Source organism: Lactuca sativa, chromosome 9, assembly GCF_002870075.4.
Source record: "Lactuca sativa cultivar Salinas chromosome 9, Lsat_Salinas_v11, whole genome shotgun sequence".
NCBI lineage: Eukaryota > Viridiplantae > Streptophyta > Magnoliopsida > Asterales > Asteraceae > Lactuca > Lactuca sativa.
This window is the reverse complement of record NC_056631.2, coordinates 24,794,111-24,866,199: the sequence shown is the minus strand read 5'-3', so window position 1 is coordinate 24,866,199 and position 72,089 is coordinate 24,794,111. Positions and strand designations below refer to the sequence as shown.

Sequence of the window (72,089 nt, the reverse complement as noted above, 5' to 3'; positions counted from 1 at the left end):
GTTTAACATATACTAAAACTTTGGTTTAGATCACTAAGGCTAAAAATTCATCCATCGTAAATTCACTATTTACGTCTCCCGGTGCCGTGCCGGTTTCGCCGTAAAACTTCGACGGGCCATAACTTCTTCGTTATAACTCGGATTTCGGCGTTCTTTATATCCCCGGAATCCTTGTTTCGACCACTAAAACTTTATGTAAAGATATCAGAATTATCTCACACTTTAATTTTGACGCTTATTTTTATTTTTTATTAATTATACATTTATAATTAAATAATAAGCACGTAAATACACATAATTCACATAATACTCAAATATTTCATCTTTATTATTTAAAAATGAGTTACAATAGTTGACCTAGACTATTACATTGTCAAAAATGCTTAGCCCTGAAACCCGGGCGTTACAGGTATGATGGCAACATCGGAGGGGTTCCGAGTGGACCTGGGAGCCGGAGGCTAAGATGCGGGAGCATTACCCGGATTTGTTCGCTGCAACAGACTTTTAGGACAAAGTCTAGTTCACATAGGGGAGAGGTGTAACATCCTAGGTTTTTAGGTATTTTCAAATCCTTCCTTTGGTTTTAAAGTATGTCATTTTGTTCCTTGGATTATAAAGATGTAGCCATAAGAAGCCCTAGTGGAAAAATGGTAATTTTTGGAGCAAGAGTTGTATGCTGGGCGTACATATGAGTACACTAAGTGTACTAGGGCGCATCCTAGTATGTTGGGCGTACATATATATACGTTGGGTTTACTAATGTCCGGGTGAAACCCTAATTTTTAGGGTTTGAGGAGTATTTAAACACCTTTATGGATCATTTAGACTCATCCTTCCAGCCTCCAAGCCCTTGGGTCGTTCATAGCAAACCCTAACCCCATAAGAGAGTGTTTTGATCTTAAAGTGTGTTCTTTGTGTGCTTAAAGGAGAAGGAATTACATCAAGGAGTGTATAAGGGAAAACAAGGTTATGGATCCTGGTTCATCATCTTCTTGGGAAGCTCCAAAAGGTAAAAAGTGATACCTTTATGCTTGGTTTGCTTAGATCTCATCTTGGTAGCTTTATGATGTTCTTTTGTCCAAAAAGTCCCATTGTTTTGCATATTTGTTGTTGGACGTTTTGGACTGTCCTTTCAGACCCTTGGAAGGGTTCTAAGCCATAAAAATGAGGTCCCTTTAGCTAGTTTGGCTCCATGCTTCTTATGGAAGGTCTTAATGGATTACGACCATGTATTAAGGACTTTTCGGACGTCTAATGTCATAAAGTTGGAGAGTTTATGACTCTAAGGTGCATTTGGACAATGGATCTGAAGTTTGGGCTTAAGTGCTTCAGCCATTAAGCACTTATTGAGGTTTTAGACTCTGCGAGGGTACATCCCATGTTAGGGGTAGTACGCCCCACGTAAGGGGTAGTATGCCCCTCGTATACAGTCAGCCACCCTGTTGTGGGTCAATGCGAGGCGATGTACGCCTTGCGTACCAAAGGACTACACCCCGCATAAGCCTTCTGTTGGATTTCAGATTTTGGGTTTCAAGTTTTGGGCCACCTTTTGGGCTTGAATGCTTGGGCCCTTATTGGTCTATCTGGTATTGAGTCTCTTGGGCCAACTGAAGAGTTGGACCTTAGGATAAGGCCCAAAAAGGAGTTTGGGCCCAATTTGGTAAATTGGGCCAATGATGAGCCTTGTATAATTTTGGGGTTTTTTGATCAAGAATTGGGCTTAGGTCTTGGCCTAATTATGGATAAGGGAAAGTGGCCATTTACCCTACGTTTGGGTCATTAGTCAAGGATGGTAATTTAATTATTAATTGGATGTTTATTTGTTGTGATAGTTCAGGATTTTAGTGGGCCAACAGTCAGAGGTACCTCGGAGGATCATAGAAAGGCGAAGGCGTGATCGTGCACCTCTTCATGTTATGTTTTGTGATTTGGGGAAAAACTCTAATCATAAACATGTTTTGAAAACTATTATGTAAACAATTATGATTTTTGGTTGGTTTGGAAAAGTTTAAAATTTTTATGAATGTTACATGCACCTTGAAATCTAAATGGCAAAAGGTTTTGCTCTACTTCATGAATATGGTTATGAGGATCAGAGAATGAGGTCACAAAGACGACACCACGATCTTCTAGGGTTTAACCCTAATAGTATAATATATATGATTACAGGAAATGAAGCTCCTGCTATTTTGGGGATGTAACTAATCTATGTAAAGCTCTGATCCTAATCACTAAGATTTCAAATCAAATATCTATTATATATATATATATATATATATATATATATATATATATATATATATATATATATATATATATATATAATGTATATATATGCATATGATCACCAAGATCATTGAGTTCATGCTGAAGTTGATCAATCTAATGTTGGCGTTGATGGTCAACATGTAGTATTTGAATTCGATATAAGAAATTTTTTTTTCAAAACATTAGATTATGTATCGAGAGAGTAATATGAGAAAAAGGTATTTCCGATTTTCTTATCGGAAGTCCAGTTCATAGGGTTAAGTTCAAATGAGAGCACTATTTAATGTGAGAACGTGAGAACACTACTTTATGTTACTATTCTACTATGAATTTTGTATATACAACAATATGACATTATTCATCAACAAATATACGAACAATCATACATTAATATTCATATTAAAATTTTGTATGTACAACTTTATGACATTATTCATCACCGAATATATGAACAATCACATTTTCAACATTCACATTTGAATTTACTAAATACTACATATATATATATATATATATATATATATATATATATATATATATATATATATTATAGTAGAATAGCATTATAAAATTGAATATATTCATATTATAATTACTACAATACTATAGATATTAAATTCATAGTAGAATAGTAACATAAAGTAGTGTTCTCACATTCTCACATTAAATAGTGTTCTCATTTGAACTTATATATATATATATATATATATATATATATATATATATATATATATATATATATATATACTTACACACACATAAAGAGAGAGAGAGAGAATTCAACATACCTTACAACCTTATATAAACATAAGTACTAAACTGAAACAATCTAAGAGCATCCACAATGGTGAATTCAATGAAAGAGTTGAATGAGGTGGTAAGTCTATGTGTCATTCAATAGATGAAACTCTATCATTGTGAGATGTCACGTTGGCATTCAATGAATTTGGAATTCAATGGCCATTGAACTCTTCAATGAGAAAAATGAAAGTTTTTAATTCTTAACTATTTAGTATAAATTAAATTTTGTAACATTCTATTGAACTTTGTAAAGTTCAATGCATTGTGGAAAAAAAATGATAAAGTTGTATAAATTATAGAAAGATGATATGACAATCCATTGAACTCTATGGAGTTCAATGCATTGTGGATGCCCTAAGTGATGATAGTATGTTCAATAAATATATTACATAAAAAAAGTATTACCCTTATGTCGACTTCAAAAAAGGAGTTGAAGATGGAAATAATACGTATTTTTGAAAGGAAAGGTCGATTGGGAGTGAGTTTAATATATTACATAAGAAAAAGTATTACAACCTTATATAAACTTAAGTACTTAACCGAAACAATCTAAGTGATGATAGTATGTTCAATAAATGTATTACATAAGAAAAAGTATTACCCTTATGTCGACTTCTAAAAAGTAGCTAGAGATAGAAATAATACGTATTTTTGGAAGGAAATGTCGATTGGGAGTGAGAGTTTATTGGTTACATTTCCCATATTATATCGGTTGGAACAAGAACTAGACTGATATATTTCCAATAGAAAGAATAATTAGCTTTGAAAGTGGAACTTGAGGTGAGATCAGAGAAGTGGTACTGAATTGGATCAACTCTCAGGCTTGTTGGAGGGGTAAGATATGGTTGTTTTTAGCTCTCAGAAAGAGATATATGGATTTTGGATCTCTCAAGATCACAATATTTTGATAATTCTGTTGAACCCTCGGGGAGATAGATAGATTTATGATTAAAGAAGCAAGTTATATTATTAATGACAATATTTTCACTGGTAGTTATGCTAGTACAAAATGGAATAGATTTGTGCTAAGAAAAGTAAATATTTTCTTGTAGAGATTTTTGATGAATCGTCTTCTTACAAAGGACAACCTGGGAGGAGCTATAGGTGTTGATCTTCATTCGACTTGATGTCTTATTTATGACAATCAATTGGAGGGAGTGCATGGATCATGTTTTTCTCAAATACGAAGTAGAGAAGCAAGTTTTGGGAAAAGTAATTTGGTGGTGTGACATTTTTATTCCTTCTGATTGATTGAGTTCCTTCTCATCGATTGAATTCAAGACATTATTTTGTGGTTAGAAAATCTTCAATTATCTAATCACAAACGCATGAGGTTGGGCACTGTTATTGTCTTTACATTGTAATGTGGATCATATGAAAATTCAGAAATGATTTTGTTTTTTTTACTACCAAACGGAGAAAGTATGTAATCGTTGATACTATAGCAATGATTTTGTTTACTTGGTTCGAGCCTAGAAACACTATAATTAAGATTGATTTGATTAATTGGGTCTAAAACCCAATCATTAATATTCATTTGTAATTGCTTTTTTTTTCTTTTAACTTCTTGCTATGTTAATATATTCTATATTCAAAAAGTTCAGGAAAAAACCCACCCAAATATTTTAGAGCTACAACCTCATCCCATGCAAAATTATTATATTATAATAAGAAGCAATTGATTTTCGTCAATATAGTCATTATAGATATAGTTTATGAGAAATAAATTAAGACTAAATTGTATTATTGAAGTCAAAGTAGGTGGGAGTAAAGTGTAGTTTGACAAAAGAGTACAGGTTCCCAAAATTCAAACGGATTTCAACGCATGAAAAATTAATTGTTTTGTAAAACCGACAACGATATTATTATTATTATTATTATTATTATTATTATTATTATTATTATTATTATTTATGCTTATAAAATAATTATTATTTTTATTTTTAACGGCAAATGTACGTACAACTTCAGAGATGAATTAGTGAGAGCAGCAACTAAACTCAACCCACCCTTTGAAACTCAAATAGGCGCAACCTTAGATTGTCCGGAGTGCATAGACTAACCCATGTATGAGGCTAACATGTCCGGTTAAAGGACGCGTAAACACCGTTCCAATGATCGTTGGGTTGGGTGTGATGGGATTACAAAGACGCTCCAAGACGACGAATAGAAAATGAGGGCAGCCGGCAACAGTCATAAATTTTGACCGGATTATTTTTTCTTTTTCCTTTTCGACCGTTCACAAAAAAAGTAAACAAAAAAAAAACAAATCAATTTAAAAACCATACACTACAACTATAAATACAACTTATTTTACATACATTTTACACTACAAAAACACACAATCTTTTCACATATTCTTTATTTTTCTTCAACCTATGGATCCAAATCAAAATATATCACTCACTCCAAACACCCAAAACACTTCAAATGATTCATTTTCATATTTTAGTTACATACAATTGATAACATCTCCGATCTAACAACAAACTCTATTAGCCAATTTTTCATACCACCCAAACTACTATCAACAACAACGACCACCACAATTCAATCAACCTCAATTTCAAATCTTTCAGCCCCAATCTTTTCAACCTCAACAATTTCACACACAACCTTCCACTGCTACAAAACAAAAAATAGGGTACCGTTAAAAGGGACTATAGAATACGGTTTTACAACCGTACTCTATGAGTGGGGTATCCTATTATAAAAGGTAAAAGAATACTGGATCAACGTATTAGCCAGGAGTACGCCCAACTTACTCTGTCTGTTCTCATTTCTACCAACTTGTGTCTTAAACCCTTAAGACATTTATTCCTAACCACAGATCTGGTCATTCCATGACGTCTAAACCCATAAAGTTATCATCTTTAAGCCTTTGCATGGCTAGGAAAGTCCCAAAGCAACATTCATGAATTCCCAACACATTCTAATCCATTTTGCTCATGCATGAACTAAAGGAAGTGGTCAAGCTACCATTTTTATGCATCCATAAGTCCTATAATACATGAAAGGACAACTACAAACCCCTAGAGTACCCCAAACTTATAAAGGTCAAATCTTTGGGTACAAAACCCTTAAAACTTCAACCATAGAGACCTAATGAAAGACCTGCCAAGGTGCAAACTTTATTCCTAGAAATGATGCACAAGATGGAGTTTTTCTGGATCTAAAAGCTTGCTACTGCCTTCTTCTTCTTCACTAGCTTCCCTTTTCAACTAAATGCACCAAAAACACCCAAATGAACTTGCAAGGCTCACAGGACACTCAAGATCGGGATTAGGGTTTAGAAAAGATTTGGAGGCTAATAAGGGTGACCAAAAAGGGGACTTAATCTTTTTTAAATAGTGAGTAACCAAGAAATTAGGGTTTTGGAGTCTGGCATAGTACGCTCAACTTACCACATGTACGCCCAGCGTACTAGTTGGCCACCCATGATCCACACTCTACATGGTTACGCTGCGCGTACCCTTACGTACGCTCGACGTACTACTAGAATCAAAAGACTTTTCTTGCAGGGGACCAAAGGTTCCATTTATAGTAAAGATGCAAGAAATATAATAATACCTGAAAATCAGGATGTTACATGTCTCCCTCACTAGAATCAGACTTCGCCCTCGAAACCATCCTCAAGAAACAGCTCCGAATATTGCTCACGTATCTCGGACTCAGGTTACCACATCCACTCCAAACCTCTCCTATGTTGCAACTAAACGTTGACCAAGTTCACAACCTTTTTCCTCAAGGTTTTCACCTTCCGATCCAAAATGGCTATATGCTTCTTCATATAATTCAGGCGATCGTCGACCTGAAATTTTTCTAAAGGGACCACAACTATCTCATCAGCTATACACTTCCTCAGCTGAGAAACATGGAATGTGTCATGGATCTGGCTCAGCTCCTCCAATAGCTCCAACTAGTAAGCCACCTTACCCATTCGACCTAAAAATCAAAAAGGGCTAATAAACCTGGGTCCCAACTTGCCCTGCTTCCTAAAGAGGATAACACACTTCCAGGGTGATACCTTAAGGAGCACAAGATCCCTTACCTGAAACTCCAGCTCAGAGCGTCGCCGATTCTGATAACTCTTATGGCGACTCTATGCTATCAATAATCATTGTCGAACTTGCTGTATAAGCTTAGTTGTCTTGAGCACTACCTCCATGCTCCCTATAACCCTCTGCCCCACCTCGCCCCAACAAATCGGATTCCAACATCTCTAACCATATAGTAGCTCGAAGGGGGGCATACCAATGCTGGCATGATGGCTGTTCTTATATGAGAACTCCACCAATGGAAGATAGGAGTCCCAACTCCCACCAAAATCGATAACACAAGCACACAACATATCCTTGATCGTCTGAATCATTCGCTCGCTCTGCTCGTCCATCTGCGGAAGGTATGCGGTACTGAAGTGTAGTCGGGTACCCAACTCCTCATGAAATCTCTTACAGAACCTGGAAGTAAAGTGCATATCCTGGTAAGATACTATAGACGTCGGCACCCTATGCCGAGCTATCACCTGTTGAACGTAAATCTCGACCAACTTTTCTGCAGAAGAGTTCTCACTAATGGCTAAGAAGTGAGCACTCTTCGTCAAAAGGTCCACTATTACCCGGATAGTATCAACACCTCTCACAGTCCTCAGTAGTTTTGTAATGAAATCCATAGTAATCTGCTCCCACTTCTATAAGGGAAACTCCAGAGGCTGCAACTTTCCATGAGGGCGTTGGTGCTCAGCCTTGACCTACCGGCAGGTCAAACATCGCTCCACAAACCAAGCCACGTCTCTCTTCATACATGGCTGCCAATAATTATGCTTCAAGTCGAGATACATCTTCGTAGCCCCCGAGTAGATGGAAAATCTCGACTTGTGGGCCTCCTCCATCAAAGTCTGTTGGTCCCCACCTGAATATGGTTCCCAAACCTGCCCAAGAAGAGTCAAAAGCCCTCGACTGTTGATATCAAATGCCAAAATCTGATCGATCACTCGCTTATTTTTTTCGATTTTCCTCTTTTATGGCCTCTAAATGCGCTTCCTTGATAATTTCTAAGACTTGAGTCGTCACGGTCATCCTCATGCATACGTACCTAGTCAGGGCACCTGCCACCCTCCGACTCAGGGCATTGGCCACCACATTGGCCTTTCCCGAATAATATAAGATCTCGCAGTCATAGTATTTCACTACATCCAACCACCTCCGTTGCCTCATATTCAAGTTAGGTTGATCCATAAGGTATCTCAGACTCTTATGGTTCATGTAGATGGTACACCAAACACAACAAAGATAGTGGCACCAAATACTGAGGGTGAAGACCACTGCCCCCAACTCCAGATCATGAGTGAGATATCTCGCTTCGTGAGGCTTTAGTTGCCTCGAAATGTATGATATCGCATTCCCCCTTTGCATCAATATAGAACCCAATCCTACAATGGATGCATCACATTAGACCACAAAATCCTCCACTCCCTCAGGGAGGGCAAATACTGGCGCCTCACACAATCGTTGGCAAGGAGTCTCAAATGATGTCTGCTGCTCAGGCACCCAATTGAAAGCAACATCCTTCCTTATCAACTTGGTGAGAGGAACAACGATCTTGGAGAAGTCTCTAAGGAATCTATGATAATGACCTGCCAATCCGAGGAAGCTTCGAATCTCAGATGGAGATCTCAGGACCTCCCACTGCATCACCGCCTCTATCTGGGCTGGGTCAACCAAGATATTGTTTTGATTGACGAGGTGTCCGAAAAACTGAACCTCGCACAACCAGAAGTTACACTTGGAGAACTTGTCATAAAGCCTCTCCATCCTCAAAACCCCAAGTATCTCATGTAGATGCTCCTCATGTTGTTCTCTAGTATTTGATTATACCAGAATGTCATCGATAAAAACGATCACTGATCGATCTAACATGGGTCTACACACCCGGTTCACGAGTTCCATGAATGTCGTCAGTACGTTGGTGAGCCCAAAAGGCATCACCACAAACTCGTAATTCCCATATAGAGTTCAAAAGGTTGTCTTTTGAATATCCTCCTCCCGAACCCTTATCTGATGATAGTCGGACCTCAAATCGATCTTGGAAAACCAAGATGCCCCATGAAGCTAGTCAAAGAGATCCTCAATCCTTTGTAAAGGGTAACGGTTTTTCACTGTTAGCTTGTTCGATTATCGATAATCAATGTACATTCGGTGCAAACCATCATTCGTTTTGACAAAAAGGGTTGGGGCTCCCCAAGGAGAACTGCTCGGCCTAATGAACCCCTTTCCCAATAGCTCCTGCAGCCGAGAGGATAATTCCTACATCTCAGGTGGTGCAAGACGGTACAGTGCCTTGGCGATTGACGCCGCACCTGAAATCAGATCGATCAGGAACTCCACTTGCCTCTCAGGAGGCACACCTGGTAAATCCTAAGGAAAAACATCAGGAAAGTCACATATCATCGGAACATCAGAAATAGAAGTCATTCCCTTCTTCTCAACTCGAGTGTCCACTACATATGCCAGATAACTCATACATTCATGCTGCAAACTCTGCCTTGCCTTGGCGACAAAACAGAAAGCTGATCTTGACCTACTACCCTCGCCATAGATAGTCAACACTCCTCAACTGTGGTCTCAAACTGTCACCAGCTGACACTTACAGTCAATCAGAGCCCCAAACCGGCTCAACCAATCCATACCTACGATCACACAAACATCTCCCATCGCGATAGGGATGAGGTCTATCAGATATCGAACATTGAATCTCTCTCGTACACAACCTCTGTAGACATCAGTAGTAGAGATAGTCACTCATCTGATATCGAGACTCTCAAGGGCCTGCTCAAAGTCTCTTGCGGAATACTAAAATCGCAAAAAATGATGACAACACAAACGATCGACTCGCACCCGAGTCAAACAGCACAAGCGCAAGCACAAAATTCACAAGAAAATTACCAATATAATTGATAGTATAAGCAGCATAAATAAATCAACAGAAATATAAAGAACACATACCAGCCACGACGTTTGGAGCTGCACGGGCCTCCTCTGTTGTCAACTGAAATGCTCTGCCCCGAGCCATCGGGGCCTCGGCCTTCCCCTGTCGTCCATCAGTGATATGCAGGGTCGTTGGGGCCGGAGTCTGAACATAATTTGCATTTACGTGACCCGTCTGATTGCAGCTGAAACAAACCCAAAATCCCTAGCCATATTCCCATCCTTGCCACATAGGTAACAAGCTGACCTGGACCGAAAAGGTCCCTCGTGTCCCTTGTCGCACTTCCCGTAATTACGGACCTTCTGTACACTACTCTCTGTTCAGCGGGCTTGGCCCGCTTAGTTGCCACTTACGACTGTACTTGCCTTATATCTCTCCCATGGGTCTCCTTCTCCTTCATAACCTGGGTCTCCAACTCGATTTCTCTCCTCATTGCATTGGTATGCAACTCAGCTAATGTCTTGTATGTGGTGTTCGTCATGAAATCCCTGATATCCCTCCTTAGAATACTCAAATATCGGGCCACCCGGGCCTGCTCCGTGGACACCCGCTCAGGGCAGAACAAAGCCATCTCAAGAAACATCTTGGTGATCTCAGTCACCTTCTCTGTCTTCTGCCTGAGAGACATGAACTCTTGGGCCAACCTTTCGCACTTAACTGTGGGTACGAACTCATCTCTGAACATCGCAATGAACCTCTCCCAATTCATTGCAGCATGATCTATAAGCATGTAATCAATTGTTACAAACTTCCACCAGTCCTTTGCTCCCAAGCGAAGCAGGTTCAATGTGAATTGAACCCTCAAAATCTCCGGACAAGAGCGGGTATAGAAACACCCCTCAATGTTAGAGATCCATCTCACAACGGAAATTGGATCCTGGGTCCCATCAAACTATGGTGGCTTCCTATTGGTGAACTCTCGATACCGTACCAAATCACTCCCCAGTGGTCTCCCTACAGCAAGAGTTGTGGTGGCTACGGCAGCAGCAACCTCAGTGACAACGACATATTGCCCATCAAAAGTCTCAATCAACGTGGTCTTGAAAGACCCAAACATCTCCAGGATAGCCTCTCTGATTGTTGCGGCCACCTCCGCGACAACAATCCTACGAATCTCATCATCACTTGCACTCGGCCTCTCGGGGTCGCTGGAGCCTGAACCTCGGGTAACCACCATACTAACAAACATAAGAAAATTATCAGCAAAGAGGCTAAAGCGCAAATACCCACACTCACACCCCTATAAGCTCTTTTGTCCCTTGAGGTTATTCCTCGAGCCGTGCACAGATCCAATGCTTCCAGTAGTACGGGCCCAATACTACTTTTCACACCAACCCATATTTGTCTCGAGTCGTACCCTCAAGATCCTAAGTCGCAAGGACTCTACATCCTCACATCAGCTAGGAACTAGCCATGTAGGTTCCTTAGAACCACTACTAAGCATCTAGACACTAACTCTAGACTGCTCTCCAGCACTGCTCCGCCTCGTAAGACCTCCATTGTCCTCGCCATTTGCTTCGCGTATGTCAATTTTACATAGTACAAGACTTAATAGACATTCGAATAAATGATCCTACCTCAAATCCACAACCAAACAAGAAACAGGAAGAAAGGCCAAATCATGCATTCTAAGGCTATAAAATCCTAACTATGTACAACTATGTAGCATATATTAAGCAAATAGTAATGACAAGTTCAATCTCATAAGAATGAAATCCTAGGCTAAGGCATCACAAATCAGACAACATTTCACACAAACTCTACAAGATTCCTTAGCCTAGCTCTAGCTAACATGCAATTCTATCAGCTCATAATATAAGCATATATGCTCTGCACCACTCAAAATATAAATTATGGTATTTTGGGAAACAGCCGCTCGAGCGCTGGTTGATTGTACACACTGCTTCTCTGGGTTTTTCCTCATGTAAAAGTCTTCATTTATTGTTAAGTTCTTAAAAATGTTCAAATCCTTAGTTTGAGTTTAGAATCACCCAGAGGTTCATCCAAATTCCTCAAACTAGGGCTCTGATACCAAATTGTAACAACTCAAACTTCAGACTAAAATTTTCATTTTTAAATTACCAAAAATCATAGTTTCACAACCAAGATTTCGAATACATGATCATCCCAAAGCAACAAGTATCATAATTACCAGAGTTCATAAACATGTCTCAGTAGTAAATTCTCAGTATGTGTGTACAATCAGACCTTTGCCTTCCGGTGATCTTGTGAAGTACCTGCCACATATAAGTTAACAATTGTAAGCACAAAGCTTAGTGAGTACCCCAAGATACCACATATAACACAACATAAATAATAGCTATGGGTTATTCGCAACCCTGGTACTATCAGCAGTCCTGGTGAGCTAACACCATGCTCGGTGGGTTATCAACAACCCTGGTTGGCAATCAACAACCTCAGTCACATATAATTATCATAGCATAACATAACATAATAGTTAGACCCAACTGGTCATCATAACACAACTATCCTACCATATAGGTAAGAGTAAGTGAGAAGACTCACCTGATACTGATAACACAAAAACCTAGCACCCGAACTATCGGATCTAGACTCCACCTAGTCAAGAAAATAATTAACCCTAATCAATAATTAAGTTTCAAAAACTCACTCAAAAATCCACAATCCCACGCTAAACCTTCTAAGGGAAAAAGGACCATTTTGCCCTTCACATGGTCTAAAAACCCTAAATCTTGACCAAGGCTCAAAGTCAACAAAAGTCAACACTCAGCGCGTACGCTGAGCGTACCACAATCTATGTGGGGCGTACATCTTGGATCAGCGAATAACGGGGCTTGGACCGGCTCCATGGGGCGTAGCTAGGAGTACGACCAATGTACTCCTTCTATTCTTATTTCTACCAACTTGTGTCTTAAACCCTTAAGACATTTATTCCCAACCACAGGTCTGGCCATTCCATGACGTCTAAACCCATAAAGTTATCATCTTTAAGACTTTGCATGGCTAGGAAAGTCCCAAAGCAACATTCATGAATTCCCAACACATTCTAATCCATTTTGGTCATGCATGAACTAATGGAAGTGGCCGAGCTACCATTTTTATGCATCCATAAGTCCTATAATACATGAAAGGACAACTACAAACCCTTAGAGTGCCCCAAACTTATAATGGTCAAATCTTTGGGGACAAAACCCTTAAAACTTCAAACATGGAGATCTAATGAAAGACTTGCCAAGGTGCAAACTTTATACCTGGAAATGATGCACAAGGAGGGGAGTTTTCTGGATCTACAAGCTTGTTAACACCTTCTCATTCTTCACTAGCTTCCCTCTTCAAATAAATGCACAAAAAACACCCAAATAGACTTGCAAGGCTCACACAGCACTCAATCTTGGGATTAGGGTTTAGGAAAGGTTTGGAGGTTGATACGGGTGACCAAAAAGGGGACTTAATGTTCTTTAAATAGTAAGCAACCAAGAAATTAATTAGAGTTTTGGAGTCTGGGCTGGTACGCTCGACATACTAGCTAGCCAGGCACGATCCATTCTCTGCATGGATACGCAGCACGTACCCTTACGTATGCCCGATGTACGACTAGAATCATAAGACTTTTCTTCCAAGGGACCAAGCGTGCCATTTATAATAAAGATGCAAGAAATATAAGAATTCTAGAAAATCGGGATGTTACAAATTGGCTTTGTCCGCCGCAACTCGAACCATCTTTCTTTCTCGCTACCTTTCTCCGGACTTCTCTGCTGCTGGTTGCATGATCATCGCCACCGCCGCCAGTCTTCTCCTTTTCTACAACGGAATCACCTGTGGTTTCCACTTCTTCTCTCTTCTTCTCTGACGAGTAGTTGATGTTAACCGCCACTGTTAGTGCTCTACCACCATTGATGCTGCTATCTTCATCTAGTTTTTATGTTTTCTTCTTTGTTTATTTTTCAAATTTAATCATCATCACCCGATCAAACTGCAGAGTGATGTTAGTGCTCTACCACTGTTAGTGCCCTTTAAGGTTTAACCATTAGGCTTTATGTATTCTCTATTCTTATGTAATTGTCTTTTGAGAATCAATTAATCAATTATCTAACATAACTAATTCATTTATAATAAAGGGCCATCCAGAATGCTTCTACCCCCGATATACAATATACGTAGTTTGCTCAATACCCACAACGTCAACTTTTTTAAGACGGAATGTAAGAATTTCAGATACCATCTTATACATGCACCCAGGGCCGGTCCAGACGGTGGGCAACCCGGGCGACCGTCTAGGGCCCACGTCTTCAGGGGGCCTAAAATTTCTAGGCTATGTGGTGTATATATATAAAAAAATTATTACCTAAATGATTTTCAAGCCCTAAAATTGGTTCAAACTCAAACTAGGTCAAAAGATAAACAATTCGGCTTGGTTTTTATTGCTAATTGAACACGTTTATAATGAAAAATAAATGATATTTTTTTAATCTTTATTATATTTGTTTTTAAGAGGCATTATTTTTTATTTTCAGCCTGTACCCATATACGTTTGGACCGGCCTGCAATAGTGCATGCACCCAATGAGTTGACTCGTCTAAAGTCTTCCAAATGTACAGTATCATTCACTTTCGGAATCATTGAAATGAATGATGCATTGCATCTCCCCGACTAAAATTTCCTGTCATCTCATTTTTTTTGCAAAATTAAACACACCGTCTTTAATCGTCTCCTAATTTTTTATATAAATTTGAATGTAAATCCATCCGCCCCCGAGACTTTTTCATTTCCGCAGCACCAAATCATTGAATTAATCCTCAAATCCTTGAATAAGATTGAATTTTTGGAGCATATTCAATGAAAGCTTTTGAAAGTCAAATATTAAAAATAAACTTCATGACATGTTTTTTTTATTGGACCGAATAAACTTATGGGTCAATAATAAATCAACCATTTTATTTCAGTATTTTTCTACGTTTTATACAAATAACTTGTCTATCCCATAGTGTTCTGTTTTATTCCCATGATTAAACTTCAAACTTTTATTATTCTTTGACTCTATATTTATTAGTATTTCTTTGACAAAAAATTTACGGGTATTCATATGAGACGGTCTAATTTTGTGAGACCGTGAGACCATTTTTTTTTTGTGAAATATTCTAATATTCTAATGTTTATAAAAATTAAATATGTGTAATATTCTAATATTCTAAAACAATGATTTGAACATATTTTACATTGAAATATTCTAAAACATATAATATTAGAATATAATGCATATTCTATTTTTACGAACAATAGAATATTATAATATTTCACTAAAAAAATTTGGTCTCATAAAATTATTTCCGTTTCAAATGAACTTATATATATATATATATATATATATATATATATATATATATATATATATATATATATATATATATATATATATATATATATATATATATATATATATATATATATGGCTAGAGTATAATGTGGATGATATCTATTGTGTGGTCGTAAAGATAATTCTGGACCAATATATGAATAAAATTAATGGTCATGATATCTATATATGTGTGTGCGCTTCAAAATAACAATTACATCAGAGGAATTTATAAAATATTTTACAAATATGAAACTTAATTAAATTAAATGTTATGTAAAAAACTGTTAAAAATAATCATTAATTGAAAAAAGATATACATTAATAAAAAAGACGACAGCTTGAATTATTTGTCAGCCCGACAAAGAAGCAAATTTGAAGGCTGGATCTGATGTGGATGACCTGGACGGAGGCCTTGATCTAGAAAATAGATTTGAAGGCTTGCAATCGGCCTAAGGCCCAATATACACGATTGGGAGCCCACGAACACGGGTAAATGTATAAATGTATAATGTATAAATTTACTTTAATAGATGAAGGTTTTTTTTACCATATTATCATTCAAATTTTATCATTTTATGATTATTTTGAATTAAATTTTTTTTCACATGTCATTTTAAGAGTTTTTCTATTTTAATAAATTCCACATAATACTTTAATGTAATAATTACAAAAATATAATAATAAATAAATATCAATTTCATTAATGGACCTACCTTTTTATTTCTAAATTTCTAAATTAAAGCTCATTAGTTTATTTTGTTTGTTTATTTATATTTAAAAGATAAAAAAATCAATTTTGATAATTTATTATTTGTTTTTGTTTTCTTATAAATCCAAATTTTTTAAATATTTAGACATTTATATTTAATTTTTTAATTAACCCATGTAATACATGGGTGTTACACCTAGAATATAATATACGTGTTGATAAAATAACAAGAGACTCTTTTATGTTTATGTTACGTAGTAATGTCTAAAATCACAAATTGTTTCAAGTTTAATTTAGAGTCATTTACACAAATCCTTTATGTGATTTTGGATAATTTGTAAATATCTATCTAAAATTTAAATAATTAATTTTTTTATTAGGATGATCTTTATTGTATTCTTTTGTTGCGCTAGAACCAACTAAAAATGATTTATTTATTTATTTCACCTTTTGTATCATATTTTCAGATATTCTTGTAGTTAATAACTTTACAAAGTTAAATGGTTCATCTCTTCTCCTATCCCTTCCCCCACTCTCTATGGTATAGGCAGAAATTTTGTATTCATTTTTGCAACTCGCTAGATATATCTTATGATATCATCGCCTAGGTGAATGAAGAAATTATAGGAAAATATTTACTTCTTAAATCCCCATGAATGTAACTCCCAAATCGACTTCTTATTCCTGTAACACTTCCTCCCATGGATTTAAGAAACGGAAATAGAAGTCAATTTGGAAGTTTATTATACACTTTTGTTGATATATATTCATAGATATACAAACTTCAGGTTATATTTATTTATTTTACACTTTTCCTATCCAATGTCACTCAACTTGGTTTTAGTCTATCTATTTATCCAAATTTACTATGCATTAAACAAAAGTAAGATACATATATTTTAAATCTTTAGTCCTCACTATCTTCAGTTCACTCGAATCTTTAATATAAGGCTTAAAATCAAGAATCTTAGTATCTTACCTCAAGAGTCAAGAATACTTGAAAAGATGGATTGGGGAAAACTTTTTCCCAAGTGTCTTGCTACTTGAAAATATCGACTAGGGAAAATATTTTCACAAGTGTCATGCTACTAAAAAAGATGGATTAGAGAAAAAAAATTCTCACAAAACTTTCATTCTTGAATCGTAAAGATATATTTAATCGATGGTTAGGATCTTTTAGTTTCTTTGAGAATTATCTATATTGCGATTTTCCCAAAAATGTATAAATCTTTAAAAATTCCCTAGTTTGTTTGTTTGTTTCTTTAATTTTTTTAAATAACCCATTTAGCTTAAGGATTTCAAGTAATGGTTTCATCACCTCATATGTTTTTTTAACATACTATGTCTAATTGCTTTGTTGCTTTACTATCAAAACTTTTCTAGATGGTTTTCGCTTCTATCTTATCCAGTGATCGTGATTGAGGCCAACATACAAATTGATATATTAAATGGGAATTTCGTTTTAAATCATTTTCCTTGCATCCTTATACAGTTATACTACTGCAGGTTGAGGAATGGACACCATTGTCTAGAGTCTAGACAAATCCATTTAGTCTCTTCAGCCTTTTTCTTTACCTACATTACTTATTAGTTGTTATTAGGGCACTCCATTTTCTTTGCAATCAAGGAATTACTTGGTCTTGGTGAATACAATGCCAAAATAGTTGTTTATGTTTTTTGGTATTATGAACTTATTTATTTATTTATTAATTTTTTTGTTTTTAATTTTATTCATGACAATGGCCGGCCGATAAGATCAATGATGTGTTTATTCAACAAGAATACTTCATAATTTTACTTCTTGGCCAATAGACAAGGTCTCCTTTTGTTTTGTTATTTTTTTAAGAGAAAAAGTACCATAATAGCTATTATTTTTCCAATGTTTTTCTAAAACTAAAAATTTTCAAAATTTTCAAAAATAGTTATGATTTTTGCGTGCGATCCGAAAATCTAGATTTTCTCGGGTGTTGCGATTTTTTTTGTCAACTTTGAACTTTCATAATTTTTTCTAGGGATGAACAAAAGGACCGAACCAACCGGAACCGGCCCGAACCGAACCGGACTGGACCGGACCGGGGAACCGGCTTCGGCCAAAATCTAGAACCGAATCGGCCCGACGGTTCTACCGGTTCCGGTTCCGGGTCCGGTTTTTGCCGATTTTTCGATTTTGGAACCGGCTACCTTCAATTTTTACGAAACACATTTAGTCCATTTTGGAACCGGCTATATTTTGATGTATTAGCGACTTAAAAAAAATAACAAGTTTCACCAACATTCAAACATTCAACATTCAAGTTTCACCAACAAAAAAAATGACAAGTTTCACCAACATTCAAACATTCAATATTCAAGTTTCACAAAAAAAAAAAAAAAAAAAAAAAAGAATGACAAGTTTCACCAACATTCAACAAGTTTCATCAACATTCAAATTTCCCATACACTTTCAAGTTTCAACATTCACAATATACTTTCAAGTTTCAAAAAAAAAAGTCTAATATGTGTATTCTAACATTTCTTTGACATTTTGACTAATTCCCCGACCTCTTCCCCGTTAGCTTCAAGTTGTGTATAGCATCCACAATGTCTATATATAATACAAAAGAAAAACGTTATTACTTACTAAAATGTAAAAAATACTAATAAGATGTTAAAAATAAGATGTAACAAGTAATAGTGTATTACCGATAGCGAGGTCATCGTCAGCTAACACATCGTGCACTTCGTCGTAGTCATATATAGGCAAGCTACTCTTTCTTAGCCAATCTTGAGTGCATATTAATGCCTCCACAATCACAACGGAAAAATTAGTACGGTAGTCGGTAATTACTCGACGACCGTTACTGAATGTGGATTCGGATGCTACGATGGAAATTTGCATCCCCAAAATATCTATTAAAAACAAATTAGTTATTAGTGTATAATACACGACACAAATTTATAAATTAAAAATGTAAATTAGAGTAAAAGAAGGTCGATACCTCTTGCCATTCGAGCAACGATCGGGAACCGCACCGTGTTATTTTCCCCCCATGTGAGGATATCATATCCTTTGTCAAATCCGATTGGGTCCTCGTTTAAGTATCGTTGCAATTGACTTTCTGACAAAGTCGAGGGGAAACTTCCCGAAGTCATATAGCTTCCAAAGAATTCGTTTTTGTCATCAAAATTAACAACTTCTTCGGGAGTTTCTTGTTGAGACGATGAGGTCGTGTTTGACCTTTCCAAGTATGTCTTGAAAAACTTGTCCAGTTTGCATTCGATATCAATAACCTTTGCACATGCTTTGGATTCTATCTCATCAACATAAATCTTTTTTTCTTTGTTCTTGGCTTTAAGCATTTGGGTAAAAACAACTTTCATAAACTTTGACTTGCATTGGGGATCTAACAATGTCGCAAAGAAGACATAATCACTTTTAGTATCATAGTCACCCCAATATTTGTCATATTTATTTTTCATATCTGGTACCATAAACATAAAATCCGGGTTGGTTTCATGTTTCCTAAGATGTTGCTCTATGTCTAGGATCTCCCGGGTATACGTATGGAAGATAGACTTTGTTGAACACGAAAATTTTTCAGTTTTTTTCTTAAACTTTTCAAGGAACTCCATCATCTTTTTAATCATCTCAAAATCTGAATGTGATGGTACCCTTCCAACAGTTTTCAGAAACATTGGATCTACAAAAAAGAACAACAAAATCAACTTACGTTTTATTGTTGTTAGAAAAAAAAAATCAGATTTGACACCCTTCCTTGCGGGGCTTGTAACTCATTCAAATTTTAACCAAATCAAGCGTTTTTATAGTCTAAATTCAACTAAAAATCCTAATCTACATGTAGGAAAAAGATTCAGGTCAAAACAAGTTAAATTGAATGAGTTATGCACATTTGAACAACAAAATCAGATCGCGTTTTATTGCTGTTAAAAAAAAAATCAGATTTGACACCCTTCCTTGCGGGGCTTGTAACTCATTCAATTTTAACCCAAATCAAACGTTTTTATAGTTTAAACTCAACTACAAATCCTAATCTACATGTAGGAAAAAGATTCAGGTCAAAACAAGTTAAATTGAATGAGTTATGCACAATTTAAAATTTGGACAGATTGCTAAAGAAGTAAATATTGCTATTTTTATTGCTGAAATATATTTGATTTTATTTACCGTGATGGCTATATTCGAGAAATGCGTCTTTCACATCGTATGCTGATCTTAGCAATTCAAAGGTAGAGTTCCACCTTGTTGGAGTTTCACCACACAAAAACCTTTGACTTTCTACAACTGCATCCTTCATGGCTTGTTTAAAGGTCTTGATCCGTTGCGGGGAGGCACTAATGTATTTCACCGCATCTTGTAGGTTTTTTACATGATAAACTTCGTGTTTTAACCCCATTTTCACAACTAGGTTTATGATATGAGCCATACACCTAATGTAAAAATGTTTTCCATTCTCGTAAATACCCGGTAGTTCTTTCACTTGATTGCCGCGTCAGTTGTCTTGGCATTATCAACGACCATCGTCATGACATTCTTCATCCCCCACTCGTTTATGCAAATTAGCAACTACCGGGCCATGTCTTCAACTTTGTGAGTATCAACCTCTCTAAAGTTGACTACCCTTTTGTGCATGACAAAATCTTCGGTAATGAAGTGGGCTGTGACAACCATATAATTTATCTTTTGACACGAGGATGTCCACGTGTCGGTTGTCAAGTGGATGGCTGTTTTGGGGTTGCTCAAATGTTTGTACAACTTCTGCCTCTCCATTAAATAGAATGACACAACATCACGAGAAATTTTATGCCTTGAAGGCAATTTCACCCTACCATTGAGGGCGTTTACAAATTCTATGAATGCCTCGTTTTCAATGAATTTAAATGGTAGTTCCCTGATGGTGAAAAAGGCCTAGCAAGGCAATTTGGATCCTAGTATCATCATGTTTCCATGTGTATACATGACCCTCACCATTAGGAGCTTTCTTAAATGACAACTTTTGTTGTTTGTTATCAACTTGTTTCGGTATGTTGTCTGGATTTAACTTGCACCCATTAAAATGCTTGTTTATCGAAGTTGTCCCATTCCGGTTTGGATCCGCGACTAGTAAATGTAAACAATAATTACATTCGGCCCACTTTCTTTCAATTCCATCGTCCTCCTTTATCCATTCTATCTCGAAGTATTTCCAAACAGGAGTGGTATAATTATCTCTACCCTCACCTCGTCTGGTTGGGTTAATTCGGTCCCTTAACTCCTTTTGAGTCTTTTTTTTTGTTTTTGGGTTTTGGTTTTGTTGGGTATTTTTCTTGTGTTCGTTTTTGTGGTGGTGGTGGTTTTTTTGTTTGTGTTGGTTTTTTTGGTTGTCTTCGTTTTTGTGGGGTTGCAAATTTTCGTTTTTTTGAAGGTTGTTGTTCTTGTGGCTCCTCTTCTTGGTTTGATTCATCACTTGATATAACATTCCATGCCGGTGTTTCTTCTATATAATCTTCTTCTGAATCTTCTTCATAATCCTATATTCTCAAAATAAAACATATAATAAGTCATATTACGTTTAAATGCTGAAAAAAAAATATAAAAAAAAAAAATCAGATTTGACACCCTTCCTTCCGGGGCTTGTAACTCATTCAAGGTTTAAGCAAATCAAGCATTTTTATAGTCTAAATTCAACTACAAATCCTAATCTACATGTAGGAAAATGATTCGGGTTAAAACAAGTTAAATTGAATGATTTATGCACATTTGAACAACAAAATCAGATCACGTTTTATTGCTGTTAGAAAAAAAAAATTCAGATTTGACACCCTTCCTTGCGGGGCTTGTAACTCATTCAATTTTTAACCAAATCAAGCGTTTTTATAGTCTAAACTTAACTAAAAATCCTAATCTACATGTAGGAAAAAGATTCAGGTCAAAACAAGTTAAATTGAATGAGTTATGCACAATTGAACAACAAAATCAGATCACGTTTTATTGTTGTTAGAAAAAAAAAATCAGATTTGACACCCTTCCTTGCGGGGCTTGTAACTCATTCAATATTTAACCAAATAAGTGTTTTTATAGTCTAAACTCAACTAAAAATCCTAATCTACATGTAGGAAAAGGATTCAGGTCAAAACAAGTAAAATTGAATGAGTTATGCACAATTCAAAATTTGGACAGATTGCTAAAGAGGTAAATATTGCTAATGAGCTAAATGCTAATCTTACTTGGTCATCAAAGTATTTTCCAATCCAATTAGCCGGATTACCATCTTCAATATTGGCATCATGAACATCCGAGTTTCGGTATCTTGATGATGGTACATTTGGTAACCCATCCAAATCCTACATTGTCAATTTTACACATTAATTATATAACAAAAGTACTAAACAAATTCGTACTTTTGACAATCTTACATAATTACATTCATACTATAAACAATAAACTAATCAAACAAAAATCTTGCGTGTATGTCTACAAAGTACATTGTTAAATGGAGCTTAAAACATGAAACATATATTATATGTACAACCTTTCATCCGTAAATGAGTACTCCACTATGAGACTATGATCAAGAATCAAGATCTTTTAATTAAGTAGGGATAAGAATGCATATATTTGGAATGGAGACAACAAAAGCAAAGAAAAAAAACTTGCATGCATGCCATTATTTGGCGAATCATTGAAGCATTGAAGCAAATATTGAAATATGTAATCTTAACACATGAAATATAAATATATGCTCTTACTTGATCTTCATGAACATCCATAGTTTGAATCATTGAAGATGAAAATCAATGAATGATGATGAAGAATTGAAGATCGATTGAAACTTGGAGATGAAGAATTGAATGATGATGAAGAGATGTCGTCGATGGTAGAATAGCCAGTAGGGTTCGCCAGTTCGTATCTTCGTGACTTGGGGAGTTGGAATCACGATTTTTTTTGTTACGTCCGACTAGTGTAAGCAGAAGTCCAAGCGACAGCCAAGTAGTCAAGGGTTTTATCTAGTCGGGCCGGTTCCAACAGTCGGTTCTTACCGGGTCCCGGTTCCAAATAATCACGAAATTGTAGTATAGGTCCCTGCCCGACCGGTTCCATCGGGTGCCGGTTCCAGGACCGGTTCCGGCCGGTTCCCCGGTCCTTTTGCTCATCCCTAATTTTTTTCATATGTATTCCGTTTGAGCGGCATTTTTTTCTTTTTTTAATTGTGTTCTTTGTACAAGAGCTTTCCATGAACATATTACATTTCAAATTGAATGTCAATAAATCATACTTTTAAGCTCCAAAATGGGTTACTAAATGAAACAAAAAGCTTCAACTTTGAACATTCATAAATTTCGCGTAGGAATTTTGTTTGAGTTGAATTTTTTTTATTGTGTTCTTTATAACAAAGATTACCCGTGAACATTTTACACTCCCAATTTGGATGTCGAAAAATCATATTTTGTTTTAGCTCCAAAGTATGCTATATGGTCAAAATTATGAAAAAAATTCATAACTTTCGTATATGAACTTATAACCATCGCACCATTTGGCTTCTCCCAATCACGATGGTGATTCACAAAAAACTAAAATAAAAAAAACAAAACAAAAATCACAGACAACCTAGATTTTTGTAGGTTTTGACTTCTGGAAATTTAAAAAATAAATTATTTTTTGAAAAAGTATCACAAACAATCTAGATTTTTACAGGTGGTGACCTATGGAAATCTTATAAAGATTTACGCGCCACCAAGATTTTAATAGATAGTGGTTTGCGAAAAGTAGGGTTATTATGGTTATTCTGATTTTTTTTTAATTTTTTTTAGAGGTTGACTATTATGGTCATTTCTCTCTTTTTAATATATTGTTTTTATTTCAACATTAAAATGATCTATTATATGGAAATTATTTATTTATATCTTTCTATGTATCTATGTATCTAAGATTGTAACATTTGTCATATTTAATATAATTATTTAATATGTGTTGATTTCTTTGTAGTATTCTTATCGATCATGTTGTATTTGTTGTTTCCTTGCTAAAATGATATCATTCATGACCAATAGGTATTAAGTTATTGTAATATTCTTTTATTGTTGTGTATTTCTATCACACTATTTCATGTTCCAAGAGTTTGTGCGTATGGATTACAGATCCTTTGGTTCCTTTATATCTTGTTAGTTTTCTATCAACTAATCTTACATCTTTAATAAACTATGGTTGAATCATCTAATGTTTGAGTGATGTTTTTCTTTCTTTCAAATTTTTATTATTTAGTTGTTTTACTGGTCGGATGTGTATTTTATTTGTTAAATCTATTTATCTTATGAGTTTCTTAATGGATTAGGAATCCAATCTAATTTTTTGTTGATTTTCTAATTTATTTGTTGTTTTGGTCACAAATAAGCAAATTTTTTATTTTTTGTTTCGGTGATAATCATGTTGAATTATATAGCGAAATAATTTGCTCAAAAATTCTTAAGCATTGTTAGAAATTTATCTTCTAGTTATTGTGTTTTTACTATGTGCAAAATTTGCATAGTTTAACTAAAAGTCTTTTATGACCTTGTTTCTTTCCAATATTGGTTTACGTAGTTGAACTAGAAGTCTTTTATGACCTTGTTTCTTTCTAATTATGGAATATTGTCATTCTTTTATTATGTAATCGTATCATTCTTTATTAAGCTAGATTTTTTCTTTTATTTTGGGAATCTTATCAATTTTTAATATGCTAACTTTTTTTTTGGAACTGTGAAATTATATTAATAATTAAACAAGAAGTTAGAAAAAACTCATTACAACAAAATAGAAGTTTAAGTAGGGTTGTGAAACCAATAACTCCACCCAAGTTGAGCTTTGTTATAGCTATTAGAAATCCAAAACAACATCGTTCCAAAAAGATAGGAATTACGAAAACTCTATAAACATTATAAAGTAGTCAAAACCACTACATCAAAAGTCTTTTGTTGATATCCCCTCAATGGAACACAATCAGACCAAGAAAGTAAAAACTGCATAGAAATCTAGTCGGAAGGCGAACTCGCCACCAAATAGCAATACAGCTCCATAAACCAGTCAACTCATTACAAGCTGCGAAAAGATAATCTATGATCTCAATAACACGTAAGCACACATATACATAATCAATTTCATTTCCACCCAGCTAGAAGTTCATTGTCGAATACAAAATTTTATAACTATTGTTTAATTAGAGACTTTCTATTATTTTTATAGAAAATTGTTTCTAAAGTTTTGTTAGAAGTTGATGTTATTGTTGTAACATGTCAAGATTTGAGATTTTAGTTAATTTTGTGTTATTCTAAGGAATATAACTTATATAAATTTATGTTTATTTTGTTGAAAAATATATAATTTTTATATGTTCAACTTATACCTAATTAGGGTTTATTACTTATTTGCTTTTGGAGTCTTCGGTCTAACTATATTAGAGAAGTTCTCCTTTGGGCTCTTCATCATTTGCAAGAGATGTCCATCACATGATCTAAGGATCAAGAGGTATAATATCTTTCTTTTAATTTGATTTTAATGTATGTTGCTAAAACTAATAAAACCTAGATTCTAGGATGCACCTGCACTTAGGTGAATATTTTGATTATTCCACTGCCTTTAGATAGTGTACTTGATGCAGTAAATCTCCAAGAATGATATCAGAGTCAATAGGTTTTTGTTTTTGACATTATTTTGTCAAATCACAAAACTGAAAGAAACATGCTTTGTTGCAGGGTGTGTCTTACCCACTCCTGGACGCGTCATGCCTGCCAGTTTTTTTTTGAATTTTAGATTTTTCCTTAACGTTTCGAATTTTAGGATTAACCCTCTTGATTAAAATATTATTTTAATTGTTTAAATCTGAATATTCAAATAAAAAATTAGTTTAGAATATAATTTCCTTAGAGTTTATTTTGAATATTAAATTAATTAAAGTTGAATAATATTTAAACTTGAATTAAAACGTGGATACTTATCTTGACTATTATTTAATTAGAGAGTTTAATTTTGAATATTTAAAGGGATTAATTAAATTTTAAATAATGTTTAATAAAGCTTTAAACCAGAATACTTAAATGGATTTAATTAAGACTTTAAATGTTATTTAAATTAGAGAATTAAATTTGAATATTTGAAAGAAAATATTATAAATATAAAATGTTTAAAGTTTAATATATGATATAATTTACTATACATATGACATGTGTAATCACATGTTAATTAAAAACATTTTCATCAAATCAAAACTAGACATACCCACTATACTGGTTTAAAGAGGTCTCAATGATTCTTAATGATGTTGGTTTTTAATATGCTTTGCGCTTACCTCCCTCGCCGTCTTTTATATTTTGAGAATGGAGTTACCGAAAGGGTTCGATTAGATTTTGTTTTTCAAGATTAAAAGTATTAATGAAGTGATAATTTTTATTCATGTTTTATATGTTTAAAAGCGTGAGTCATGTGTTATCCATGAAAACACACATTTTATTTATATTTTGATGATGGAGCATGTGTGGTTAACATACACTTCATTGCAAAAATATAAGTTAAAATAAGAGTCGCTCGTAAAATTATTCTATTGATGGAGCGTGTGTGGCTAACCGACACGTTAATGTGAAAATAATTTTTGCGTCGATGATTGAGCGGTTTTTCATGGTTGATTCACCATCTACTCAGTAATCCGTAGCATCCCCGTTACTGAATCGAGATAAGCACAATTGAGATTAACATGCCATTGAATTTTCAATGAATCTTAAATGATCTAGGAGTTTCATAAGAGATTGTAATTGAAAAAGTACATTACCTACGTAAATAACTTTGTGGTGTGTTTACGACATCCCTTTACACATCACAAAGCCAACTATGGATCCTATCCTTAATCGATAATTTCATTTAGGGTTAATAATTATATTAAGGATTAATAAAATACATTAGAATGAAATTGATATCGAATGATGTCTATACATAATCCACTAAGATTTACTGCTTTAAAACCTCGATAAGGATTAGATGGTAAGATGATCAATCTAGTCAAAATTCATATCTTGAGAATTGTTCTCATGAATGAATCGAGAAGTAATGCCTATGAGAAAGATCACCCTAAAGATCCCCCCATCACTATATTCAAAAATTGTATGAAACATTATTAAACGTATCTTTAAAGATAAATGGAATCTTGTTTAGCTAGAGGTTGATTATGGTCAACTAGCTGACATGTACATATAATAAGTTCATTCTGATTAAGATATGAAGAACCTTGAAATGTCCATAAAGGAGTTACATGGCATGATTGAGCGTCATTTGGAACTAACATGGCCGATAGTAGAAACTCTAACTTTAAAATATCATGAACTTAAATGTCAAAAAGCAAGAGAGCCAGTTGTCCATAGGTATAAGGAAATTAGTGATGATACACCTAATCTAGGCACAAATGTCAAGGACAATATGAAGGCTTGTTCTAAGACATGTTCTGATAGGCTAATCGTTTTCAAAATAAGAAGAAGGACTAATAATGCATAAATGCCCAATATGTCTGATAAATAAAACCGAAACGTTAAGAAGATGTTTTTGATCATGGATTAAGAGACCATGATACTATCCATAGGATAAAACGACATCTCATTCTCGTAAATGTTTAGCCTACAATCAGATATGCAAATTCATAATACCATTGGAACATTACTTCCAAATCCTTGAGTATTATACTAAGGATAAAGTACTGAAATTCACAAAGAGTGTGAAGTGATTGAAGTAATGGGACTAAAACATAAAGAGGAAAGTTTGATCATGAATACTGAGCCCTTGCTATTATTCACAAGATTAAAAGACAATCATTGTCTCAAATGTTTCAGTCTATGATTTATGATTGAAATTTTTTATACAAAGTCCTTAAGATTGTTTTGACTTGATTAAATGAAGAACATTTTTTATATGTTCCTATTTAAAAGGAAAATTCATGAAATTTGTGAATCTAATATAGGAAATAATTCCAAACAAAAATCGAATGTTTGAATATGGTGTACTATTATGAAATCATCTTCTCGAATAAGGATTGTATTACCAAAGATCCAGCTGGACAAGATTTTGGAATTCATTTGACTACAAGTCTTATGATAAATGCAAACCTTATTTTTCAAGAAATATGAATATCTAAAGGAGTTAGTCTAACTAATTGTCCATTTAGATTTGGCCACAAAACATACTAATTCAATACACCAAAAAGTTTCGATGGAATGTACTTCTGAAATCATAATCTTGTTAATATGAACAAGAACTGCATTACTAAAGAGCTAGTTGGATAGGATTTTGGAAATCATTCAACATCAAGTCTTGTGATTAATGTGTACGTTATTTATCAAGATATATGAGATTTGCATCACTAAGTGAATTGAATATCTTTGTTGTAATTTTTTTATAATAATTAACCCATTCAAATTAACCACAATACATGACCAATTTCGTATGAATGTGAGCATGGAACCTTTTTAGGTGTCTAGAGCTCTTGTAAATCGAAATTAAGGGTCAATTAGGCAAGAGGATGAGATACTCAAATCCAATAGGGATAGTGAATATTTTAGCCTAAACCACAACGATCATTTAAGCAATTATGAAAAGGTTTCATAAGTTGTCTCCACCCCAAATACTGCCACATGGAGTATAATTGGAGAATCAAAATCATTTTTTGATTTAATGAGTCATAGTATGCTTACCAACAATTAATCGATTATACCATGAACATGTGTTACAAAAGTCCTTGGTCTTAAACCAAGTAATAGGTTCATGAGATACACTAAAAAATGTGGAATAAGGGTTCGTCCTTCTCTAGCATATTTGGAAGTCTACGATTATGAGGTTTATGCTCGTCGTAAAGCGCTCAACAATCTAGGACTTAGAATGAGACTTATGTTATCTAGTTGGACATCCCGATAAAACCTTTTGGGTAATTGTTTTACAAACCTTTTGAGAACAAATATTTGTTTCTCGAAGGGAAGTCCTTCTTAAGAGGTAGCTAATATCTAAAAGAGTTAATGGGAGTCATACCGATCTTGATATGGAACAAGTCAACCAGCGAAGAACCTAAGGTTGGTCCTAGCTTTCAATTTGAATTTGAAAAAGGTTATTATGCAAACCGACATAGCTGAAACTCATCATAACATGAATTAATAGAGGACGTTATAGAACTAGTCATATATAATATATATTATTGAGGAATATGAGTCACTGGTAGATGACAATCAGAGTGGCTAGCTATCGGAAGTCATAGCAGACCCTAAAAGGTTGCACGATGGAAAAATGACATGAAGAGAGAGATTATGTCAATATAGGTTTGGAACTTAGTTGATCAAGCACTTAGGCTTTATCATTGCGTGTCATTGGATCTTCAAAAGGTAACAAATATGGATGTGAACACACATGTATTCAAACCAAGATAGGATTGTGACGAATGTGTAAACTTATGAAGTTCATTTATGAATTAAGACAAACATCTCGCATAATTAAATCCTTATTTTAATGATAGAATTCAAGGAGTTTTGAATTCCGAGGAATGAAGGTGGACTATAAGTACGCCAAAATCTAGTGGGAATAATTGGAATCCTTGTTTCAATAAGAAATTTCAAGGAGTTTTGAATTTTGAGAAACAAAGATGAGTCATATATGTAAATACTAGTGGGAGTACAATTTTCATCATTGTAATGTATTTGGATAATACACAATTCATTAGAAATAATGTTCTAACTTATCAGGTATACCGATTTTGCTTAGCTTGGGGATTGATTTACCTTGCATAACGTAAGAGAAACATTACACGAGGATCTATCTGAATAATTCATTGGATTAAACTAGAAGCATGGAATCTCGAGACTTAAAACATCTAGGAAGTTCTTGATTATATAATATGGTTTGACATTTGATCAATGATAATTTCCCAGTTAAAAAGAGAGAAAGGGTGTTCTTGTAAAGAAGGATGTTCCACGTCAAGCCGTTGTTGGGAGCAAGAGAAGAAAGGTAGGTACATAGGTGATTGACATCGAAATATTTGATGGGAAGGAGCCACATGAGGTGAAGAAGAAGGTGGATTCTATGATGTTTTCTGTAAATTTTAATGAGCCGTAGATATTTTTCATAAATTTCTTTCAACATTTCATTATCAAATGAAAATTAAAATCATTGTTTATATTATGTAGGAAGTTAAATAATATTCCTAGACATATGCGAAGAGTAACAACAATTAACTAAACTAATCAAAATTCCACTACAAAGCTTTAGTTCGAACTCTCCAACCATAGATACAGGCGACACACGTCTATTCCCATGACTAGATTCATTTCTCCATGCTTAAGCTTCCTTCTTTCCTTTAGTCCCTATAATACAAAACATTTGTGAGTACTATATCCAGTATCAAGAATCCATGAGTTAGAAGTAGTAGTATTATGAAGTTCGACCATATAAGTACCTGAATTGAATCTAGTTGCTTGAACCTTTCCATCCTTCAAATGCTTCAAGTACTTGGGGTATATTCGTTTCCAATTCCCCTTGATTCCATAGTAGAAACTCATTGCTTCTTTTGGATCACTCACCAATAGAAATGACGTCTCACCTTTTCCCTTGTTTCTACTTTAGGAAACAACAACTTTCCCTTTCCACTTGGAATGGGAACACTTCCTTTTTTGTTCCCCACCATTCTAAAAGGCGAGCACTTAGGATTGAGGTGTAGCATGAACTTTCATCACTTCGAATTTAGAATTTTGGAGGAGATTATAGAGTTCCATCAATGTATTTTCCATAATATTCAAATGATAACTTATGATGAAATTACTATAAGAACTTGGAAGAGAACCAAGCACAAGATCCACTGCTAGGCTATTATCGAAGATGACATTGAGGTTCTCGAGTCGGTCAATGTAGCTCTTCATTTGTTTAAAATGAGCACACACTGATCCACCTTCCTTGAGCTTTCATGATGTTAGGACAACTTCAAATCGTTCTTGCCTTGCCCTTTGCTGAAACATTTAATCCAATTGGAAGTTACTTTCATACGCCTAATTGTTCTCGAATGTCTTTTGAAGATCCGAGGACATGACAAAAATCATGATGTAAGACACCTTTTTCGAATCATATGTGTTTGCAGAGCCGGCCCAATACATGGGTGAGTTGGGCGGAAGCCCAGGACATCAAGAAGGGGGAAGGGCATTATTTTAGTCCATAGCGTTAAAATTATAGGTTTTTGGCTCAAATCTTTCAGCATCTCCTATCAGTTGTGCCGCTTCTTAGGAGTCCGATTCTATCTTTCCAATTGTCGCCTAGAAAGATGAAACGTCAGGATGTAGAAGACGAGGGCTCAATTGATTTTCCCAATCGTCGATTGGCTCTTATTCGCTTAGAAAATCTATTTTTGTCAAAACCGAAATTTCTATAAACTCTCCTCTCTTATCTCTCAATTTCTATAAACTCTCCGCTACTGTCTCTCGATTTCTATCAAGAACACAACTTTACTCTTCCGATTTTTATAACTTTACATATATTTTTCATCTATGTGATCTAGTACTCATCAGAGTTGGAATGGAAGTATTCTTCTGTTTGGTTCTTATTATGGATGATTGTGCCACACTTGCTATGGAAGTGCTCGGTTATCAATTTGCAGCTTAGCTTTTTTAGATGTCATTTTTTTTCTCATCTAGTTTTTCGTTTTTGGCTTTGTAATTTACAGTGTAATTGTCACCGCATTTTGGTTGCTTTAGCTTTTAAAGGTTTTTTTTTCATTATGGACCATTCTGTCCTTGATGGTCTAGCCCCTGCACATAGATGTGTATTTAGTTTATGTTGTTAATTTGAAGTGCCCTAGAGTTTGGTTTAAAAGCATAAAAAAAATATAGATTGGTTGGACAATTATACCCTTGGAATTGATGCCCCTATGAGGCTAATTACGTTAAATGGGTGCTGCTGCAATTCAAAAAAAAAATTTGTTCCTTGTTCCCAAATTTGATAGAGGATTTATAGAGTAATTGTTTTATTTTTGAGATTATATTACAGATTGTTGATAGTGGATTTAAAGAGTTTGTTTCATTTTTGAGATTATATTACAAATTGATGATAATGGATTTAAAGAGTAATTGTTTTATAATTTTGATATAATATTGACATTTAAGATAGTGACATGGTAATTTGTTTGTCACAGTTTTAAACTTTTAAGAGAAATTAAATATCATTCTATTTTTTATTCCTACAAATCATCCTACCCAATTAAATAATGACATGTGTAACATTTAATGCTAATTTAATGATATTTTAATACATCAATATGTCATGTCATCATTTAATTGGGTAGGAAAAGATTTGTAGGAACAAAAATAGAAAGATATTTAATTTCTCAACTTTTAATGTATCTAATTTCTGTTTTCTTTTCTTCATGGTTTTGTTTGACTCGATAGTTTTTATTTTTTTTTATTATTATTTTTTTGTTAAATCAATTACCAAACACCTACAAATCAATAAATTATGGGTAACTCTAATGAACTTGTTGAAAATATTAAGGTTAACTATGGTATAGATTTTATACAAGTAAGGGGGCATTATTATGATTTTTTGCCTAATGCATTAAAAACCTGTGGACCGACCCTGATTAAAGGTTACACACTAGACATTGTATGTAATACATTATTGTTTTGTTAGATGTTTGCATATTCAGACAAACAACTATTCAAGAGTTTTATATGGAGTCATGGAGTTTTGAAAGTTATGCAGGAACGTATGTGTGAAATATGTGTAAGTTGGTATACAAAATGAAGACCTTAAATGTTTACGCTATGTGAAAGGTAAATTGAAAACAACAATGTTTAAATTTCAAAAATAAAGAATCATCAATGGTCGTCGCGAATCCGTAGCCAGTTTTGATGGATTTAACAACAAATCTTTAGATTTTAATCGCTTTTGTCAAGACGCTAATCGCTTTACAAATGTTGTTGAACAAAGTCTGACAAACAAATTGCCAAAGGGTTATTAAAACTATTACTAAACATGATCAATAATATTACTAGTAATTTTAATATATATATATATATATATATATATATATATATATATATATATATATATATATATATATATATATATATATATATATAGGATAAGGTTCATTTGAGACCAAAGGTTTTTTGTGAGACACGAGGACAACATCTTAGCCATTGATCATAACTGATCATGTGGCAGGTAGAAAAACATGATTAAGACTTATTAACGTACATCATTTGTTAATTAGGGGCAGATTAGTCATTATTATGTTAAATATCTCATCAGTACATCTGTTACATAAATTAGGGTCATATTCACGTAATCAAGATATTCGTCTCCATCAATCTTCAAGTCTTTGGCCAATTCATCGGTGATATAGGACCATCATTCATTGATTGATCAGTTATCCTCTTGTATCAAAATCGTCATATTCAGGTAATCATGATCTTCATCTCCTTCGATCATCAAGTCTTTCTACCAGATTGTTGTGATTTTGAAAGCAAAAATCGTTGATCGATTAAATTATCCTCTCCTATCACAATCTCAACTATTAAATTCGCGATTTTAGTGATTTACCAGTTCATCTTCTTCATCATTCTACATCTGAAAGTGATCATTAGATTGAGGTTTAGTTTTTTGGCATATGTAGTTCTGTTTATAAGTTGTGGTTAGCAATTTCTGCAATTCTTAAACATTTATAGTTGTCTATGCACTTTCAAGTTTTGATTTTTACTCTCTGATCCGTTATTTTAGAAATTCATCAATGTATGACAACTTTCATCACTTTCATTGTTTGATTTCAGCACTATTAAGCAATATGTTTTGAAGCAATAGAACATCATACTGATTGATTTATTTAGTTCATGTTAATTGTTTTTAACCTAGAAGAAAAGTTAACATAGGATATGTTTTTGAGAAATATATCAACTATTTCAATGTTTGAGTTTAAACTTTCATTCAATCAACAATTTTTCAGCAACAATACATGCACTCTACTTGTTTGATGAAAGTCCTAAATGAATTAAGAATTTGATGTATCTATCACTCGCTCCTTCCTATGACTAAAGTTCTCTTTAAGAATTGGAGTATGGTTTGAAATTTGATGTCAAAATTGGTGTAATATGATTTAATGTTACTCTTACTAACTTTACGATAACTCTGTGGAAGTATGCTTTTACTCAAACACAAAAGGTTGGAGATGTCCCTTTTACCATAGTTTTGTGTAAAATTGTTTTTTTCTTCAAACAAAATTGTTTTTTTAGCAATATTTATTGATCATTAATCAATTACAGAAATTGGAAGCTTTATTAGCAATCGATCATCCAATTTTATCCTTTACATATCGTCTTATCTTTAGTAATTGCATGTAATATTTGATTTCAGCAAACAATTAGGTACTTTTAATATTTGTTTTTCATTGTTCTTTGAAGCAATACACAAAAAATTATTCTAATCAATTTTTAACCTAGTTCATGAATTGAATCATCAACTATTATCGATTTCTCCAATTTTATATTTGTATGATTTGTGATTTCAGAAATCAAACATCATCTTTTGTTGAGACATCCAATTCAGCAATCAAAGATCATTTGTTGTTGAATTTGTTTGAGCTAGAAAACAATTTAATCTATAATATGTTGTTTGACAATGTATCACCTATTTCATTGTTTGTTTTTTAACTTTTCATTTAATCATTATGTTTTTCTGCAATATGTCATCTGTTTTCTTTTGATTAACATCTATTTGCTTTTCATTAACATCATCTTAGTGATAAGTTCATGAGACTGCATGTTATTCTTATAGAATATTTTACATACATTGATATATCAATAATGATAACAGTTATGGATGATTTGGATATGCATGACATCGAAAACAATCATCTTGATGAAGAAAATCATCAGTTCGGTTATACTGATTCAGAGTTTCTTCATAACGAGGAAAATCAATCGGAAACCCAAGGTAATCATTGTTTTCATTGTTATTTGCATATAACACATTCAATTTTAATGTAGTAACAATTATGTATGATTTAGATATGAATGACATCGGAAATGATCATTACGATGAAGAAAATCATCAATTCAGATCTGGTGATTCAGAGATTCTGGACAATGATGGAAATCAATTGGAAATCGAAGGTAATTCTGTTACTGATATCGGTTATTCTTTATAGAATGATGTTGGTGATAAGTTCATGTTACTGCATATTATGCTTTATAGAATAATGCACATATAAGATTGTGGTTTTTTATGATTACATTTATATGAATGCAAATTATTATGATTATATGTTAACATGGTAGTATATTCTTTTTTATAGTTCAAAGTGACAATGTTGCAGCAGAATATGGATCTTGCAAAGAATTCATTGGAGCTGATGGTTCTTTATTTTGGATTCCAGTGGTTGAACCTGGTTGGATACCTACTTTGGGTTCAATTTTTAAAGATATAAAAGATGCTATTAAGTGGTATAAAGGATATGCATTAAGATCTGGTTTTGATATTAGAAAATCAACAGAGAGGAAAAAGAGTGGAATCACAACTTCGAAATATTTTATATGCAATAGAGGGGGATTGCCAAACACTTCTATCTTAGACACAATTAGTGATGATCATAATAAGCAATTGAGAAATAGTAATTGTAAACGCACAAATTGCAAAGCTTTTGTTGCATTCAAAGCTATACCACATTCTTCAGAAGTTTACCTGTGGCGCTTTGAACAACAACACAACCACAAATTGATCAATCAAGATTGTATGCATCTTTCAAGAGCTAAACGTCAGTTGAGTGTTGTTGATCAAGCTTTTATACATAAGCTTTCGAGTGCAAAGGTGGGGGCAACTACAACATATAGACTAATGTGCGTTATAAAAGGAGGATGTGAATTTGTTGATGGACTAGAGATAGATTGGAAAAATTTTACAAGGGATATAAATTGTCACATCGGGGGAACTGATGCAAATTTGTTGATTACAAAGCTTCAGAATCGTAAAGAGAATGTTACAAATTTTACATACGAATACAGATGTGACAAGAAGCAGTTAAATGCTCTCTTTTGGGCTGATGACACTTCAAAACAAAACTATGAGTTATTTGGGGACGTTGTTTCGTTTGATGCAACATATCGTACAAACAGGTATTTATTATAGAAATATAAACATTTTTAGTTATATATTCTAATGGTATTTTTTTGTGTTTTTTTAGGTATTGTATGGTATTTGTACCTTTTACTGGCATTGATAATCACAAAAGGTGCGTCACTTTTGGAGCTGGTTTGTTGTGTAGAGAAGATACAAATTCCTATATTTGGTTACTTCGGTCATTCTTGAAGTGTTTTGGAAAAGCACCAATCATGGTCGTGACCGATCAAGATCCAGCAATGAAAAAAGCTATTGAGATAGTATTTCCATACACAAAACATAGATTTTGTATGTGGCATATCACAAGTAAACTTCCATTGAAGGTACTAACATTATTGTTATATTCTTATCAGAATATTAAATGAAATATTTTTTGTAATTAGGATAATAGATTAAATGAAATGCCTTTTTATACTATATTATATTCTAACAGAATAATATATGAATTGTTTTTGAAGGTAAGCTGGGAAACAATGAATGAATCAGATTTTAAGGCGGACTTCAATAGTATAGTATGAGACTCCAAAATTGCTGTCAATGATTTTGAAATGAGATGGGATGCATTGATGGTAAAATATAAGTTGCAAGACAATAAATGGATGAAAGATATGTTTGATTTGAGAAGCAGTTGGATTCCAGCCTATTTTAAAGATGTACCGATGTCAGGTCTAATGAGAACAACTTCTCGGTCAGAAAGTGAGAATTCAACATTCAATAGGGTATCGCATCATGGTTATACGTTAAACAATTTTATGAATGCTTTTGAGTCTGTTATGGAAAGGCAAAGGAATAATCAGATCAAATTTGATTTTGATACATCTACTATAATTCCAATCATCAAAACACCTTTTGAAGATATGGAGAAACATGCATCTATGGTATACACCAGGACTATTTTTCTCATGGTGCAGAGGGAGATTCTTCATTCACTTGTTTCTTGTTCACAGAAGAGTGTTACATCAGGCGTTGTTTCTGAAATATGCATTGTCAAACATAAAAGGACAAATATATCAAAGAAGAAGGTAGTAGTTGAGAAAAAAGAAAAAGTTGACATCGATTCTGAATGGAATTTTAACACAAGTGAAGGTGATTTTGAGGTAATGTTGACATTTTAGAATATACTTAATATTCTAATAATTCTGAAAAAAATATTCTAATTTTTCTTTTTTGAATATGCTTATTATGCTAATACTTTTTGAAACAGGTTGAATTCAACAGAGAAGATCTAACGGTGAAATGTTCATGCATGCTTTTTGAGCGGTTTGGAATTTTTTGTAGACACATCTTCTGTATTCTAAAGATTTATGACATACAAGAGATTCCGTCAAGATACATTCTTAAGAGATGGAGAAGAGATATTATCCCCACCACAGTTTTGAAAAGGACGTTTAGATATAGTGATTCGTCTGGAAATGTTGAGAAGGTTGCATACAAAGCTTTTTCCATGCTTGATCAATGCCTGTCTTCATTAAGTAATGATGACAAGAAGTTAGAAGAGTTCATGCAGAAGCTTGAAGTTTTTATGACTGATATTGGTGAACAAGGTTCAGACAAAGTACCGGTTACAAAAGAAGATCATATTGATAAACTTTACGGAGCTACTACGAATCCTGAAGTTGTTGATGTTGAAAATCCACCTATGGTGAAGAATAAAGGTTCTGGTACAGGAAAACGTTTAAAAAGTGCTTTGGAGAAGGCTACTATTCAAGGTAACAAGCAATCAAGATCATGCAAAACATGTGGGGTTAAAGGGCATAATTCAAGGAAATGTTTGACATTGTTGAATAAATCCAAGGTACAAAGTGCATAGTTGTGTCTAGAAATATATTTCGATTTTTTTCGTATTTCAATAAAGTTCAATAATACCATATAGATAAAAGTTTGACTTTTTTAGTTTGGATATTTTTTTGTTGTTTTGGTTTGTGATGATGTATGAGACATTTGGGTTGTGATGATGTGTTATACATTTGAGAACATATTGATTCTTCTAATATTTTCAATCTTTAATTTTTTGAAGTATATACGAATGATTGCAGTATAATGCTTTTTTATCAAAATATTATAATACAAGATTATGCATGTAAGAATGTTATTCTAATAGAATACTGATGCCATTATACATTATTCTATTAGAATATTCTACCATGGTCATTAAGAAGTGATCATAATACCTAGTATACATTAAGCATTAATCACCTAATAAACCATATCATTAAGAAGTGATCATAATACCTACTATACATTAAGCATTAATCACCTAATAAACCATATCAAGTTTCTTACATAATACTAGACATCATTTTTTTGTCTAATTTGTTCAAAATAATACAGATATTAGAAAAGGAATTGTTGTTAAGTCACCATAACTACATTTATAAAATTCCAAACTTCTATCAAATTCTATTACCCATTTCCAATTCATCCATCCTTTGGATACCTTCCTCTAACATCTTTTTTCTAGTCGCATGATCAAATTTTCCAAATTCGATTGCCTCTTTGATAACTCTTTCCTTGTGGTTGTTGATTTCATGTGTAGCAATCTTAACAGCATATAAGGCACGTAATTTTACAAATTGAACAGCTTGCACATCACTGCCTTTTTCCATTTCCACATTCCACTTTCCTTGCTTTTCTCCACAATATTTTTCCATATGTCTCATTAAAAGTGCTCCATTCTCTGTTGTCAACTCCTTTGTGTTCCAGTCAATTTTCATCATCTTCACTGTTGTTGATCGCAAACCTTCGATATTATTGATGATAAATGTAGTTTTCTCCAAATATCGTATAAAGTACAATTTCTGCAATGTATATTAACAAAATTACATTATTAAATATATTATATTCTAAATTTAATACAATTAATAAAAGTAAATGAAAACTTACTAATGATGTTGGTGTCATTCCATAAGTTTTTTCTAACGATTTTGTTTGTATGCTGTCTATAATATGAACTTGTGGATATGTTAGGTTGAAAACAACAGCATACATCTGATCACCATTATGTATTGGGAAAACCACCTGCAATTCCAACAAATTCATCAAAAAGTTAACATAATTCCTATCTTTTAATAATGTAATATTTTAATTAATAAAATATTCTTACGAGTTTAAGATCATTGAAATCTACATTTGCCTTGACATTAGATAGAAACTTATCAACACGAGTCTCAAAAGTTAAAAAACGCTCGTCAAAAGATTTAGTTTCATCTAACAACTCAGAACTCTGTAAACATAGAAAAACAGAAAAATTAGAATATCTTGTTACAATTTACAACTAAAATATAGAAGTTCCAATTGTAAAAGAATTTACCATAATTTTGGTATTGAAGAACAGGCGGTATGGTTTACTTTTTGATTTTTGTTCCTCGTAATTTAGAACAGCAGCCCAAGAATCAATCACACGATGATGTATAACATGTTCAGGCCTCATGCTCTCAAAATCCTGTCTATGCATAATCTCTCCCGTATTTGTTTCAAAAAGTACCTCCCTTAATTTTAAACATGAACAAAAAATATGTCATCAACATTAGAATAGATATACACATGTATTATACCAAGAGTTAGTGACTTACATTTTATTTTTCTCCTGTACACATCTTATTAGAACCTGAATCAAAAGAACATTCTGCAAATCGATTCTATCAAATAAATTCACAGCTTTATCCATATATGGTGATTTGTAAGAACTTATATAATTCTCCCCTGTGTCACCATTTTGAGATTCAAGCCTTTCATCACCATTTTGAGATTCAACCCTTTCATGTGATCCCTTTTTTTTGTTTTCATTGTTTTGATTATCAGCACTTGAAAAAATAGGATCTGAAAATAACTTAATGAACTTCTCTTTCAATTCATTTGTTATATCGACATCTCGGAACTTTGATATACAATCAAAAACAATTCCATACATGTCCTCCTGTATTGATGAAACTTTATTGAACATCTTATCAAAGTTATCTTTATATTCCTGAAAAATAATAAAATAATATAATTATGAGCATGTAATATTTTATCATCTCAGAATATCTAGAATATTTACTATGAACCATAAGCATGTAATATAAGAATATCCAGATTTTTATAAAATCATACTTTAACCTAATATAAAAAGACATTAGAATATTTTTCTTATAATAAGTTATGATATAATTAAAATATATTCTAAAACATAATTTAATAATATATTATACTTAGAATATACCTCAATACGTGTGTCCTGATTTTCATTCTTCTCAAGTTCTAAATTTGAACTTTGTTCAATTAGATTCCCAACCCCAAATCCACCAGCTTCAATCTCAAAAGATTGTCTTTCCTTCAACTTATCTGCTGTCCACATCGTAACTAATGGTGTTTTACGTTCTATTTTTTGGAGCTTGCATTCAATTTCATCACAGTAAATTAGCTGCATTATTTCAACATCATATTAGATACCCATTTTTAAGAAAAAAAAATAAGTATATGAAAAAACATACCAATGGCAACAACATCGGGCCTTTATAATAACACTTGGGGTCGTCTGGATGCCATCTCCCTTTTGAATTTTTCACACAGTACAACAAATATGCACACCAATCGATTTTAGAAATGTCATCTACTTCAACAAGTGCTCTAACTGGAACTAAGTTGTTTGTCCCCATAGGAATGGATTCTGCAAACGTATTAACGAATAAAGCTATGAAACCCAGCTTGAAATTCATATCCACTTGTTCGGATTTTTGAATAATCTTCTTGTAATGTGTTGCATTTGCCTTTCCATCCTCAAGTTCCTTCATCCATCCATCAAACACTTGATGATCTTCACTAACCTTGTCCAAATCAAATAAGCTTTTTCCAGTTTTGGGTAAACCAAACACTTTATGAATTTTTTCCTTTGTGATCTTTATTCTTTTTCCTTTAATCAGAATACTGTTTGTGCCTTCATCGTAATGCTTAAGCACAAAATGGCAAAGTTTTAAGGGAATACTCTTAATGTTGATCTTCAAAAAGGCTTTAAATCCCATCCGTTTCACCCAATCTTTTTGATCTGATGTCAAAGAACTTACAGCATCTGTCATCAATCCAGGTGTTGATCTAGTGTTTATTGAAGGCAACTCCTTCAATATATCTTTCACAGTCTTTTGCTCTTTCACGGTTTTTTGTTTCTTTATTGCTGCACGATTGTCCCCACTATTCGTCTTCCGTTTTCCTTCTTTAATCTTTGTCACTACAAAGTAATATTCCAAACAGAATATTATACATATACAGTTATTATATCAGAATATTCTATGAAATTTAATCCAAAAATACTATATTATCTAAGTAAAATGTAGATATTTATTCAAAATATATTATTTATAAAAATTTAAACTTGAATTGTAAAGTATAAAATCATAATGATGTAAAATGCTTATGCTAACTCTAATTGTAAATGCATAATCAATAATAAGAAATATGAATTTTATCTATATATGACATTCTTGCTATTAGAATAACATTAATACACAAGATATTATAGTACAAATACAATAATTGATGATATACCTTTTTTTTCTTTGGCTTTTGGTGTTGTAGTGGTTGATTCATCAATAGGCTTCAATGATTTTCTTCTTTCAATTAGTTGTTCGGCTATTGAAGTTTTTTCATGAGTTTTATCCATATACAACCTTCTTGCTGTTTATTTTCATTTTCATAATCAAATTAGGAAATAATAATTGATTTATCATATCCAAATATCTAGAGTAACATTTAAAAATATTCTACTAGAATAAGATTAATAGAACATAGAAAAACATTAATAGAATATAGAATATTTTATTTGTAATACATAGAATAACATAAACAAATGAGATAAATATTTTATTAGAAAATATTGAATACACAATATATCATTTATTCTTTTATATTTTATTATAATACATAGAATAGTTTATTAAAGTATATAGAATAACAGAAACAAATTAGATTAACAATTAAAAATATTATATTAGAAAAAATTAATAGATTATAGAAAAACAATAATAGAATATAGAATATTTTATTATAATACATAGAATAACAGAAATAAATGAGGTAAATATGTTTATTAGAATAGAATAATTGATGATATACCTTTTTTTGTTTTTCTTTTGATGATGTAGTTGTTAATTGATTGATCGACTTCGATGATTTTCTTTTTTGAACCAACTGTTTGCCTGTTGAAGTTTCAACATCACTACATCTACCCAGTGTCATCATTTTTATTTTTGATTTTGTCATTCTTGTTATAATATTATCTACATGAAAATAATTAATGTTAAATACAATTTAAATGTAATATGTAATAGAAAAACACTTACATTTATTTCAAAATTATATTCTAACTCATCATAATACATACACACAAAGAAAACAACATATAAAGATACACATAATAAATTTAAAGCAAATTGACCAATATGCCCCTGCACTGTTTCTTTATGAGATTAATATTACTCGATTTTTCTATAAACACAGTTACATACATACACATTAAAAACAGAAGCAAATTGATGAACAGTTAGAAGTTGAATCACATAGTAAGATGTCAAAAGTGGAATGATAACTCTCTATTTTATCAGAAAATGCAGAAAACACATATAATAACGTGATTGTTAATTACACAATTTTGTTTTTGTTTATTTGATGAGTTCTATACTAATTCAGATCAAGTTCTGAATTATTACAGGACATAATATGCAATTGTTTAATGGAAAAACTTTATTATTCTTATTCAGACCAAGACCACCAGGACCAATACCATGAGAATGTTTCTTTTTCATATCTGCCTTGAAAGCACTTGTGTATATTTCCTTTTTCACATACACACAAAATCTCAAAAGTAATAAATAAATGTGTTTGGTTGAAATCAAAACTGAATGCCCCTGCAAATAGATGAAAGGCTAAAGCTTTATTTATCATTAATCCAAAGAATCCCACATCAGAATGTATTAAATGTAATATAAGTAGGGGCATATTTTTGTTATAAATACATACTCAAACAACACAAAAACGCCCATATTCACTAAGAAACAATAGCCCGATGCCCTAATTCTCAAAGATATATCTCCGTTTTCAAACGAACTCAAGGATATAAAGATATACCTGGAATTTCTTGAGAAGTTTTGGTAGATTCTGAAGCACGCGTTGATGTAGCCATTTTCGTTGATAAGAAATACTCGATAAGAATGAAATTAAGTTTTAGGGTTTTATCGATGTTATCAAGTGAAAATCGGAGTCACAACATCGAAAATTGAAATTGATACAGGGAGAAATCGAAGATGACGAGTTCAAGAGCACAAGAAGTTAGGGTTTTGATGGAGTGTTTAAAACCGAAAATGATAAGAAGTTTTGGAAGACGGTTTTTGAGAACACAGATGAAGAAATTGAGTTTTTTCATTTTAATGTTCTTCCATCGTGCATAAGTATCAAATCTCAAAGTTATCACGTTTGTCCCTTTTTCGTCCCTGGAAAATAAGTCCTAGTATTTTTAGTCCCTTTTAATTTAAAAACTTTCAGTTTGGTTCAAATACGTCCTAGTATTTTTAGTCCCTTTTAATTTAAAAACTTACAGTTTGATTCAAATATTATTTTAATTGTAAAATAAAATTACTTAATTACAAATATTCTAAAATAAATATTTTCATTTATTCTAAAATTTTACTTATACTAATAGAGACAATGTATTTTTTTTTTTATAAAGTATACTAAAATTTTTATTATCATAATTTTTTATTATTGTAACATGATACTAAATCTAATTTCATTTATTATTTTTATTAAAATATTGTAAAACAAAATTACATATTATATTAAAACGTTTTATTATTAAGTATTTTAATGAAACCAGAATAATCAGAATAATTCACATAAAACAAATTAAAATAAGCTTAATACAATACTAACATTATGTGTTTTAATCATTTATCATTTTACCAAACAATTTTTTAATCAAATAAATATGCATCATCAAACAAAAAGTTTAAACGCAATATCATTTACTATTAAGCAGTAAATATTTTATCAAGATACCAACTAACTGGTTTAAGCATATCATTTAGCAAAATATCAATGGTTTAAGTATATCCTCAAACATAAGTCTTTTAAAAAAAACAAAATAGAAAATAAAATGTATGTATGTAATAAGCCAATATAAAAATTCTTCAAACTTTCTTCATTTCCAAATTGTCTCTTGCTTCACTGCCTTCTTTCACCAACATACACCTAGTTTTCTTATCAAGTTTTGAAAATTCCAATGCTTCTGTAACATTCAATTTTCTCTGCTTGTTGATTTGATGGTTTGCTAGCTTAGAAACATAAAATGTACGCAACTTTGCAATTTTTTTAGATGTCCTAACACTTTCTTCTCCCAGTTCCACATCCCATTTTTCTTCTTTCTCACCCATGTATTTTTCCATATGCCTCATCAAAAATATACCATCATCATTTGTCTTAGTTTTTGTTTGCCATGCCATTTTCATTTTCTTTGGCTTCATAGATTTAAACAAAGAAACCTTATCCCGCCGATTGTTGTCCAAAAACTTTGAAAAGTACATTTGCTGCATTGCATATTAATAAAATACCATTATTTTTCTAAAATGATAACTATATTAAGTAAATAAATCTTATAAGAATATAAATATTATATTTTATATTCTAATCAGAATTTATTTACTAATACAGAGTGGTTTTTTAAAGTAAACAATTATGATTAAAATAAAGTTTTTAGATTTATGGAAGAAACATTTACCACAAGTTTAGGAATCTCTCCATAGACATCTTCTACTTTTTTGGTGTATCTTATGTTGTCAATGATTATATGTTCTGGATTTGTAAGGTTGAAAAGAATACAACAAAAATGACCACGGTTGTGTATTGGAAAAAACACCTGTAGTTCAAACATAAATACAAATGAATTTTTATAAATTTTAATATGAATATGTTATATTGTAATCAAAAATACATACCAGATTAATAGAATTGAAATCCACTTTTCTTTTGATGTCATATAAGTAATTGTTTACAGCCTCATCAAAAAGTCGGGATCTTTCAACAAAAGGTATTGAAGAATCCAGTAATTTTTCTGTCTGTACATATAGAACAATAGAAATATTATAATACATTGTTTTAAATTATAATTAGAATATAGAAAATAAATTTTAAAAATTAAGTACCATAATTTGAGTGTTGAAGAAGACACGTGGTGGTGATTTTTTGTTTCTCAGGTTTTCTTCTTCAAAATTAAGAACAGCAGCCCAACAATCAATAACGAAAGGATGTATCTTATGATTTGGACGCATACCCTCAAAATGCACCCTATCCATTATGTCTCCAGACTCAGTTTCAAACAGCATTTCCCTTCAAAACAAAAATATTGAATTGTAGTTAAAATATTCCAATAGGAATATTACACAATTATGAATTTACTTACATTGGATCTTTGTCTGCAACGCATCTAAACATGATTTGCGCCATTATCTCTTGCTCACTACTGACTTTTTCACTTAAGTCAATTACCCTATTCACAAAAGGTGATCTAAAAATATCTGGATTAGTCACCTTCCTTTTCCCTCTTGCATTCACATTCTGATCCTTTTTCCCTTTCTCATCTAAAATATGCTCTTCATTCCCTTCTAATTCTCCATCTTCATCACTACCCTCAGAATTATCACCAGTTTCTGCATTGTTTATTAGTTGGGTTATTTGAAGATCAAAGGAGGGAAATTCTGAATTTTCAAATGTTAGCTTTTTTGGAACAGTAGATCTGACAACTGGATTTTGAATTGTATTTGAATCTGGATTTCTGTTTGAGAATATTCTAAGCAAATCCTCATCCATTTTTTCTATGAATGAATCAGACCAAGGGGAAAAATCAATAGATATACCTTTTGGATTGTGTTTTGGTGTAACAATTGAGCTCTCACCTATGTTGTCTCCAACCACCTTCTCTACAATATTCCCCTCCCCAATATTCTCCCCACCAATAATTTCACCACCTTTAACAAGATTTTTGCTCTCAACATTGTCTTCTAAATTCTTTTTTTCAATAGTCTCGTCTATATTATTCACCTCTGAAGCCAAATTTATTTTGTCATCAACATTTATGCCTTCAAATTCTATTTGTCTTTCTGGATTATGCGGATGTCTAATCGTTTCCTCGCCAATATTATTCTCAAAACCCAAATTTGTTCGGTCATCAACATTCATATCTTGATCTTCTTCTTGTGTTTCTTCATTCTCTGAAACTTCTGTTGTAATGGTTTAACAGCTAAAAATGCAACCAACTTTGTATTCATTCCTTCATCTTTATCATCATCAGAATCAAAAATTTTGTTTTATTAAGCTCTTCATCTCTATCTGATTTGACTTTAGTTCTCTCCTTAATAGTTTCTGATTTCTCTCGACTAGAAAAAAGTGTAGTTGAAAATATGTCTCTAAACTTTCTTATCATCTCCTTCGTTTTATTGTCTTCAGGGAACTTCGATAGACAATCAAAAATAATATCTTCCATATCATTCTTTTCAGTTGAGACATTGTTGAAAATTTTTTCATACTTCTCTTCATATTCCTGGGAAAAAAAGACATTAGAATATTTTTCTTATATTAAGTTAGGATATAATTAAAATATATTCTAAAACATAATTTAATAATATATTCTATTTAAAATATACCTCAATACGCATGTCCTGATTCTCATTCACCTGATTTTCATTCTTCTCAAGTTCTAAATTTGAACTTTCTTCAATTAGATTCCCAACCCCAAATCCACCAGCTTCAATCTCAAAAGATTGTCTTTCCTTCAACTTATCTGCTGTCCACATCGTAACTAATGGTGTTTTACGTTCTATTTTTTGGAGCTTGCATTCAATTTCATCACAGTAAATTAGCTGCATTATTTCAACATCATATTAGATATCCATTTTTAAGAAAAAAAATAAGTATATGAAAAAACATACCAATAGCAACAACATCGGGCCTATATAATAACACTTGGGGTTGTCTGGATGCCATCTCCTTTTTGATTTTTTCACACAGTACAACAAATATGCACACCAATCGATTTTAGAAATGTCATCTACTTCAACAAGTGCTCTAACTGGAACTAAGTTGTTTGTCCCCATAGGAATGGATTCTGCAAACGTATTAACGAATAAAGCTATGAAACCCAGCTTGAAATTCAAATCCACTTGTTCGGATTTTTGAATAATCTTCTTGTAGTTTGTTGCATTTGCCTTTCCACCTTCAAGTTCCTTCATCCATCCATTAAACACTTGATGATCTTCACTAACCTTGTGCAAATCAAATAAGCTTTTTCCAGTTTTGGGTAAACCAAACACTTTATGAATTTTTTCCTTTGTGATCTTTATTCTTTTTCCTTTAATCAGAATACTGTTTGTGGCTTCATCGTAATGCTTAAGCACAAAATGGCAAAGTTTTAAGGGAATACTCTTAATGTTGATCTTCAAAAAGGCTTTAAATCCCATCCGTTTCACCCAATCTTTTTGTTCTGATGTCAAAGAACTTACAGCATCTCTCATCAATCCAGGTGTTGATCTAGTGTTTATTGAAGGCAACTCCTTCAATATATCTTTCACAGTCTTTTGCTCTTTCACGGTTTTTTGTTTCTTTACTGCTGCACGATTGTCCCTATTATTCTTCTTCCTTTTTGCTTCTTTAATCTTTGTCACTCCTTCAACATATTTTCTATCACCGGTTCTCTTTTTTACATAGATTTCTTCATCAGATTCATCATCTAATTCATTACATCAGTCATAGATGTTAGTAACCCCACAAAAATCCAAAAATCATATTTCATTTAATTACAAAGTAATATTCCAAACAGAATAATATACATATAGACTTATTATATCAGAATATTCTACGGAATTTAATCCAAAAATACTATATCATCCAAGTAAAATGTAGATATTTATTCAAATTATATTATTTATAAAAAATTAAACTCAAATGTTTGCAAAATCGTATATCAGCTAAGTAAAACAACAAAAAAAATCAAGTATAACATGATTTATGATATAATAATATATAGAATGTGTAATATCATATAAACATACTTTCATATCAATAAACAATAGAAAAATACTTTCACATCAAAATATAATATACTTTTATTGTATGTCAACATATATATTATGATCCATAAGTAATTCAATTATGATCCATAAGTAATTCATGTCATAAGTAATTCATGTCAAACATAGTCTATGAAAAATATTCTTCGAAACACTCTAATATTTATATTGTTCCATAATATTGGAATTGTAAAGTATAAAATCATATTTCATGAAAAAAAAAAGTTTAGATTATTTTACCCATTGAATGTGTGTATGATTCTGTCTCTGATTCTGTTGAAGAATCAGAAACATGTTTTTTCTTTTTGTGCTTCATATCATTATGGATTAATTTCTTGTGGCGCTTGAAATGTTTTTTGACTTTTCTTTTTTTCTTTTTATTTACTTTATCTGCATCAATAATTATTCTATTAGAAAAATATAATATACTTTTATTGTATGTCAACATATATATTATAAAAGACAACATATTTTACCATATTCATCACTATCTGTTGTGGATGTCTCTGACTCTGATGTCTCTGACTGTAAAGATGAAGAATCTGAAACATAGTGTCTTTTTTTCTTTTCAAGTATTTTCTTCTTTTTTGTATTTTTAGCTGTATGAAGAAATTTAAAAATTGAAATAAATTAGAATATTTATTTTAATCAACTTGAATGTTCATAATAATCAACCAAAAAAAATAAATCCAAAAAATTTATTTTGTGATTGAAAATTAGAATAAGTGTTTTAAAGAATGATTGTTGATACCTTTTTTAATTCTTTTTCTATGATGTGAGGATGAATCAGAAGAAGAATCGGAGTCGCTTTCAGAAGTAACAACGTTTTTTTTTTTGTTTTTTTTCTTTGATTTCCCTTCATCTGCCTTCTTTTTCTTTTGATTTACAATTTGCAAATCTTTTATCATGAAATTTAAGAATTAAAATCAATTAGAATATATGATAAAACAAAGTTAGAAAAATAAATCAAAACATTTGTTTTTTTTTTATGAATTATTTGAAAGAAAGTGTGTTCATACCTTTTTTAACCTTATCTTGACTCGCTGAATCTGTATGAAGAAAATTATCAAATAAAAACAATTAGAAAATTTATTAAAAGCATTTAGAGGTTAATAAAAGCAATTATAATATTTAATCTAAAAGTAATCACAATTTATACCTATATCAATATAGATTTCTTTCCCTGTTTTTCTTACAGTTGCATTTGTTTGCACTTTTTTAGCTGCATCAATAACATCAAATTCCATTAGAATTTACAAATCTTTTGTCATGAAATTTAACAATTAAAATCAATTAGAATACATGATAAAACAAAATTAGAATATTCAGAATAACTAACTTAGAAAAATAAATCAATTAGAATATATTAGTTTATGATATATAATATGGTCACAGTTTTATAAATACATAACAACAAATTTATATTTATCAATCAACATAAGGTTTGTCTTCTTTTTATTTTGATTTACAATTAAAATCAATTAGAAAAATAAATCCAAACATTTGTTTTTTTTATGAATTATTTGAAAGAAAGGGTGTTCATACCTTTTTTAACCCTATCTTGACTTGTTGAATCTGTATGAAGAAAATTATCAAATAAAAACAATTAGAATATTTATTAAAAGCATTTAGAGGTTAATAAAAGCAATTATAATATATAATCTAAAAGTAATCACAATTTATACCTATATCAATATAGATTTCTTTCCCTGTTTTTCTTACAGTTGCATTTGTTTGCACTTTTTTAGCTGCATCAATAACATCAAATTCCATTAGAATTCATATTAGTTTATGATATATAATCTGTCACAGTTCTATAAATACATAACAACAAATTTCTATTTATCAATCAACATAAAATTCACTAGAATACAAAGATTTTTTTTGGTTAAACAATATACTACAATCATAATAAGAGATTTGTGTTACCAAAATCTATAGTATTAGACAATTTATGGATCTAAATCTAATTAAATGATGAACAATTAGTTAGAATAACATAACATCTTTGCTGATTTTGATTAAGAATATTTAGATCAAATGAAATGGGGGAATAATTAGAACACTTTGTAGAGTTAACATTTAGATACATAGACTCTATATAAATCACACACTGAGATTTAGGTTTAGATTGTATGCTTTATAATGCTATATTCCTTTACATACTGACTTCGAAATATAAATAGTTAGTGAACTATCTCGATTATTACACATTTATTGAATACACAACACGATTTAAAGTGAAAAAACTTTCTATAATAAGAACAGATAGGTTTATTGTGTAAGAACAAGAGGTTTGTAGTATTATACTTACTTGGAACAGCTGTTGATACAAAATCAGAATCAGAATCTGTAGAATGAGCCATTTGATTCGATATCAAATTCAAAATCGAAATGTTTTTAATGTTCTAGTTGATTATCGAGTGGTTTTCGTGTAATAATCGGAAGATGAATTTCAGGTATAATCAGAATTAGAGTCTGAAACAATGATCGAGATTTGGAAGCAGAACATTGATCGAGATTTTGGAAGCAGAATGATGATCGCGATTTGGATCAAATGGGTTTTAGGGTTCGTACCGGGTGTTTGTTTTTGTGTGTTGAAAGAAAAAGAATGCAAAATTCCATTAATGCCCCTCCGTGTCTTGATCTAATCCCAAAGTTCCATTAATTTACAAAATTGCCACCGCCTATTTTATGGTTTAATCCGAATTAATATTAGCCTTTGATTATTTAGGATGAGTGGTCAAGATTTGGTCTTCCCGTCTCACAAAATCAAGTGGTCTCACATGAACCTAACCCTATATATATATACTAGTCGTTAACCGCACAAAGCGGCGGTGACAAATAGGTTGTTTCTGCAAATCGTTTCTTTTCATATTAGTTTCAATTTATTGATTCTTTTTTCTTTTCGAGAAACAATGTATTCTTTGATGTATTTGTCGTTTTTGTTTATATTGGGCACACGAATAATTTTTTTCGGTGATACGTTTATTTTATAAAAATATTATATTCCATAGAAAGTAAAGTCTAACTCTCTAAGAATAATATAATTATATTTTGACGTTATTTGTGACATAATACATCAATGAGTTTGTTAGTGGAACAAATTTATATTAATATTGTATTTTTTTCTATAGACCCCATATTTAATTAGAAATCATTTTTATGATATAACTTCCATTATCAATTTAAGTTCATAAAAATTTAAAACGTGTAGACCTAAGGGGTTATTATCAAGTTATGACAATTGATGACTCTTCATACACATTTTTAAATTTCAAATTAGGAGAATTGACAGGGAATTCAAATGTCAAGATAAGAAGGGATAAATAGTAAAAGAAGGAAAAAGAAGAGCCAAGTCAAAGTTGTTGATGTCCTCTATATCTGGAAAGATAAGGACCTGACGTTTGAATGTTTCAATATTGGAGTATGTGATTTATTGTGCATTAAACACTTGTACTTATTGCATTGTATTTTGTAGGATTTAAATTATTATATTATTTTAATGCTGATTTGTTGTACTATTAGCTTAAACACTTGGACGTCTTAAATATATTTTTAGAAATAGTAAGGTTTGTATAATAATATAGTAAGATATATATATATATATATATATATATATATATATATATATATATATATATATATATATATATATATGGAAAACTTCAATAGATAACCATAATTATTGATTCTTAAAGGAACCAAATCTTTTTTTCAATTTTTAGAGCTTATTCTTTATCGAAAAAAAATCTAAAAATATCTAAATTCATATATTAACATTGTGAATGTGAAAAATATTTTTCGGATTCACCGTGTGAATCCGGATTCACGTTGTGAATTTTGAAAGATTCACATTGTGAATTTTGAAAGATTCACATTGTGAATTTGACGTTATTAAAAAACAAAAGAAAAAAAAATCGAATTTTATATCATTGGAAAAAGAATAAAAAGTTATAAATTTCTGTATTTTTAGTTTTTTTTGATAAAAAATAAGTTCTAAAAGTTGAAAAAAATATTGGTTCCTTGGTTCCTTGGTTAATTATGGTTCTCTATTGAACCTCACCCTATATATATATATATATATATATATATATATATATATATATATATATATATATATATATATATATATATATATATATATATATATAGGTAAATGTTCAAATAAGAACCCTTAAAGGTTAAGAACCTTAAGAACCTCTAAACTTAAATTACAAAATGAAACCTAGGTCATTTTTCTTGTATCCAAACACTCCCACTCAGCTCAAACACAAAGCCTCCATCTATCATCATCAATTACCACCATTTCCGCCACTTACCATCGCCACCACCTACCGGCGCCGCCACCTACCGACGTCGGTTCCGACCATCGTCCCCATCATATTCCAGCATCAACTTTTTCTCCTCATTTGTTTGGTGAAAACACCACCAGATCTACATCAGATCTGGTGTCCTCCATCTTTTTTTTTTCTCTTGATCTCCATGAAAGACCACCAGATCTGGTCCACCACCACCTTTACCAACCATAGATGTATGTCTTCAACCTCCAAAATCCTTTGTTTTCATCAGATCTGAAGCGGTTCAGTCGAGTATGATCTCCGATGTTAGATCTATGATATCCGATGTTAGATCTATGATTTCCGACAGCAGATCTATGATTTTTGCTTATGGATCTATGATTTATGCCTTCAGATCTACGACTTCTGATGAGATTGACGGACTAGATTTGAGATCGATGTCAATGGCCACCACAACTACTGCCTTGCCGCTCCGGTGTAGCATCGCCAACTCAACTCCATCTTTTTTTCTCTGATCTTTAGTGAAACAACACCATATTTGCATCAGGTATGTTAAACATAGTTTTTTTTTCTTTCTGTAAAGTTGTGAATTTAATGTTCTAATATCTCATTTGTTGTTTACTTTTGTTAAACATAGTTTTTTTTTCCTACTATTAAGTTGTTAATCTATGTTTATTATGTTTTTTTTTATAATGTTTGCATCAAGTTTTTATTCACTTTATGTTTTATTGTTGTTAAGTTGCGAATTGAATTTAAAATGTGTGTTATTATGTTAGTGTTTTCTCTATTAATATGAATTTTATTTTTTTTAAGCTTTGAACTGTGATGTTTTCATGTTTCAACTATTGTTTAGTTCTATTTAAGTTAGTTACTGTGAATGTGTGAATTAATATGTTTTTATGTTATACAATGAATGAGAGTCTTAAACTGATTATTAAACTGTGAATTTATGTTGTGCACACAATGTATCTGATTAATTTTATATACTAAACTGTGAATTGAGTATTACGTTGTAAATTTTATTCACGACTTAATATATTAAATTCACCATTTAATACATATAAATGTATTAATATATTAACTCCTAAATATAAGTTTTAATTTGAAAATATGACTATAAATATAATTTATTTTGTCTTAAATTGTGAATTTATTATATTAAGTTGTCAATTTTGTATATTAAATTGTGAATTATCTGTATTAAGAGCTTTAAAATGATATTATTGTTGTGAATTTATATATTTTGTATTAAATTGTAATTTTATTGTAATAAACTGTGAATTTTACGTATTAAACTATAATTTTTGTATTTTAAACTTTGAATTAATTGCATTAAGCTGTGAATATTTATTTAAATTGTGAATTTGACTATATTAAACTGTGAGTTTTTTATATTAAATTGTGATTTTTGTGCTTAAAAATGTGAATTGACTGCATTAAACTATGAATTTCTGTTTAAACTGTGAATTTATTACATTTTGATATGAATTTTTTATTATATGTGTTCAAATATGAATGATTTATGTATAATTTTTTTTTTAATTTTCTTATGAATATATTTATTTTTTTGTTGTATATATTTTTAAGAATCCACTAGTTTTTATAATTGTTTTGCATTAAATTTAAAGCGAGTTAATTAATAGGCTTTATTAGACTGTGAATGTAGTATTTAAGTTGTTAATGCATGACTTTATTTACAGATCTGATCTGGAAGAAATGATGGCTACTATGTTGATACAAGTGGTTGGTGGCGGCATGTGGTGGTAGAGTTTGAGTTTTTGACTTCTTTGATTTAGTGAATTATTGTAAAACAGTTTTTATTAAATTGTGACTTTTCGCATTAAACAGTAAAAGGACTTTGTAAATCTGTATTTTATATAAGTTTTGTGTTAAAATATGAGAGCATATATGGATGAAAATATTAAATTGTAAAAATTATAAGTTTGCTCTTTTCATACCAAAAAAAAAAAAAAATTAAGATTTTAAAATGTTTAATAAAAGTATCATGTAAATATTTACTAATTAATTGAGGTTTTTAGGGTTCTTAATCTTTATGGTTCTCATTTGAACCACTTCTTTTATATATATATATATATATATATATATATATATATATATATATATATATATATATATATATATATATATATATATATATATATATATATATATATATAGAGAGAGAGAGAGAGAGAGAGAGAGAGAGAGAGAGAGAGATTAACCTTAACAACTAAATAATATCCATTTCAGCTAGCGACGAATTTGCCCGTTTCTATCGTCAAATTGATAATGAGTGGCATATTATAATGTCGTGATAGGATATGATTAAACTTTCAACATTTGCTACTTTCCTTCATTTAATTAGTACCAACTTGAAAGGGATAGCCACTGAAACTAAATAAACAAACTATTTTTTAAAATAAAATAAATAAATAATACTAATAGTTAAACTGTTTAGTTCCATGGTGATGTATAATTTGGCACCGAACCTGTAGTGGTGCCAAAAGGATGCATAACCTCACATCATCCAAGAATGGGTGGATATGAAAGAAAATTATTTATAAATAATGCAATTCATGCAAAGTGATTTCCTTCCATACGTATCTAAATTTAACGAAAGGTCGAAAACCATTATTACAATTTTATATTCCTTTTTAATCGATGATACATACTGTGAAATATATAAATGTAAGAAGTGAATCACGGCGCCTATATAGTGTATATAAAACTTTTAACCTTTTTTTAGAAAACCCAGCTGAAAATTCTATAGGATTTTACAAATGCAAAATATATTTATTTGTCCTTCATATTTACCGAGTAATCTGTTTTAAAAATTACATCGTGCATTTATTTTATATATATATATATATATATATATATATATATATATATATATATATATATATATATATATATATATATATATATATATATATATATATATATATATATATATATATATATATATATAGGGTTAGGTTCATGTGAGATTAACTAATTTTGTAAGACCGTGAGACGTATTTTTTTATTTATTTTTATTTATTTTTAGTTAATTCAAGTTTCGAAAATAATATTTAAAAAAAAGAATTTTTTGATTTTTACATTTATTTTGCATTTTAAAATTATTTTTAGAATATGTACAGTGTAATATTCTATTTAGAATATTTAACATATTTTTCAAAAAAAATGGGATTTTTTTTAGTTAATTCAAGTTTCGAAAATAATATTTAAAAAAATTTTTTTTAGATTTTTCCATTTATTTTGCATTTTAAAATTATTTTTTAGAATATGTCAGTGTAATATTCTATTTAGAATATTTCACGTCTTTTTAAAATAAAAAATGGATTTATTTTTTATTTTTTTATTGTTTTTATTTTTATTTTTTTTTGTAATTTTTTTAGTTAATTCAAGTTCCGAAAATAATATTTAAAAAAAGAATTTTTGGATTTTTCCATTTATTTTGCATTTTAAAATTATTTTTAGATTTGGTCTCACGGTCTCGTAAAATTAGAATGGTCTCAAATGAACCTGAACCTATATATATATATATATATATATATATATATATATATATATATATATATATATATATATATATATATATATATATATATATATAGGGTTAGCAGTGGCGGACGCAGAACATTTTCGTAGGGGTGACACTAAATTTTTTTTCCAAATAAATCTATAATAGTAGTGTCACTCGTGTTTTAAGCCGGTGCACCCAATAGAAAAAACATTAAAAAAAACATTAAAAATATTTTTTTTACACTACGTGCCCGCGTCGGAGCAGTGGCCCGGGACCCCTGGGCACTACTAAGGTCCGCCACTGAGGGTTAGGTTGTTTTGTTTTCACTATCTATTGTGTGCATGTATGATTGATTTTTTGACCAATTATTTTAGTTATTTTAAGAAACTAATTAATACATATTACATGTTGAAGATATAATGAGTATTAATTACATCTTCAGAATTTAATATGCATTAATTACTTTTTAAAATAACTAAAATGATTGGTCCAAAATTAATCATACATGCACACAATAGATAATGAAAAATTTGAACCTAACTATATATATATATATATATATATATATATATATATATATATATATATATATATATATATATATATATAGGGTGAGGTTCAATATAGAACCAAAATTAACCAAGGAACCAATCTTTTTTTCAACTTTTAGAACTTATTTTTTATCAAAAAAAACTAAAAATACAAAAATTCGTAACTTTTTATCCTTTTTCCAATGATATAAAATTCGATTTTTTTACGTCAAATTCACAATGTGAATCCGGATTCACAGGGTGAATCCGAAAAATATTTTTCACATTCACAATGTTAATATATGAATTTAGATATTTTTAGATTTTTTTCGTTAAATAATAAGGTGTAGAAATTGAAAAAAAGATTTGGTTACTTGAAGAACCCATAATTATGGTTCTTTATTAAACTTTTCCATATATATATATATATATATATATATATATATATATATATATATATATATATATATATATATATATATATATATATATATATATATATATATATATATATGGGATAGTTCAAATAAAAATAGTAAATAGTGTGAGAACGTAAAAACACTTTTTTATGTTATTATTTTACAATAAATTTTGTATCGACAACTTTATGTCATTATTCAACAAAGAATAAATGAATAGTCAAATGTTAAAATTAAAATTAGAGTTACTACAAAAATGCATATACATAAGTTTATAATAAAATAATAACATTGTAATGAATATATGACTAATCGAAAGTTAATATTTATATTAGAATTACTTCAAAAATACACATACACAAAATTCATTACAGAATAATAACATAAACATAATGTTTTACGTTCTCACATTATTTACTATTTTTATTTGAACTTATATATATATATATATATATATATATATATATATATATATATATATATATATATATATATATATATATATATATATATAAGTTTAGATTCTATGGAAAACAAAAAACCTTAAAAATCATTAAAATGCGTAAAAAAATATTTAGAGATCACAAAACTTTTTTTTGAATTTTTTTATCAAAAAATCGCAACTTTTAGGTCAAAATCGCTGAATTTTTTTTTTTGAAAAAAATTGTTTTTTACAAAAAAAAATTTAATTTTTTATTTTTTTTCAACGAAATTGTAAAAAATACTACGATTTTTTGATAAAAAAAATTCAAAAAAAAGTTTTGTAATGTGTTGGTATTTTTTTATGCATTTTTAGGTTTTTTTAGTGTTTTTTTGTTTTCCAAATAATAGTTCCCTATATATATATATATATATATATATATATATATATATATATATATATATATATATATATATATATATATATGTTCAAGTTCATTTGAGACGATTCTAATTTTTTGAGACCATGAGACCAAATCTAAAAATAATTTTAAAATACAAAATAAATGGAAAAATCCAAAAATTCTTTTTTTAAATATTATTTTCGGAACTTGAATTAACTAAAAAAAATAAAAAAAAAATTCCGTTTTTTTTGAAAAATACGTGAAATATTCTAATAGAATATTACACTGAGATATTCTAAAAAATAATTTTAAAATGCAGAATAAATGGAAAAATCTAAAAATTCTTTTTTTAAATATTATTTTCGGAACTTGAATTAACTAAAAAAAATAAAAATAAATAAAAATAAATTCCATTTTTTTTTTGAAAAATACGTGAAATTCTAATAGAATATTACACTGACATATTCTAAAAAATAATTTTAAAATGTAGAATAAATGGAAAAATCTAAAAATTCTTTTTTTAAATATTATTTTTGTAACACCGAAAATTTTAAAATAATTTTTCGCAATTTATAAAAACATTTCTCATTAATTTTTCATAAAAACATCAGGTTTAAATCTCAATTCACATTACACAAAATCCCAAGATCAATGTAAATATATCAAAGTCCCCTGCGTGTGTACAGATCAAGCCGGCGCCTTCCCACGGTCATCGCTAGTACCTGAAACAACAACACTAACACTGTAAGCACGAAGCTTAGTGAGTTCCCCAAAATACCACATAAACACATATTAGCCACTCGAGGCCATAACTCTATGGGTCCGTGCACCCAACTCTGTGAACCCTCAGGTTCTAACTCTAGGGACCTTCTGGTTCCAACTCTATAATCATGCACAGCATAAATCACATAGAAATAATGCAGTACAACACATAACATACACATAACATACATACACTAACACATAACTCTGATTACCTACTCAAGGTAAAGTATAGTGAGAAGACTCACCTCGCGGATCTCGATGACTCACAAATCCTGAATCCCTCGTGCCCGATCCTCCGAGCTATAATCCTCCTATAACATCATATGTCTCTAATTAACACTTTTTATCTCTAAGGTTGACTATCCCTAAGAAGTCAACACAGGTCAACTCTGGTCAACGGTCAACGGTCAACTTTGACCGGACTCGGCGAGTCTAGACGTTTTCACCAACTCTCTAGGATTTCCTTCTTACACGTCGAGTACTCCCCCTGACTCGACGAGTTCCACCTGGAAGAATCGCGGGGCCACCCCGACTCAACTCGACGAGTCTCAAGAACGACTCGGCGAGTCCCAGCTCGACTCAGACCACTTGACAACCCTCTCTAACTCGCCCTGACTCACTGGGTCAAACCATGACTCGACTGGACCACTCACTGGTTGGTCCAAGGCAATCTTCAAGCTACTCGCCGAGTCTGCTCATCGGACTCGGCGAGTCCATGCCATGCAATCACTCAAACTTGCTCCTAAGGTCAGATCTATTCCAACAATTCATAGATCTGGCCTTCCTAGAGTGATTCACCACATAAAGCTCCAGACTTTATGCATAAACAACCTTTATTTGACCATATATGAAGAATCATCAGCAAATCTCACTACTCAAGGTCATAACCTCCATTGTTCTATATAAAGCTTGATGAATGAGGCTCTTTGGACCTCTGTGGATCCAGATCCGAAGTCTCATCACTAGCAAGGGACTATTTGGCCGTCCAATCAACTCAACAAGGTCACAAGAAACCCTAAAATCAATTATACTTCACAAAACAGGAGATGAGCCGAAATCATACCTTTAGATTGAAGGGCTAAGCTTCCAATCCACCGAATAGCAGTCCCCTTTGCCTCCTCTTGGCTAGAGCCTCCCTCTTCTTTGCTAAACAACACACAAATGTCAAGAAATGCTTCCTTTCTCTCTCAAATCGCTAAAGCACTCTAGGGTTTCTCTCTATGGACTGTTGGGTGCAAATGACGGCCATAAGGCCCTTTAAATAGGTCCCAAACCCGAGAAATTAGGGTTTCATTAAACAGCGTGGACTCGCCGAGTCCATATCCTGGACTCGCCGAGTCCAGACGAATCCCGCGTCCAGAATCGCGACCCTACTCGGCGAGTCTGAGCTCCAACTCGCCGAGTCCCCCCTCAAAACACCAAAAATAACAAAACAATAAAATACCTGGAAATCCGGGCTGTTACAATTTTCGGAACTTGAATTAACTAAAAATAAATAAAAATAAATTCCATTTTTTTAAAAAATACGTGAAATATTCTAATAGAATATTACACTGTACATATTTTAAAAAATAATTTTAAAATGCAAAATAAATGGAAATATCAAAAAATTCTTTTTTTAAATATTATTTTCGGAATTTGAATTAACTAAAAAAATTAAAAAAAATAAAAAAATAAAAGAAATAAAAAAATGCTTCTCACGGTCTTACAAAATATAGATGGTCTCAAATGAACCTAACCCTATATATATATATATATATATATATATATATATATATATATATATATATATATATATATATATATATATATATATATATATATATATATATATATATATATATATATATATATATTGATACGTGACTTTGTACAAAGAGAGTGAGAAAAGGGTCATATTAAGTTTACTTTTGAAGCAAATTCCACTTATAAGACGATATCTCCTTATCTTAAATGTTCTTAGTGCTCTTTGCATACGTAATTCATCTTTGTGCTTGTCAATTCATCACAAGTATATTCCACATTAATCGGTTTAAGTTTCTTGTTTTATAGAGAGAAAAATGACGTTCGATTTTTCCGAAAATGGTAGATTCATTTTGTTTTCAGAACTTTTTATGATTCACATATTCATAGGATAATTAAGCGTTTTTTTTTTAAATATTTTATTATTATTATTGCTGTTGTTGTTGTTGGAATGACAGTGTATATTAAATAAAGACTAGCTAGAAGTTAACTAAAGCAAAACGAGAACAATTAATTTATGAACGGATTTTGAAGTCAACGAATTATGGTTTTCTAACGTTACAATTCCTACTACCATACCAATTAAAGAAAAACGAAACAATAGAATCATACATAAGATCTCTCTTGTACTTCACGTCCCCAAAAGCAAACATATTTCGGCAAGTCCAAAGAACCCAAGTGAATGTAGCACAAGTTGTCTCAATGATCGATTTTTGGGCATTTGCAATAACTTGACTCCACTAAAAAACATCTTCATTAGAGTTAAAGCTACCCGTCTCACAAACTTTAGCTATAATTATCGAGCCAATAAACACTTCAAGAAAAAAATGAATGCCATCTTCTTGCACCTTCCCACAGCATGACCATAAAAGATAAGGCAAATCAATTCCCCGCTAATCAAGGTTACTCCTCCTCAGCAAGCGATTGAGAATGAGCCTCCTCATAAAAATATTTATTTTTTATAGGAAGATTATTATTCCACCTATTAGCACCTCCACCCATAGGAAGAGACACAAAGTTCAAACGAAATATGGTTGACTTCATGGAGAACATGTCATCCATCCCAAGAACCCATCTTCACTATTCAATTCTATTTGTAATCTGAACCGAATCCAACATCTCTGTAGTTGTTGAAGATGAGACTCGCTCAATCCCCCACTTATCGATCTCCTCTAAGAAATCTCCCAAGTATTACCAACCAAATAATCATTGATAACCGCATCACCGTTGACCGCCATAACACACAATATTGGATATCTGGTCGTCAAAATAACATCCCCCACCCATACATCCAACCGAAATATAGTACTCACACCATTACCTACTTGATTCTCATAGAATCAAACAAACTTTTTTTTTCCATTATTAAGAACATTCCAAACTAATTTAACCATGCCTATCCAAACCCATGAATTCGACCTATAAGAAGAAGACAACGAAAAACCACCATCTCTCCCATGAAAACTTTTGATCAAGCTAACCCAAAGGAGATTACCACCATTTAGGAATCACCATCTCCACTTATAAAGTAAATCTTCCTTGAAAGCTTTCAAAGTACTAATCACCAACCCTCCACACCCCTTTTTATTTAAAATAACCGTCCATTTCACCCACTGAAGAATTCTGTCATGATCTTCTGCACCCCAAAAAAAATCTAGCCCGAACTCTCTCCTACTTCCGAAAAATAGTAGCTGACATCTTAAAAAGAGATAAATAAAAAATTCTCAAGCTCCCCAAAATGGAATTAAGCAACATAAGTCTCCCAAAAAAAGATAACATTGTAGACTTCTAGACAGAAAGTATTTTTTGAAACCTATGTAGAAGAGTATCCCAAGCTACCACCCTATGCATATTTTCACCAACAGGTAAACCATGATACATAAAAGGAATCGAATCTGGAGCACATGTACAATCAGTGACTTGCTAACACACATTTGTAGACACCCACTCCCATAAATCTTTGACTTATCCAAATTAATTTGTAGGACAGACGTAATGTAAAAAATATGAAGAATACAAATAAGACTACACACATTTTCAACATCCCAGTCACCTATAAAAGTAACACCATCAGCATATAAAAAATGTGACATCTATAAGTTTTAATGACTAATATTAACGCCTTTAAACATACCATTCTGAATAGCAACCTCCAAAAATACATGAACCCTTCCATAACAATAATAAATAGAAAAATAGATAAAGGGTCACCTTTCTAGAGACCTCTATACATCTGAATTCACCCGTATGGTTACCATTGAGAAGGATTAACGATCTAGTAGATCTCAAACACCTTCGGATTGAATCCTTATTGGTTATTTTAGTGTCACTAGTTCATTTTATGTAATGTGTAACACCCCGTTTATTAAATAAATAAATAAACAAATTTATGAATGAATAGTAGCCCTAAAATAAATAATTATATAGCAAGGCGTTATTGTTGGGGGGTTAAAATGTAATTCCCGGATTAGTTTGTAAAGAATTTTGGAGGTTGAGGGTGGTTTGGTAAATTCTGGATTTAAATTGAAATAAAATCTTGAAGAGAGGGGTTGAATGGTAAATATTGGATTAAAGTTGAAAAGATTTTATGGAGGCAGGGGCTAAAGGGTGAGTTTTGGGCTTAAGTTGGAAAGAATTTGATGGGAGGGACTGAAATCAGATTATGGCCAAAGATCTCATGTGACCGGGTATAAAACCCGTCACCTTCTCCAAACCCTAACCCTATCAGCTGCCATCATCGGGAGTCCTCCGGCCGCTACCTTACCGTAACCAATCACCAATGAACCACCGACAGTCTAGCCATTGGACGCCACCACAGCGTTGTTGTCGGATGTCTTGCCCTGAAACCGCTTTCTGCCACCACAAGCCACCGTGAGGTGATGGCTGTGTGAGTGAATCCTTGGATGAGTGTGTTTTTAAAGTTGTTTGCACAATATATGGCCGGAAAACCCACCACCGCCGTGAGGTGGTGGCTGCCATCTCCAACCACCGCCTGCCGCCACAAGGGTGGCCGGGTGTGTGTGTGTGTGTATGCTTTATTTGTGTATGCGCGTTCATTTGGATATTTCATTATAATATTGTATTTTGTTTGGTATGATTAAGGAGATCCGTCACCACCAGCGTGAGGTGGTGGCCACCGCCGCGAGCCGCCATTGACCACCCCTACCTAAGGTGGAAGTGGGTGGTACCCGACTTAATTAACAGTTAATTGACCTAAAACTTAACAAATGAACTAATTGGGATATGGTTGGATTGGAAACCTTAATTAGGGTTTAGAAAACCCTAATAGTGTATATGTTAATTTGGAATTGTCGGGACCCGTAAAGCTTGGACCATTGGATTGGAATCATGAATTAATCCCGACCACGTTGTTATTTGACCTGGTAGAGTGATGGACTTAATGGATTAAGTCCTTAATGGGTTAGGTAAGAAAAAATTAACCCTAATCGTCATTTTATGTGAAAACCCTAATTTTAATTGGGCCTTAGCCTTTCTATTGGGCTTTGGTGATTGGGCTATTGATGGGCCATCCAAGAATAATCATATGGACTAGAATATTTGGATGGGCTTTAGGGTAAGGCCTATATAAGGTATTGGGCCCAATTTGGAAAATTGGGCCATAGATGGGCCATAACTGGGCGTAGATGATTATGAGATATTGGACCAGTGGACTGCCAAGTGTTTCGACCAGAATGAATGGTTGGGCCTTAGGGTAAGACCATGTAGAGATTAAGGCCCAATTTGGAAAATTGGGCTATATGTTGGGCTGTGATTCATAGTTTGACTTTTGGGCCTTTGGATTGGGCCTTGGGCTTGAGTAAAGCTAAGTTGGGGGTAAAGTAGTCTTTTACCCCAAGCATGGACTTATGTTTATGTGTTGGAACCCAATTATTAATTGGGTGTTATTTTGATGTTGACAGTTCGGGAACCTGTCATCCAATAGCTAGAGTTTTGTCCGTGGGACTTCAATAGTGTGTGGTGAGTTTCCTTCAGTAGGAACAGGTCTACAGCACCAAGGCCGACCCGTATATGTGATATGTTAGTAGCCGAGTGTGGGTAGGGCCCAAATCTCATAGTAGCCGAGTGTGGGCGGGGCCCGAATCTCGTAGTATTATTTGAGTATAGTTATGTGACTGCTTCATAGAGATAGAGATAATTGTTGTCTTTGTGATACTTGTATGCATGCCAGTAACTGAGTGTGAGCGGGGACCGAATCTCATAGTAGCCGAGTGTGGGTAGGGTCCATATCTCATAATATTATTTGATTATGGATATATATGACTGATTGATAGAATTACACATACTTGTTGTCTTTATGATACTTGTATGCATGTTAGTAGCTGAGTGTGGGTGGGGCCCGTAACCCATAGCAGTGGAGTGTGGCGGGGCCCGTAACTCATAGAAGCGGAGTGTGGCGTGGCTCGAATCCCGTAGACAACGGAGTTTGGGCAGGGCCCGAATCTCCTAGATAGCAGAGTGTGGGTGGGGCCCAAATCTCCTAGACAGCGGAGTGAGGGCGGGGCCCGAATCTCCAAGATAGTGGGTGGGGCCCGTATCTCCTAGTTGCATGTTATGTGTATGGTATGAGGTAGTTCAGGTAGACTCACTAAGCTTCGTGCTTATAGTTTTCAGTTTTGGTTTCAGGTAATTCCACTAGCAAGGGGAAGGGATCGGGAAGATCGCATGACACACACCACAACTTTAGCTTGGGATGATTCACTATGATATTTGATTTATGGTTTTGATACATTGAAAGAGATTTTAATGTTTTTGAGTTACACGAATTATGTTTTTATATGATGTTTGATATTTATGGGTTTTATTGATGGTTTAAAACGAAATTTTTTGGACTGTATTTTTAGGATGTTTCATAATGTGATTTATATATGTCTCAAATGGGATTATATCTTCCTTTTAATACAAGGTTGGAGGTGCATAGTCCACACTTCTATTAGTATAGATTAATCCTGATACAAATAACCGAGCACGGGTCAAAGGGGCCACACCCCCTTGCAGTGTTACAAGGAGAAGCGCCCCTTGGTGGGTGTCCCACTGCCCGATCAGCATGTTAGGAAAAATACGAAATTAATAGAGGGACTATTATAGAAATTATTGAGTTTTCATGGGTTCCAATGTAATTGCGTATGGTTTTCAACCCTAAAACTGCCTTATCTAAAAAACATTTTTTTTTCTAATTCTAAGAGATATCATAATACCCCTTTAGTTTTGAGTCATACAAATATTACACACACACACACACTAAATTCTCTCCGTTTTTAGTCGATCTTCTATGCCTAAAACACTGATTGTTTCTTTAAGGATTATCCTAAGTCGAATTTCTCGTAACCCAGACAGGGGAGAAATATTGATTCAGAAAGTTAACCAACATGATCCTTAAAGAATCTAGTGATTACCTATCTGTTTTTACCCTAATTTCTTACATTCGAATCGATTTTTGTTGTTGGTGTTGAAGGAGGATTCTATGAAAGACATGACTTTGAAATTCAACAAACTTGACAAGTTTGAAGGGAGTGATTTCAGACGATGGCAGAAAGAATGCATTTTCTTTTGACAACATTGAAAGAGGTGTACATGTTGATTACTCCAATGCCCGAAGAAGTGGAAGATGAGACATTGGAATAGAATCGAAAGTGCAGTAAGTGGGAGAATGATGATTTTGTCTTTAGAGGACACATTTTGAACGATATGTAGGTGTAACACTTGGATTTGGGTATGTTCATTTTTAGCCCCTTTGTATTTAATTATTGCATTTTGGTCATTGGAGTTAGTACGTGGGGCGTACCGTTGGGTACGCTTAGCGTACTAGCTGAGAAGCTAGTACGTGGGGCGTACTACATGGTACGCTTAGCGTACTTGGTAGGATTGATTGCGAGATCAAGGCCTCGTACGCTGGGTGTACGAGGATTACACAGGGCATACGAGGGTTTAATGAAACTCTAATTTTAGGGTGTTGCACCCTATATAAACTCCTTAAGTCCTTAGGTCTGGCCTCTTTACCAGCCTACATACCTCCTAAACCCTAAATTTCGACCCTTAGCCTCAATTGTTTTGTCTTTGAGCTCTTGAGAAGAAGTTGGTGCTTATTTTGCTCATTTTGAAGGGATTGAGGAAGAATGAAGGCGCATTGCTTAGTGTAATGCTTAGAGATCCAGAATCATCACTCATTTTGCAAGCCTTTTAAGGTATAAAGTTCATACCTTGCCTTCTCCTTGCTTAGATGTAACATCCCCCTTTGGCACGTATCACAATATTGTCCGCTTTGGGCCACTCGGCACGAGGACTTCCCAGGGGTCACCCATCCTGGTACTACTCCCGCCCGAGCACGCTTAACTGCAGAGTTCTTATGGGATCTGCTGCCCTCACGAGTTTAAATCGCGTTGTGACAAAGAAGGTATCCACACCCCTTTATAAGTAACTGCATAGTTCTTATGGGATCTTATGGGATCTGCAGACTTCTCGAGTTGTTCAATAGGCATCGAAATTTCCTCTCGATCTTGTTGAAGTAAACACCTTGTTTCCTCCATTTGACGATCCAACATCATTTGGATCAATGCTTTCACTCCGGCCATCGTGATTGGCTCGGGTGCAACTTCTACTACGACTGGTATTTTCTGTATCACTGGGGGCTGATCTCGGTTCCCATTTGCATTCACGTTTCCACTACGGGTCCTTGCCATTTTGATCTATACACTGAATAATGTGAATCTAGATCTTTATTTAGGATTGACGTTTAAATCATCCTTATCACTCCGAAACGTTTATATGCTAGCTCTAATATCGTAGTTAAACGCTTAGAATCCTAAACACATAAGGTTTCCAGATCCGGTCGGCAACAGACCATAGATCCGAACAAATAATAGCATGTCAGGCACAAAGCATTTAGCACATAAAAGCATTTTAGGCATAATTCCTAAAATAAGCTAGTGCTCACACCTCACAATCATCGCTTAGCATTCTCAGTTTAAGTCTAGAAATCCTACAAATTCCTAGTTCGCTTAAACTAATGCTCTGATAACAACTGTGACATCCCCATTTTCATGGCCAGAAAAGACCGATTTTGTTTATGCTTTGTTTAAAAATCAGATTAGTATTTTAAATAAAAGTGTTGCGGAATTTGTCCCAAAACAAAATATGATAAAGATTTATCAAAATCATTTCCGTAGAAATGTATTTCATTTAAAAAGACTCGGGATGTCATGTTCGATACAGATCATAAGCGTAAACAATACAACATAGGCCTTACTACATTATTCCGTATTTACAGGCCTAAAATCCATTAATCTCTCATCCCAATACATCACATCTATGCTCATGCGCCACTACCTATAGTACAAGAAACTGAGTGGGTCAGGCTTGGGAGCTTGGTGAGCACATAGGGTTTTCAACTCACAATGAATAAGTTATTTGCTTTATCAAACCAAACAAACCCAATTACCCGTTCCCGTTATCCTCACTTTACGTCCCTAAAACATCTAACACAAGGGACCTAGTCTAAGTACTATCATCGGGATGGAAACTACTGCTAAGGGGATTCCTCAGCAATAAATGGCCTTAAGGCAACCATGTGGGGGATGGAGTACATCTGGTGAGCACATAGTTCAAATAAACACACAGTTCAAATAAACACCTACAGGTTGCGAGCCTGCTATTGTTCCACTGGACTGTCTAGAATAGTCTGTGGTCGTCATCTATACTCCGCTAGATGACTGATCATCAATAACATCTATAATGAAGCCTCTCATTATTTTATTTTGTCTCACAGCAACTATTACATCTACCCATGTTTTACCCAACACATTTTGTAGATATAAAATACATATACAGTTTAAATCATTGAAAACATGTATAAAACGTTCATCCAGCATAGATAGCAAGTATTCGGATAATATGCACACATAGCACATAATTTATATAAAATACTTCATATCTATGTGTAAGCTGAAAGTAACTATGCACTCACTTGATTAGGTGGTGACTCGGTACTTGAACAACACTTCGTTATCTTAAAACAATTTTTTTCCTTGACCAAAACCTAGTATTAATACCACTAGAGTTTAGTTTTAACGTTAATCGCGACTAATTAATAGTCTAGCTATTATTACTATTATATAAGCGTTAATAACTGTGACATCCCCAATTTCACGGCGAGAAAAGACCGATTTGTTTATGCTTTGTTTTATAAATCAGAGTGATCGTTTAAAGAAAACGGTTGCGGAATTTGTTCCCAAAATAAAATATGATAACCATTTATCAAAACATTTCTCGAAAAGAATGTATTTTCATTAAATAATAAAACCTCGGGATGTCATGTTCGTTACAGACCAAAAGCATAAACAATATAAAACAGATCTTACAATAGTTATTTATAACTACTGATCTATAATCCCAAAATCTCTCGTCAAGTCCACCAACTTATACCCTTGTGCCATTACCTGTAATTAAAAGAAAACTGAGTGGGTCAGGCTTGGGAGCCTGATGAGCATATAGGGTTTCAACCCACAATAATATAATTATTATATTTAATCAACAAACAATCAACCCAATTACCCATCCCCATAATCTTCTTAAGGTTTTACCCTAAGAACCAACTATCCTTCATTCATTTATTCGTAAGGAATTGGCACGAATTCCATTGCTGCCAAAGCTTATTTATCAAGTACTAAATCCATAGTAATCTGGCGCTAACTCCATAGTCACCAAGGTTTACTCAACAAGCACTAACTCCATAGTCGCCAAGGTTAACTCAACAATAGGCGCTAACTCCATAGTCACCAAGGTTCACTTAACAATAGGCGCTAAATCCATAGTCACCAAGGTTCACTCAACAAGCGCTAACTCCATAGTCACCAAGGTTCACTTAACAAGCGCTAACTCCATAGTCGCCAAGGCTTACTCAACGATAGGCGCTAACTCCATAGTCACCAAGGTTCACTTAACAATAGGCGCTAACTCCATAGTCACCAAGGTTTACTCAACAAGCGCTAACTCCATAGTCGCCAAGGTTTACTCAACAATAGGCGCTAACTCCATAGTCACCAAGGTTCACTTAACAATAGGCGCTAACTCCATAGTCACCAAGGTTTACTCAACAAGCGCTAACTCCATAGTCGCAAAGGTTTACTCAACAAGCGCTAACTCCATAGTCGCCAAGGTTCATCAAATAGGCACGGAGTCACATCGTCGCCAAGGTTTATACAATAGGCGCTAACTCCATAGTCACCAACTATTCCATCTACCTATGTTCTACCCAAAAATTTTGTAGATATAAATACTTACACAGTTTAAATCATTTAACACCTGTATAAAACTCCAATTTCCATTCCCATCTCAAATAGACAAATAACATATAAACACATAGCACGTATTTCATAGCAAATACTTCATATTTATGCGTTAGAAGAAAGTAACTGCACCCTCACACATATAAACAACAATATACTTAATACACTCAAACCATACTGGTATTATTATCGTGTTTATGAAAGGTAGTATACACTCACTTGATCAGAAGATGATCGGACAACACTACGACTTGTAGAAGTAGTATTCTTCGGTAGATCTGGAAGATCTTCACAAAAATCGAACTTCTCGCGGGCAGAGCTTCGGCTCGGGAATCACACTTCTCGGGATCTTCGGGGCCTCGGGACTTGCTTCGGGGCTCGGGAATGATACCGGGGCTTCGGGATAATTCTTGCACGAAAAACGATGCAAAAGCGCAAGAGGAAGAAGAGAAATTAGCAATTGAATCGGCTGCACTCGACTCCCTTTTATAGGGTCTGGATCTGCGATTTACACGGGGCGTAATTCATAGTTACGCGGGGCGTAACGACGATAAGGTCGCTGACTCCCCCCATGGATAATATCGGCCAATATATATTTAAATTAAATTTCGAAAATATTTAATAAACTTCAAAAATTCATATCTTCCTCATACGAACTCCGTTTTCGACGTTCTTTATATCCACACGTAGGTGAGACTACGATCTACAACTTTCGTTTAGACTTCGTCGGCTAATTTTGAGTTTATTTTTATTATTTATTTTTAGTAGGCCGGAACAGGAAAACTCCGTTATAAAATCATAACTTCTTCATCCGACGTCCGTCTTCGCCTATCTTTTTATCGTTTTTCTACAATTAAGGAGATCTTCAATTCTCATTTAGATTGTTTTGGCTAAAAACCGCTCGGTCTCAAATCGAGTATTCGGGCTGTATACCGCTAAGTCGAAACTTCGAAAAATCATAACTTCCTCATACGAAGTCAGATTTGGGCGTTCTTTTCATGCACGCTCATGGTTTAACGTATTCTACGACTTTCATTTAGATTGCTAAGGCTAAATATCGCTCTAACGTAAATTCACTTTTTACGTCGCGCTGTGTCGTGCCGGTTCTGTCACGAAACTTCGACAGGTCATAACTTCTTCGTTATAACTCGGATTTCGGCATTCTTTATATGTACGGAATCCTTGTAACATACACTACAACCTAGTTAAGATTATTCATTCTAAATAATCTTTTATCAAAAAGTCATTTTTGATGCTTATCGTCTCTAAATTGACTAGCCCTTATCTACGGGCGTTACGATTATCTCCCCCTTAGGATTATTACGTCCCGGAATCATCAACGAAATAGGACTTGAATAATGATTCCACACGTTATTTATTCATCCTAGGTAATAACCGTAACTTCTATGTTTCCTCGAAAGAGTATTTAACTCTATCGCTTTCTTGACCGCAGAAGATGCCAAATCTTGCATCTGCTTATCGTACTATGTTGTACTTTCAATCGTAACCTTCAAGTTACAAAATAAGTCCTCATTGTGGACTCCTTCTTCTTCTCAGGATAAATACTTTCCTTTATCTATTGTAACAAACCGATGGGTCGTGCTCTATTGAGCTCTCATCGCATGCTGCGACGCTTAGACTCGGTCTTTAATAAAGTTAAATTCCAGAATGGAATATACCTTCCTTCATATTCTAATGTGATTTAATCACATTTCAGCATGTAGCATTTCTACCTGCAAACTTCTTTTAACAACGAGCGCGACACTATCAATCGCATTAACTTCAACCTTCTGACTTAAGTCAGATGTTACATCTAACTTGGTCCTCTAGACCACGTAACATACTCCTCGTAGTCGAACTCAAATTTAAACATGACCACTAGGGTCGGAACAAGAACCATCTTACTAGTTATTACCGAAACAATGGTAATGACATACCAGAATAAAATTGAATCAATCACTAGCTTCTTGGTAACCTTGTGACTTTCCCTGATCCAAGTGCGAGTCCTGTGCTTCCGGTAGTATATGCATCTACTACCTTTCACACCTACTCATACTCGTCCCAAGTATTGTCCCGTAGTCGACCAATTCACCATACAAGAAAATCACAAAACAATTTAACACATACGAATGTGTCCAAGTAATCATAAACAATTTCCCTAGACTCTACTAGGACTTCTTCACTGCTCAATCTTCAATCATCAACTCTATTTCAACTCGATTGGTGATGAAAATATCAGACGATGAGACAACTTCAAGAATTTCACCAATTGTTCCATCATCCTGCCAATCGAAGGTGTACTTTAGACGTACCGTACTCCTCTAAACGTACTTTTATTTCATAAGACATACTCAAAAGGCAA

General features: G+C 32.6%; 3 protein-coding genes across 3 annotated transcripts; 2 read left to right on the top strand and 1 right to left on the bottom strand.

Moving 5' to 3' along the window:
• Positions 1–18,631: 18,631 nt before the first annotated feature.
• LOC122196054 (zinc finger BED domain-containing protein RICESLEEPER 2-like) lies at positions 18,632–20,497 on the bottom strand. Its single transcript, XM_042898375.2, has 4 exons — positions 20,269–20,497; positions 19,082–19,783; positions 18,786–18,992; positions 18,632–18,687 (listed from the first exon to the last, which is right to left on the bottom strand). Exons 1-4 carry the CDS (start codon positions 20,495–20,497, stop codon positions 18,632–18,634), a joined length of 1,194 nt encoding a protein of 397 aa, XP_042754309.2.
• A 12,725-nt stretch (positions 20,498–33,222) lies between these two features.
• Positions 33,223–36,899, top strand: LOC128128428 (protein FAR1-RELATED SEQUENCE 5-like). Its single transcript, XM_052767353.1, has 6 exons — positions 33,223–33,519; positions 34,927–35,046; positions 35,121–35,225; positions 35,408–36,224; positions 36,293–36,551; positions 36,687–36,899. The coding sequence occupies exons 2-6, from the start codon at positions 34,929–34,931 to the stop codon at positions 36,744–36,746; spliced, it is 1,359 nt and encodes a 452-aa protein (XP_052623313.1). The 5' UTR covers positions 33,223–33,519; positions 34,927–34,928; the 3' UTR covers positions 36,747–36,899.
• Positions 36,888–38,088, top strand: LOC128128429 (protein FAR1-RELATED SEQUENCE 9-like). The gene is made up of 2 exons (XM_052767354.1): positions 36,888–37,325; positions 37,433–38,088. The coding sequence occupies exons 1-2, from the start codon at positions 36,888–36,890 to the stop codon at positions 38,036–38,038; spliced, it is 1,044 nt and encodes a 347-aa protein (XP_052623314.1). The 3' UTR covers positions 38,039–38,088.
• The last annotated feature ends 34,001 nt before the right edge of the window (positions 38,089–72,089 follow it).

Excerpts from the sequence above, each read along its gene's own strand:
- LOC122196054 (XM_042898375.2), bottom strand. The coding sequence starts at position 20,497 with ATGGGGTTAAAACACGAAGTTTATCATGTAAAAAACCTACAAGATGCG. Across the intron at positions 18,993-19,081 it reads CGTTGCTCGAATGGCAAGAG|ATATTTTGGGGATGCAAATT; the intron begins GTATCGACCTTC and ends TGTTTTTAATAG. Across the intron at positions 18,688-18,785 it reads TGACGATGACCTCGCTATCG|ACATTGTGGATGCTATACAC; the intron begins GTAATACACTAT and ends TATTATATATAG.
- LOC128128428 (XM_052767353.1), top strand. The coding sequence starts at position 34,929 with ATGGATGATTTGGATATGCATGACATCGAAAACAATCATCTTGATGAA. Across the intron at positions 36,225-36,292 it reads GCAACATATCGTACAAACAG|GTATTGTATGGTATTTGTAC; the intron begins GTATTTATTATA and ends GTGTTTTTTTAG. Across the intron at positions 36,552-36,686 it reads CAAGTAAACTTCCATTGAAG|GTAAGCTGGGAAACAATGAA; the intron begins GTACTAACATTA and ends TTGTTTTTGAAG.
- LOC128128429 (XM_052767354.1), top strand. The coding sequence starts at position 36,888 with ATGTCAGGTCTAATGAGAACAACTTCTCGGTCAGAAAGTGAGAATTCA. Across the intron at positions 37,326-37,432 it reads CAAGTGAAGGTGATTTTGAG|GTTGAATTCAACAGAGAAGA; the intron begins GTAATGTTGACA and ends TTTTTGAAACAG.